The following is a 68,495-nucleotide window of genomic DNA, read 5'->3' on the forward strand; positions in this document are numbered from 1 at the left end:
GCTCTGCTTGCTAGAGTAGCCACAGGTTCTTACAAGTCCTATCAATCAGGCAAACCGAATCTGGGTCCTCTCTTCGCCATGTTGTGAGGAGGTTTTTAGGCGCTGATGCGTGCCTGTGCTCGGTGCCCCACAGCGCATGCTCTGCTCTGCCTGCAGGTGCTTACAAGTCCTATCAGGCAAACCGAACCCAAGCCTTCTCATTGCCATATTGTGGGGAAACTTATTGGTGTTGATTCGTGCCTATCTTCGGTGACCTGCAGCTCATACTCTGGTCGAGCTGCCTGCTGGTGCTTACCACCTTACTAATCAGGCATACCGAATCCAAGCCTTCTCATTGCGGTATTGTGGGGAGACTATTGATGTTAATAACGTGCCTGTCTTCGGTGACCTGCGGCGCATAAGCTGCTAGCCGCCCACAGGTGCTCATCGCCTCACTAATCAGGCAGACCGAATCCAAGCTCTCTCATTGCCATGTTGAGGGGAGGCTTTATTTTTCTCTATATCTCCGGGCATTCCTATCTCTCCCATTTTACGTCTGTCTACCAACATTTCTATTTCTCTCATTTTACTTCTAAACTTCTGTTTCTCTTATCCCTGCGGCTTCCCGGCGCCCGCCCCGAGGCTGCTTCTCGGTGGCTTCCCGGCTGAGCCGCTTCAGCCCGCTTCTCTTATCTGCGCGGCTTCGCGGCTCTGCGCAGCTCGGCTTCATGCGCACACTCCGCGGTCTCGCACTAGCCCAGCGTTCCCTATCTACTTGTGCCCTGCACGCTCTCTCTGCGCACGGCAGCCTCCACGAGTCACACAGCGTAGCTTACGTCTCCGCCACTAGCATTCAATCTAAGTTCCCTGGGCTAACCTGGCGAATTCAACCCAGCTCACGTTTCCGCCCCACGGTTTGGCTTCCCGTCCTCTGCTCCCCGGGCTAATCAGACGGATCCCAACCTGGCTTATGTTTCCGCTTCTGGTTTCAACTCTTCGCCCCCCATTCCCGGGCTAACTTGAGAATCCCAAAGTGGCTTTCGTCTCCGCCTCGGCCTGCCCCTGCAGCTTCAATTTCCCTAACATTTTTCTCTACCCGGTATGTTTCCCTAAGTTTTCTTCCAACAATACTCCTCCCTCATTTCTCCTGGCTTCTCCCCACAGTCCGTATCCAAGTCTGCTTGTTCTAGCTTTCACTTTCGCTTTCGACCTTAGAGATTTCTCCCAGCTTCCCCCCGTAGTCCGTATCCGAGTCTATGCCTAGGCTTTCAATAGCTTCTTCCGGCACCTTTTTCGTCTGACTTTTCCCTAGGCTGTTTGCTAGTCTCTCTCTCCGATATTTTCCCATTTCTTCCCATTTCTTCCCTCCTAAGTTTCCTATCCGAGTCACGGCACCATTATGTCGCTCCCCCTCTTCGTGGAGGAACGACACAGGACCCTGCGCTGTTCTTTCGTCTGCTCGGCCCTCCCCGGGTTTGCTGCGGGTTCTTCCCGGGTTGGCTACCGACCCTTCCACCTCCGTGGAAGGGCGGTTCCCCCTGCCACATTCCCCACTTCCGCGGGGGAGCGGCACACCGCTAGCCGGCTCTCTCGGGGGCTGCACAGGTGTTCCCCTTAGATGTTCCCCTTAGATGTTCCTGGTGCATGCCGTCTCTCTCCTCCTTTATAGCCCTCCTCTGCCAATCCCAACTCGGCTGCCCACACGCCGAGTACACTGCTCTCCTCCAATCAGGAGCAAGTCCTACAGTTTATTGGCTGAACTGGAGGCAGCTGTGTAGAAGCTGTTTTCTTCTCTCCCAGCGCCATATTGTGGGAGAGCAGATGCATAGAATGTCTTAATTCCAGTAACTTAGTCTAGTCCGAGTTGCTCCCCACACTATTGCCCTAATGGATCTAACAGATATCTACAGAACTTTCAACCCTACATCTACAGACTTCACATTCTTCTCAGCAGTGCATGGAACCTTCTCTAGGATTGATCACATACCAGGCCATAAAGCAAGTCTCAGCAAATTTAAAAGAATTAGAATCATACCATGCAGCTTCTCAGACCACAGCGGAATGAAGCTGGAAATTAGAAACTCAGGAAACCCCAGAAAGTATGCAAACACATGGAGACTGAACAACATGCTCCTGAATGAACACTGGGTCATTCAAGAAATCAAAAGAGAAATCAAAAACTTTCTGGAAGTAAATGAAGACAACAACACAACATATCAAAACTTATGGGATACAGCAAAAGCAGTATTGAGAGGCAAATTTATAGCAAAAGGTGCCTATATCAAGAAATTGGAAAGGTACCAAATAAATGAGCTTTCAGCGCATCTCAAGGACCTAGAAAAACTGCAGCAAACCAAACCCAAATCTAGTAGGAGAAGAGAAATAATTAAAACCAGAGAAGAAATTAACAGGATTGAATCCAAAAAAACACTACAATAAATGAGTTGCCTGACACTATAACTGAGAAACCTATCTCTGTTGATCCTGTACCCTAGTCCTCCACTATTGAAAAATCTCAATACTGGAAGAATAAATATTTTTGCATCTCAGCTCAGATACTGGTACACCTAACACTGATGCAGAAAGAATCAGTCTTCTTTAGGAAGACATTTTAAAATAGAGGAAGTCATTATATTTTATTCAGGTTTGATCTGAGGGGTCCCTGTGAAGAGGCAGGGGCGTAGATTTAATTTCCCTTTGGTAACTAACACAACTAACACCTGGTGGGAAGGTAAGGGCCAGAGATGTTTTTTCTTCTACTACAGTTAAGTATCTGTCTGGAATCACCAGCTCTCTACCCAGTTTATATCCATCTCTCTCTTTCTCTCTCTCTTGCACACACACACACACACACACACATTTTTCTTTAAGTAGTCATCTGGATGTCTGCAAGGTACAGTGCTGATAGGGGCAGGATACATTATTTAACTCTAAACTGAGCATAATGAATATGAAGAGTTACAAAGAGTGTAGAGAGGCCTGCAGTACTAGCTCCATGTGGGAGCCACTTAGAGTTTCAGCTGCTCCACTTCTGAGTTAGCTCCCTGCATGGCCAGGGAAAATAGTGGAGGATGGCCCAACTTCTTGGGCCCTTGCAACCGCGTGGGAGACCTGGAGGAAGCTCCTGGCTCCTGGCTTTGGATCGGCCCAGCTCCAGCTATTGTGGCTATTTGCGGAATGAACCAGTGGATAGAAGCTCTCTGTCTCTGTCTCTCTCTCCCTCTCTGTCTCTCTGTCTCTCTCTCTCTCTCTCCCTCTCTATGTAGAGACCCCTCAAAAGATGATCAAACAATTCAAGTGACCCTTAACTCTAAATAGCTGAGGTAGTTATAAAATAATATGCAGAGACTAACATTTTGTTAAAATATATTTTAGTTGCCTATTTAAACAAGCCATATAACTTAAAGTTTAACAGCAAGGAAATAAAATACTTCCATTTTATAGGTGAAAAATTTGAGGCTCAGGAGTATAAGCTACTTATTTAACTTTATCATTATCAAGGATAGGTGTGCAACACAGATAAGTGTGACTATGAAACCCGTAGAGTTTCCTTGAATCAAAACCATATTCAACTGATATTCGGATAAGATGCTCAGGTTGAGAGGAAGGAAATGACAGTGATATGAAAAATACCTAACCCTGAGCCTATAGACTCAAAAGATTCCAGGAACACCATTACTACATAATTTCTCCTCCACAACTTTCAGCAGATCCTTCCATTATTTAAAAATGAAACTTATGAGAATAGTGTATTTCACCAGGTCTCAGGCTCCCATTGTGCGAAATTCAAGGAAGGGGATGAACTCGAATGTCAAGAAAATCATCAGCAAACCAGAATAGAAAAAAGGAAGAAAAACAGAAATTTTCAAATCAGTTCTCCTCATCTTTTTTTCTACCAACAACCACTTACTTCTTGCAAACTTGACAAAAGAGACGAGAAAAATTCTCTTAGAAGCTGGTGTATCTGAGCTTGGGGGCAACAAGAATGGTGATAGGACTCTCTGAAAGTGGCCTGTGCGTGAGAACCTGCAAACTCCAAGCCTGGAAAGTCAGCATTTCTTCAGAGTCAGAAGGAAACTCAGACTGAGGAGATTAACTCAGGGCCTAGAGCCTTGGCCTAGGAAGAGTTTTATTGTGGATTTGAAACTTCTTGAGATCCGAAGTCCAGGAACTCTGGGTATTTACTCGAGCATAGGAGCTGAATCAATCACTCTAGGACTCTGGGGATTTCCTTGTAAAATCATTTCAGGGCACAGGAGACTACACAGAGAGTTTGAGGTCCTGTCCCAGGAGCCTGATTAGAAATCTGGGCAATTAGTAGAACAAAACTCTTTAACTTTGGTTACTGACTAAAAGAGTTGCTTGAATCTTAAAAACTGAAATGTTTGTCAACAAATCTAAGAATGCAGAAGAAACATGTAAAATAAAATAATTATTTTATTCTAAAAAAAAAAAAACACTACAAAAAATCAGCCAAGCGAGAAGCTGGTTTTTTGAAAAAATAAACAAAATTGACACCCCATTGGCCCAACTAACTAAAAAAAGAAGACAAAAGACCCAAATCAATAAAATCAGAGATGAAAAAGGAAACGTAACAACAGACACCACAGAAATAAAAAGAATCATCAGAAATTACTACAAGGACCTGTATACCAGCAAACAGGAAAACCTATCAGAAATGGATAGATCCCTGGACACATGCAATCTACCAAAATTGAACCATGAAGACATAGAAAACCTAAATAGACCCATAACTGAAACAGAAATTGAAACAGTAATAAAGGCCCTCCCAACAAAGAAAAGCCCAGGACCAGATGGATTCACTGCTGAATTCTACCAAACATTTAAAGAAGAACTAATCCCATTTCTACTCAAACTATTCAGAACAATCGAAAAAGAGGGAATCCTCCCAAATTCTTTCTATGAAGCCAGCATCACCTTAATCCCTAAGCCAGAGAAAGATGCAGCACTGAAAGAAAATTACAGACCAATATCCCTGATGAACATAGACGCAAAAATCCTCAATAAAATTCTGGCCAATAGAGTACAACAACACATCAGAAAGATCATCCACCCAGACCAAGTGGGATTCATCCCTGGTATGCAGGGATGGTTCAACATTCGCAAATCAATCAATGTGATTCACCACATTAACAGACTGCAAAAGAAAAAACCATATGATTATCTCAATTGATGCAGAGAAAGCATTCGATAAAATTCAACACCCTTTCATGATGAGAACTCTAAGCAAATTGGGTATAGAAGGAACATTCCTCAATATAATCAAAGCAATTTATAAAAAACCCACAGCCAGCATCCTATTGAATGGGGAAAAGTTGGAAGCATTTCCACTGAGATATGGCACCAGGCAGGGATGCCCACTCTCACCACTGCTATTTAACATAGTTCTGGAAGTTTTATCCAGAGCCATCAGACAAGAAAAAGAAATCAAAGGAATACAAATCGAGAAGGAAGAAGTCAAACTATCCCTCTTTGCAGACGATATGATTCTGTACTTAGAGGATCCAAAGAACTCTACTAAGAGACTATTGGAACTCATAGAGGAGTTTGGCAAAGTGGCAGGATATAAAATCAATGAACAAAAAGCAACAGCCATTATATATACAAGCAATGTCACGGCTGAGAAAGAACTGCTAAGATCAATCCCATTCACAATAGCTACAAAAACAATCAAATACCTTGGAATAAACTTAACCAAGTACGTTAAAGATCTCTACGATGAGAATTACAAAATCTTAAAGAAAATAGAAGAGGATACCAAAAAATGGAAAAATCTTCCATGCTCATGGATTGGAAGAATCAACATCATCAAAATCTCCATTCTCCCAAAAGCAATTTATAGATTCAATGCAATACCAATCAAGATACCAAAGACATTCTTCTCAGATCTAGAAAAAATGATGCTGAAATTCATATGGAGGCACAAGAGACCTCGAATAGCTAAAGCAATCTTGTACAACAAAAACAAAGCCGGAGGCATCACAAGACCAGATTTCAGGACATACTACAGGGCAGTTGTAATCAAAACAGCATGGTACTGGTACAGAAACAGATGGATAGACCAATGGAACAGAATTGAAACACCAGAAATCAACCCAAACATCTACAGCCAACTTATATTTGACCAAGGATCTAAAACTAATTCCTGGAGCAAGGACAGTCTATTCAATAAATGGTGCTGGGAAAACTGGATTTCCACGTGCAGAAGCATGAAGCAAGACCCCTACCTTACACCTTACACAAAAATCCACTCAACATGGATTAAAGACCTAAATCTATGACCTAACACCATTAAGTTATTAGAGAACATTGGAGAAAACCTTCAAGATATTGGCACAGGCAAAGAATTTCTGGAAAAGACCCATGAGGCACAGGGAGTCAAAGCCAAAATCAACTATTGGGATTGCATCAAATTGAGAAGTTTCTGTACTGCAAAAGAAACAGTCAGGAGAGTGAAGAGACAACCGACAGAATGAGAAAAATATTTGCAAACTATGCAACAGATAAAGGGTTAATAACCAGAATCTACAAAGAGATCAAGAAACTCCACAAAAACAAAACCAACAACCCACTTAAGAGATGGGCCAAGGACCTCAATAGACATTTTTCAAAAGAGGACATCCAAATGGCCAACAGGCACATGAAAAAATGTTCAAGGTTGCTAGCAATCAGGGAAATGCAAATCAAAAGCACAATGAGGTTTCACCTCACCCCGGTGAGAATGGCTCACATACAGAAATCTACCAACAACAGATGCTGGCGAGGATGTGGGGAAAAAGGGACACTAACCCACTGTTGGTGGGAATGCAAACTGGTCAAGCCACTATGGAAGTCAGTCTGCAGATTCCTCAGAAACCTGAATATAACCCTACCATTCGACCCAGCCATCCCACTCCTTGGAATTTACCCTAAGGAGTTTAAATTGACAAACAAAAAAGCAGTCTGCACCCTAATGTTTATTGCAGCACAATTCACAATAGCCAAGACCTGGAACCAACCTAAATGCCCATCAACGATAGACTGGATAAAGAAATTATGGGATATGTATTCTTTAGAATACTATACCGCAGTAAGAAACAACGAAATCCAGTCATTTGCAACAAAATGGAGGAATCTGGAACACATCATGCTGAGTGAAGTAAGCCAGTCCCAAAGGGAAAAAAAATACCATATGTTCTCCCTGATCGGTGACAACTGACTGAACACCAAAAAGGAAACCTCCTGAAGTGAAATGGACACTATGAGAAATGGTGAAATGGTGACTTGATCAGCATAGCCCTCACTGTTAATGAACAACTTAATACATTATCCCTCTTAGTATTTTTTTGTCTGTTCTACTTAATATGACTGGTTTAATTCTTTAATTATCTCACAGTTAATCTTAAGTGTTGAAAATTAACTGAAAAGTGATCCCTGTTAAACATAAGAGTGGGAATAAGAGAGGGAAGAGATGTATAATTTGGGACATGCTCAAGCTGACTTGCCCCAAATGGTAGAGTTAGAAACATACCAGGGGATTCCAATTCAATCCCATCAAGGTGGCATGTACCAATGCCATCTCACTAGTCCAAGTGATCAATTTCAGTTCACAATTGATCATAATGAAAGGACTAAGAGTCAAAGGGAGCACATAAACATGTCTAGTACCTGCTAACACTAACCGATAGAATAAATAAAGGGGAGAGTGATCCAACATGGGAAGTGAGATACTCAGCAGACTCATAGAATGGCGGATGTCCTAAATAGCACTCTGGCCTCAGAATCAGCCCTAAAGGCATTCGGATCTGGCTGAAAATCCATGAGAGTATTTCAGGCATGGAAAGCCAAGACACTCTGGCAAAAAGATCTCTGTGAGTGAGATCCCAGTGGAAAGAACAGGTCTTCAAAGAAGGAGGTACCTTAAGAGTCGGAGAACTCAAGGGGCTTCCAAAGCCTTGGAAACTCATGACTGGTGCATAGGGAGATTACTGATGTCATAGACAGGAGTGTCAATTTGTAAATTCAACAACAGGAGGCACGGTGCACTTACTCCTCATGTAGGATCTCTGTCCTTAATGTGCTGTACATTGAGGCTTAATGCTATAACGAGTACTCAAACAGTATATTTCACTTTGTGTTTCTATGGGGGTGCAAATGGTTGAAATCTTTACTTAATGTATACTAAATTGATCTTCTGTAAAAAGAAAAAAAAGAAAAGAAATTATCAATTCCCAACTTGACTCTCACTGGGATTAAACATGACAATAGGTCTGATCTGATTTCATCATCATTTAAAAAAATCATCTATTATTTTTCACTTTATGTTTCTGTGTGGGAGCAAGCTGTTGAAATCCTTACTTAAGGTATACTAAGCTGATCTTCTGTATATTAAGATAATCGAAAATGAATCTTGATGTGAATGGAAGGGGAGAGGGAATGGGAAAGGGGAGGGTTGTGGGTGGGAGGGTCGTTATGGGGGGGAAGCCATTGTAATCCATAAGCCGTACTTTGGAAATTTATATTCATTAAATAAAAGATAAAACAAGAAATTATGCCATTGTAAAAATTAAAAGAGTGAGGGTAGAACCTCAGTTTTCCTCAGGGAAAAAGAGTAGGATAGAAACCATCATTATGTGCATAAAACTATACATATGAAACACTTGAACTATGTTCCCATCATATAAATGTAAAAATCAAGTGATCGCTGTTAAATATAAGAGTGGGAATAAGAGAGGGAAGAGATGTGCAATTCGGGACATGCTCAAGCTGACTTACCTCAAACATACCAGGGGATTCCAATTCAATCCCATCAAGGTGGCATGTACCAATGCCATCTCACTAGTCCAAGTGATCAATTTCTGTTCACAATTGATCATAATGATAGGACTAAGAACCAAAGGGATCACATAAACAAGACTAGTGTCTGCAAATACTAGCTGATAGAATGAAAAAGGAAGAGAACGATCCAACATGGGAAGTGAGATACACAGCAGACCCATAGAATGGCAGATGTCCTAAACAGCACTCTGGCCTCAGAATCAGCCCTTAAGGCATGCGGACCCGGCTGAAAAGCTCATGAGAGTATTTCAGGCATGGAAAGCCAAGACACTCTGGGGAAAAAAAAAAAAAAACCTAAATGAAAGATCTCTGCGAGTGAGATCCCAGTGGAAGAACGGGTCATCAAAGAAGGAGGTAGCTTTCACTGAGGGAGGAGAGAACTTCCACATTGACCATGGCCTTGTCTAAATATGATCAGAGTCAGTGAACTCAGGGGGCGTCCATAGCCTTGGCAACTCATGACAAGAGCCTAGGGTGATTACTGAGGCCATAAACAAGAGTGTCAATTTGTTAAGTCAACAACAGGAGTCACTGTGCACTTACTCCTCATGTAGGATCTCTGTCCTTAGTGTGCTCTACATTGAGATTTAATGTTATAACTAGTACTCAAACACTATTTTTCACTTTATGTTTCTGTGTGGGAGCAGACTGTTGAAATCTTTACTTAATGTATGCTAAATTGATCTTCTGTATATAAAGAGAAATGAAAATGAATCTTGATGTGAATGGAAGGGGAGAGGGAGTGGGAAAGGGGAGGATTGTGGGTGGGAGGGACGTTATGGGGGGGGAAGCCATTGTAATCTATAAGCTGTACTTTGGAAATTTATATTCATTAAATAAAAGTTAAAAAAATCAATTAAAATTCAATTAAACAATATAAAAAGAATACCAGCTTGGTTACTACAAGGAATAAAGTGACTGATAAAAGAATTACCCCACATTAAATAAAAAGCAAAGATGTATCAAATTTTTTAAAAAAGTATAAAGATCTATTTTCAGTATACTTAATGATTATTAGCTGACCTTACTCTAAGTAAAAGAGTTCAACAAATAGTATGAAGAGAAAAAAATGGTAAAAGGCTCAATATCCACAAATGGTTTTAAAAAAAGTACTTAAAAGATAAATGTGTGAGGAACCATCGATTCCAATCTTTTTTTTTTTTTTTTTTTTTTTTTTTTTTTTTTTTTTTTTTACAGGCAGAGTGGACAGTGAGAGAGAGAGAGACAGAGAGAAAGGTCTTCCTTTGCCGTTGGTTCACTCTCCAATGGCCGCCGCGGCTGGCGCGCTGCGGCCGGCGCAGCGCGCTGATCCGATGGCAGGAGCCAGGAGCCAGGTGCTTTTCCTGGTCTCCCATGGGGTGCAGGGCCCAAGCACCTGGGCCATCCTCCACTGCACTCCCTGGCCACAGCAGAGAGCTGGCCTGGAAGAGGGGCAACCGGGACAGAATCCGGCGCCCCGACCGGGACTAGAACCCTGTGTGCGGGCGCCGCTAGGCGGAGGATTAGCCTAGTGAGCCGCGGCGCCGGCCCCGATTCCAATCTTTTTAGAACAGCCAATTTGGATTTCCCCATAGAAGCCCTGAGTAAAAAATTACAGTGGGAAACAAACTGATTGATGTCTTAATAGACCCTGGACACTCCTATTTAAAGTAAAACATTAATCTTATTTTAAGGACTTTCAGTCTATTATAATCATAGGACTATCTGGGTAGATAAAACATTGACCATTCTTAGAACCATTAAAATGCAAACTTGGGGACTGTGCAGAAAGGATCTTTTGGCAAATGCCAGAATATCCTAAACCTCTCCTCTGCTGAGACCTCCAATTCAAATTTAAATGCTCAACTAACTTTTTCATCAGGACAAGTCAACATTAATATTTCCTGAGAATAGGCTTGGAACATTCTGATAGTCCTCACAGGAATGCTTGCCAAAGAAGAGGACTTCTTTCCCCAAAAATGTTAAGGGAGATCTAGACTACTCCTATTCAGGTTGATCTTATCTATGGACCAGCCCTTGACAGAGCCAAACCTGAAACTCTTCACGGACAGAGGCAGAATCATGAATCATGGTAAATGTCATGCCAGGGATGGGATAATAACTTTCTAGGAGGCCCTTGAGGTCAGAGTCCTACTACCAAGGAATTCAACACAAAAACAAACATCATTGCCCTTACTCAAGCTTTCCCTCTGGTGAATATCTACGTCAACTCAAGGCAAGCTTTTTCATTCTCTCTCTCTCTCTCTCTCTCTCTCTGTGTGTGTGTGTGTGTGTGTGTGTGTCTTTCTCTCTGACCTATCTCTCCCTTTCAATTAGAGTTAAAATAGCAAATCTATAAAGCATACAATAAAATAATATATTTAGGGCAAAGAGGAAGCTATAAGCTACACTGGAAAAAGACACATTAATAGGGACAAATAAGTTAATCAGTTTGACAGGTGTAGTCTCATCAATTACTGTAAATGGCACATTTTAACAATAGAATACTTTTTAAATGTTTCAGAAAAGCATCTAAACTAGTAATCTGTAACTATGTAAGCCTGCATTCAAAAAAGAATATAAGAAATGGGGCCGGCACCTTGGCTCTCTTGGTTAATCCTCCGCCTGCAGCACCGGCATCCCATGTGGGCGCAGGGTTCTAGTCCCGGTTGCTCCTCTTCCAGTCCAGCTCTCTGCTGTTACCCAGGAAGGCAGTGGAGAATGGCCCAAGTGCTTGGGCCCTGCACCCGCATGGGAGACCAGGAGGAAGCACCTGGCTATTGGCTTCAGATTGGCGCAGCGCCGGCCATGGCAGCCATTTGAGGAGTGAACCAGAAAGGAAGACCTTTTTCTCTGTCTCTCTTTCTTACTGTCTAACTCTATCTTTCAAATAAATAAAAAAAAATTTAAAAAAGAATATAAGAAATGAATCATGTGTAGGCATTTAACAGAAAATATTTATAACATACAGACACTAACAAAAATTGTTTTACTTTAGGAAAGTCAAACTAGAATTAAAAATGAGTGTATTCAAGAATCAATATTGAGCAAAGCAGTAGATAATCATATTTTAAATCTTAATAAATGTTCATTGAATGTAAAAATGTTAATTGTAATCATGACTAATTAAGATTTAAGTCCTGTAGATAAAAGCCTGGAAGCTAAAAGCCAAATGACAGTTCTATGAATTATTAAGATTTAAGTGTTATGTTAAATTGTTTAAATCTTTCTGTCTGTTGTTTAGGAAAAGATTGAAACTGCAGATAGGATTTAGACATTCGAAATTAATTATACGAAGGCGTGCTAATATAATCCACACTGAGGTTACTCCCATCTCTCTCCATTTATTGGCTTCAGTAACCTTTCTCACTGACATTCCATGCAATAAAGATCATTCTGAAAATAAATTATATGAAAATTGTAGCGATTGTTAGGTCAATAAAGCACAGCAACAGTTTCAAGTTATTTAAATGAATAATTATCCTAAAATGTTTGAATATAAATGAATAATTACACTAAAATATTTTCCTTGTGCACAAAGAAAGGAGGCTAACAAATGAGTCAACATTCCAAATTAAACCATTCCAATTAAGGTGTAGATTTTCCATCATCTGTCATTTAATATAGCTGAACAAGAATTCTAGGAGAGGTTAATAATGATAACATGGTTTCAGGATAAGAGAAAATATAATCAGGAAGAAATGAGGGAAGTTACATCACAGATTTACCTGAGTGTACGTTACTTGTGTGTCTGCACACGTGCATGCATATCCATCCACCTCTGTGTTTGTGATTTTGTTTGGCTACTCCTGTGTGTATGATGATCTAAGTTCATCATTCATTCAACAAATATTTACATATCCCTTCCCAAAACACAAACATTATGCTACTTTCTGGTGATACAATGCCGAGCTTTTATTTTCTGAGGTGGGTGAGAGAATATTTATTAGACATGCCCAGGGTGAGGAAAAGAACACTGAGCTATTCTGTGTTCAAGCATTGTGTGAAAACCCATTTACTCACAATAGCAAGAGAGAATAAACAAAAATCAAAATGTTAGTTTTGTGAAGCTAACTCCAATATTAAAGTGTGAAGAAAAGTTCATAGTAAGAAGAGACTGAAGGATAAGAGATGTAATCGTTTTAATTGAAGACGGAATATCTGCAATAAATGAAGTCATACAATTTGGTGTGCTGCCCAGAGAGTTTGCCCTGGAAATTTGGGGGTGTTGTGGAATAGTAGTGAGCCAATAAAGAATATCATCACTCCTCTGTACACATAAATAAGGACTTCAAGTCATATGGCCAGAGTAGAAACCTATAAAATATTTACGCAGAAACATCTATAACTCTGTAGGTTGGGAAACTATATACTTATTTAGATTATTATACAGAGGTATGCACCATTCAGGGAATGGAATTTGACCTAGTGAGTACCACTACATAATAATGAGAAGCTAGAGAAAGCATATAATTCCTAATCTCTAATAAAGCTTTTTCTTTAGCCAGTTCTCCTCAACTGAGGAAGAGGCCTTCACTCAGTCATCCATGAGGGCACAATTGTCTTTCTACTTGTAGAGACTCCAAATAAAGAAGTAAATTTGCACTTCTGTTACTCCAAGATGAAAATACAGAAAGATTCTGCTTACGAATCAGCACCTTAAATATGTCATCAATCATTTAACCCATTGCTCCCAACCACAATCTCTCAATGCACCATTAAATAAACTGAAGGAATAAATAAAGAGATTTATTTTTAAAAATGACTCACTAGTGACTAGATTGGCAAATTCTAACATGTTGCTTTAGATTTAGAATTCTACCATGGAAGGGTACAAATAAAACTTAATTGATTATCTTGATTTTTAAATAGCACAGATTGTATGAAATACATCCTAATTTATTGACTTGCTAGTAACAGCTTGGCTGTTGCTTTCTGATCTGTATCTAAATGAGAATAGAAATCATGCTTTCAAATCAATATTAACAAATAAAGGATGATAAAAGTAAATATTTGACAATGATAACATGCAATAACTTTCATAACACTAGTGATTATTACTAAATATTTTTATTGCTAAATTAGAGTATGCAAATAAGTAAGATTTTTGTTTACCAATACACTCAGCCCATGAACCAGTTAAATACCAAACTCCCAACTAGGAAGGGCAAGGAAAAGATTGGTCTTTCTCCTGATCACTTCCTGGTACAGAATATATGTTTCATTTTGATTGTCTGATTCTGGTTTATCATGTTCTAACCTGATGTTTTACCCATTAAGAAACAAATGACTACAGGTTGTGACTTCAAAGCTGCACTGACTTCTACATAAGAAAGAACAGTGGGCTGGCAGAATAAGTTACCTCTTGTATTCCATGCTAAGCAAAATAGTGAAAAAAAAGAAATAAAAGTATTTACTAAATTTTAAGGAAGAAAGAATTATCTCTATACTAAATTCAAAACAATTGAAAGGTAGAAAATCCTTTCAAACCCCTTCTATGATGTCAACATCACCTTAATTCCTAAACCAAAAAAAGATACAAAAGAGAAAGAGAATGATAGACCAATATCCCCAATGAACGTAGATGCAAAAATCCTCAACAAAATACTAGCTAAGGTCATTAACCAGCACCATGGGATTTATTCCTGGTACGCAGGCACGCTTCAACATTCAGAAACCAATAAATATATCACATTAACAAACAGAAGAACAAAAACTCTATGATTATCTCAATAGATGCAGAGAAAGTGATAAAAATCCCAACATCCTTTTATGATGAAAACCATAAGCAAGTTGGGTATAGAAGGAACAATACCTCAACATAATCAAGGCAAAAGTGGAAACATTTCCACTAAGATACAGAACCACAAAAAGATAGCCACCATCACCACTGCTATTCAATATAGTTGCAGAAGTTTTAACCAGAGCCATTAGGCAAAAAAGGGGGAAAAAAGGAAAAGGAGCAAGTCAAACTACCCCTATTTGCAGATGACATGATTCTATATATGGGAGAATCGAAAGACTCTACTAAGAGACTATGGGAACTCATAAAAGAGTTTGGTAAAGTAACAGGACATAAAATTAACACAAAAAATCCATAGCCTTTTTATACACAGACATTTTCATGGCTGAGAAAGAACTTCTAAGATCAATTCCTTTAATAGCTTAAAAAAAAAACTCGGAAAAAATTAACCAAGAAATTCTAGGATCTCTGCTACAAAAATTTCAAAACATTAAAGAAACAGAAGAAGACAGAAAAATGCAAAAATATTCCATGTTTGTGGATTGGAAGAATCAGCATCATGAAAATGTCCATGCTACCCAAAACAATTTACAGAATTGATGTTATCCCAATCAATATGCCAATGATATTCTTTCTCAGATCTAGAAAAAGTGGATGCTAAAATTCAAAAGAACCAAAAAAGCAAAAGCAATCTTATACAACAACAATGAAGCCAGAGGCATCACATTCTCAGATCTCAAGACATACTACAAGGCAGTTATAACCAAAACAGCCTGGTACTAGTAAATAAAACAGATTTGTAGACAAGTAGAACAGAACAGAAATTCCAGATATCAATCCATGCATATACAACCAACTTATTTTTGACAAAATGGCTAAAATCAATACCTAGATTAAGGACATTCTCTGCAACAGATGGTGCTGGGAAAACTAGATCTCATGTGCAAGAATATGAAATAAGACTCCAACCTTGGCCGGTGCCGTGGCACAGTAGGTTAATCCTCCGCCTGCAGCATCAGTATCCCATATGGGTGCCGGTTCTAGTCCCAGCTGCTCCTCTTCCAATCCAGCTCTCTGCTGTGGCCTGGGAAAGCATTGGAGGATGGCCTGAGTGCTTGGGCCCCTGCACCCATGTCAGAGACCTGGAAGATGCTCCTGGCTCCTGGTCAGATCAGCACAGCTCCAGCTGTTGTGGCCATTTGGGGAGTGAATCAATGGAAGGAAGACCTTTCTCTCTGTCTCTCCCTCTCACTGTCTGTAACTCTTTCAAATAAAATAAATAAAAATCTTTTTAAAAAAGTCTCCTACCTATACCTTTCACAAAAATTCACTCAAAATGGATCAAGGAACTGAACCTATGCATTGGCACCATCAAATATCTTGAGAATATTGGAAAAACTCTGCAAGACATTAGCATGGGCAAAAACTTCTTGAAAAAAAAAATCTCAGAAGCACAGGCAACCAAAGTCAAACTTGAAAAATGGGATTAAAATAAGTTGAGAAGCTGCTGCACTGGAAAAAAAGAATACTCAGCTATGTGAAGAGACAACTAACAAAATGGGAGAAAATATTTGCAAATTTGTAACTGATAAAGGATTAATATCCAGAATCTATAAACAGGTCACTAAACTCAAAAACAACAAAACAAACAATCCAGTTAAGAAATAGACAAGGCCGGTGCCGCGGCTCACTAGGCTAATCCTCCCCCTTGCAGCGCCGGCACACAGGGTTCTAGTCCCGGTCAGGGCGCCAGATTCTGTCCCGGTTGCTCCTCTTCCAGGCCAGCTCTCTGCTGTGGCCCGGGAGTACAGTGGAGGATGGCCCAAGTGCTTGGGCCCTGCATCTCATGGGAGACCAGGAGAAGCACCTGGCTCCTGCCTTCGGATCAGCGTGGTGTGCTGGCCGCAGCGTGCCGGCCGTGGCAGTCATTGGAGGGTAAACCAACGGCAAAGGAAGACCTTTCTCTCTGTCTCTCTCTCTCACTGTCCACTCTGCCTGTCAAAAAAAAAAAAAAAAAAGAAAAGAAAAGAAATAGACAAAAGACTTGAACAGGCATTTTTCTTTTTTCCTCTTTTTCAGAGGAAAGCTTTATTGTCAGTTAGGAAAAGCCCGAAGGCCAGGGAGAGAGGGCAAGAGTAAGAGAGAGAGGAAGTCAAGAGAGAGACATCAAGTGAAAGAGAGCATAAATTTATCATTGTTCAGTAAATTACCTTATGATTATTGTAAGGCCACCACAAAACACACCAAACACCAGAGTTAAGGGAAAGGCTTATTTTCATGTGGGGGAAGCCTGACGGGCTGGGGGTAAGGGCAAGAGAGTAAGAGAGGAATCAGGAGGGCACTTGTATGGGAAGCAGGTCCTGTTATACCTTTGCAGGGGGACTGGGAAGTAGGAGCATATATTTCTGTACTATTTTATATCACCCTCCCCTGAGACCACAATGATTTCTGAATATTCTTTCCAATCAGATAGATCCCTGCCTTTGGGACCCAATATACTTTGGTAGCCCTTCACCACACCTCCATAAAAATACTGAGTGACTTTGTATCTAGTTAGGCTATTCTACATTTTCTGAGCTCCAATTCGATTATCATGCTGCTTCTCCTGACCAATCCCCATGTCCATCCTGGCCCCCTGTAGGACATTCTCATCACACATCACTTAGAGCACACCATCCATTTCACCTTCCCACATTTAAACATCACAAATTCTCATCTCACAGGAAATCTGGCTTTGCCTGCTCCCTGTCTTCCTCCCCCTATAACATTCTCCCAACCCCAAGTCTACGAGTCAAAACTAGAAGAGCATCATTCTTGGAAACCAGATCATTGACCCCTCTGACCACCAGTCTCACTTGGTAAATAATAATTTCTCTCCCCCAGCTAATGGCAAATACACATAACCAGTCCTGTTTCCAGGCTCCCTCATTCACTGTGTGTGTCCCTGACTCTTCTAAGCCCAACTCCCACTTCTGTGCAGACCATCCTCCTCCACAGTATAGCTTATCTCTTTGGAAACCTACCTCAAAAACTAGGATGACACAATGCCTTTTTCCAAATACAAGTTACTTACATAAATAAGAGATTTTCTTTCTTTGTGAGAGTAACATTTACCTCTGCTTCCCAACTAACTACACCAACACTTACATTCTTGTCTATCTGCTAATGCTAGTTTAGCCAAAATAACCAATCTACCACTTTCTCTATCCACAAGTATTCCCTGCAGAACATCTGTCACCCTAATGTTATTGGGTAACTTTAAGCCACAATTCATTTGTTGGGTTCTTGTCTTAAGTTTAGAGAAGCATTCTAAATTCAGATACAAACAAGATGGGCAACGTGGTAAAGTTCAGGATTTATTTGGGGAAGTGAGAGAAATACACAGGAATGTGAGAGCTTTATTAAGGGAAAGGGGCCCAAGAAGGTAAACCAGGAGTTCCATACCAGGCTCTTCCAGAGAGTGGACCAGAGACTGCAAGCAAGAGAGGGCACAGGGATAGGAGTGCACCTAGAGGTGGCACATGAAAGCAGGCACGAGAAGAGGGAAAAGATATATGAAAGCGCACAAAAGGTATATGAGAGAGCAGGGTGGGCCCAGCGTGCTCCACACCTCTTACTCATTTCTAATCGGGAAGTGGCTACATGGCCTAGTTGACAGGTGGACAGGTGGGTGGAAACAGCCGAGACCAAGTAGGGGCAAGAGGGTTGTGGTCTCCAGCTCATGAACCTAACCAATCTAATCCTATCTCCCTGGTCAGGTCCCATATCACTAACACTCCTCCTAGGCAGCTTGTGATTTGCTACCTGAGTGTGTACAGTGGTAAGAGGACTAGCTAATCCCTAATACCAGGCATTTTCTTTATTTTTTTAGAAATATATATTTATTTACTTGAAAGGCTGAGTTACGGAGAGAGAGGGAGAGAGAGGGAGAGAGAAGGAGGTAGGGGAGAGAGAGAGATGTCTTCCATCTGCTGGTTCATCCCCACATGGCTGAAAAAGCCCAAGCTGGGTCACACCAAAACTAGGAACCAAGAATTCCATTGAGGTCTCCCACATGGAAGGAGGGGAGCCAGTACTTCAGCCATCATCCAGTCATTTCTCAGGAGCATTAGCAGGGACCTGGATCAGAAGCAGAGGAGCCAGATTTGAACCGGTGCACATATGGGAACCCGGCATTGTAGGTGGTAGCTTAACTCTCTATGCCACAAAGCCATCCCTACTACTAGGACCTTTCTAAAGATATACAAAAAAAAGGAGTTCTCTGTTTATTTCTAAGGAAGAATGCTGTTTTTATGCAAACCAATACGGTCTTGTCCATGACGCTTCTCACGAGCTGACAGACAAGACACACAGAATTTGACAATGGATGTCTAACCCTTAGAGCAGCTGGTTTTGAAAATCACTCTGGCTACCTTGGTTTGGCCCCTTCCCACTCCCCTTATAATGGCTTTCTTCTTCAATCTCGAGAGCCATGCCTCCGTCAGTCGTGAGAGTGGTTTGTTCACTCAGTGGTCCAGAACCTCACGCAAACCATGCCAGCGACATCCTCCTACTGTGGGACATCTGGTACTGGCCACTGCCTTAAAACCGTCAGTTCCCGTGGGACTGGGGAGGGAAAGGAAAATCACCTCCCTGACTATGCAGCGTCTCAGCAGGAAGCATCCCCTGAGACTGCCTTCTCCCGTTTCCCGGTTCCTTCCCTTTCTCAGGAACATATTTTGCATGAAATACCCCAAGTCGTTTTACTTTCCATTCCTTTCTTTACATACAAAAATGCTGGACTGTTACGACTTGTTAGGTTATAGGGGATACAAATGATTAACTCTGCACCTGCTAAAAATGGGTTCAAGCGAAATGACCTGAAGATAAATACTGTGGTATTTAGTTGCCGAAGATTCTGCTCATTTGACTCTAACTTTTACAGCTCCTTGCCAGAGATATCCTGGGCTGATAAAACCATGCAGTATGTATTGTTGACTTTTTGAACACCTGACAAGAGGGCTTTTTTGCTCATCCAGGCCCAATTTATCAAGGTAGATACAGATCTCTGTAAGAATACATATCCTTTCCCAGGCAAATAACATCAAAGGACAGCTGCTCATAACCCAGACCTCCCAGCTTCCTGTCCAGGTGAGTTAAATCATCTTTATCTTGACTATGAGGGTATTTCAAAAAGTTCACAGAAAAAAATAAATGATAAGTACATTTCAGTGCAAAAATTTTTTAAAATCCATGCATTTTGAAACAACTTTATGCCAAAATATTGACTGTTAAATGAAATGAATTAACTTTACAAACACAAAAACAAATGACAATTTTCAAAGCTCTGTTAAACTGAATTTATCAGTTAACTGCCCTCCCCCAAAAATCTTTAGTCTCATAGAAATTCATTTCTGAATTTGGAAAAACATGTAACTACAGAACTGAATGATTTTATATAAATTCTTTCAGAAAATGAAACATGAAAAAACTTTCTCTAATTCATTTCCTCACACCAAACTCTGATAATGGATTAGCCTTTGTCACTGAGAACCAAGCCCAAGCCCCGTGGGTCCTTTGGAAGCTGCCTGTCTTCTGGCCCTATTGGTCAGGTGGACAAAGGGCAAAGGAAAGCTCGGGGCAGTGGGTCCCAGTTGGGCAAGTTCAGTCCCTGCAGCTTCCCTCAGAAACCCAGGTTAGGGACGTGGGGAGGGCAAGGGGAAGAAATATCTGGATTTACCATACCTTCACAGGGCAAGCCAAGTCTGGTGAGAAGATCCGAGAGGAACAGCTTGGTTTATCATACAGAGACCACACTGCATGAGGCATCTGATACTTATGGAGCTTTAGGCAATAAACCAGAAGGGGATGGCAGGTGGCAGAAAAGCCATGTAGAAGACAAGAGGAAGAGCTCAAGTTGAAACACTTCCTTCAGTTAAGGGTCCTGAAATGGCCAAAGTGTAACCCCAGGGATTGAATTCTGAGTTGGAGGAAGTGGAAAAGAAAAACAGACATGTCACCATGCAAGTTGGTCCACACTCGGTTTATTGTTTCCTTTAGCTGCGATCGGGTGACAAAAGGCAGGATTTTCATTTCTCATTGAAACCCTTGACATTTCCGTTGTCTTTTGAAGGAATTACTAGTTACTGTGGGAGAGGAGGAAAAAAACACATGATCAAGTTGTAGATAGTAAATTTCCTCCCACAGCAAAACACAGAGTTGTGGTACTGCCTAGTAAAAGGTTCGTGTTGAAGCCTTTAGGATTTTCTTTGATTTCAGGGAAACTATCATTGTTAATCAGAAGTATTTAAAATGAGAAAAAGGCCGGCGCCGCGGCTCACTAGGCTAATCCTCCCCCTTGCAGCGCCGGCACACCAGGTTCTAAGTCCCGGTCAGGGCGCCAGATTCTGTCCCGGTTGCTCCTCTTCCAGGCCAGCTCTCTGCTGTGGCCCGGGAGTGCAGTGGAGGATGGCCCAAGTGCTTGGGCCCTGCATCTCATGGGAGACCAGGAGAAGCACCTGGCTCCTGCCATCCAATCGGCGCGGTGCACCAGCCGCAGCGCGCCAGTCGTGGCGGCCATTGGAGGGTGAACCAATGGCAAAGGAAGACCTTTCTCTCTCTCTCTCTCTCACTGTGCACTCTGCCTGTTAAAAATAAATAAATAAATAAAATAAAATAAAATGAGAAAAAAATTTTTGGCTGAAATGTTCATGAATATTAACATATTTTTAAAAGAAATATTAATTTTAGTTTTTCCATACTTTAGACTAAATAACTTCGGTTTTCAAGTTATCAACAATTTTTTGCTATTAAAAATCCACAGACCTGAAGCATTGTGCCTATGGTTCTGCTTAGGAGTTTGTTTCTATAAGCTAATTCATTGATTTTTACATCATATTGGGCTTAATTCTTTCGTTCCATTCTATCAACAGCAGCAAGTTTCTAATGACCTTAAGGGAACTTTATTAAGCTGAATTTTAAAATACTGTGGTTTAAATATTCATCAGTTTAAAAATTAGTAATTTTTCATAGGTTATTTATTTGTGTAATATTTCACCAATTCATTGGCTTACTCAGTACTTAGTCATTAAATTCCAATGCACACTCATTTTAACACACATTTCCTAATACACTTACCTACTACTACTTGTTGATTGGGTGCTTTCCTGTGAGTCTGATCTAAGTGAATAAGGAAATGACACTTTTAGATTGACATAAAACAGGTGATATAATGCAAGTACAGTCATGCTTAATTAGTATGGCAATTTCTTCCTCTTTATACCTTCAATTTTGTAGTAAAAAATAAATATCTGTCAAGTTTCTACTTTTAAATGCATTATCACCAAAAGCAAGCTAAAATTATTTGGCCTCTTTTCTATTTTTCTAGCTATAGAGTCCTTATTTCTAATCCCCAAATAACCTGGGAGAGAAAAAAAGAATGAATTGTGCACAAATGAATCAAGATTAATTTGCAGAGAAAACAAGTAAGATTAGTAAGAATTCAGTAATTACAGTGGCATAATATTGACCTCCCCACCTCTGCTATGTTGTACCTCCAAAAGTTATAGTTGCTCTTTCAACTACTTCAAAAATACTCTTTGTAATATAGCTAGTTCCCCCCAAAAGCAAAAAGGAAATTTATTTATGGAGATTTCTGAGTCCTACTACATATATGTCTGTCTTTCAAAAAAAATCTTGTTTAGTTATGTCTGCCAAAGTAGTTAACTACCAACAGCCCTCACTGGATTTCCAACAGAAAATATTAAAAATAGATGTAAAAAGAACATGGGACCAGTAAAACCACCTACAAGCTGTTCCACTTCTGATCCAGCTCCCTGATAATGGCCTGGAGAGAGCAGTGAACGATGGTCAAAGTACTTGGGACCCTTCCACCTACATGGGAGACCCAGAAGAATCTCCTGGTTCCTGCTTCAGCCTGACCTAGCCCTGGCCCTTACAGCCAGCCGGGGAGTGTACAAGCAGATGGAAAATCAATCTCTCTCTCTCTCTCTCCCTCTGTCTCTCTCTCTGTAATTTTGACTTTCAAATAAATACATAAATCTTTTTTAAAAGGAAGAAATATAGAAAAACATAATAGGTGTCATAACAGTAAAGCATTGTACCTGCTTAGCTTACTAAATTTAAATGAAAAATAAAAGAATGCTTTTCTGTATTCTATAAACAAAGCTAGACTAATGAATTAATAGTCTAAATTATATTCTCCAAATGATGCTTATATTGTCCTATAGTTGATGTCTTCTAGATGATGATGATGATATTTGAATGCCATATTCTAAGATTAGAGACAATCTGTTACAATTGGAGTACTTAACACTAATTAATATGGTTATGTGAAATTCAAGAGTAATAACTCATTCAATAAACAAATGTCTATTGAGCATTTATGCTGCAGAATGACACTATAAACTGAGAAACAAAAGAGGCATGTCCATTACCCTAAAGCAAGTTCAGATCCTAGATGAGTACAACGTTGGGAGACCTGTATGACTGGAACACTGCATCACAACTCCCTGGCGACAGTGACAGAGACAAGAGGCAAAAAAAAAAAAAAAAAAAAAAAAAAAAAAGGGTTTTTTCCCTCATACTTAGCTTGTTGAAAGTAAGAAATGTCTATAAAAGTGTGGTTAGAGGGCCGGTGCTGTGGCGCAGTGGGTTAATGCCCTGGCCTGAAGTGCCAGCATCTCATATGGGCACCGGTTCTAGTCCTGGCTGCTCCTCTTCTGATCCAGCTCTCTGCTATGGCCTGGGAAAGCAGTGGAAGATGGCCCAAGTTCTTGGGCCCCTGCACCCATGTGGGAGACCCGGAGGAAGCTCCTGGCTCCTGGCTTCAGATCAGCGCAGCTCCAGTCGTTGCGGCCAATTGGGGAGTGAACCATCGGATGGAAGACCTCTCTCTCTCTCTCTCTCTCTCTCTCTCTGCCTCTCCTCTCTCTGTGTAACTCTGTCTTTCAAATAAATAAATAAATCTTTCAAAAAAGAAAAGAGGGGTTAGAGAGAATGGATACAGAAATACTGCAGCTTTCTTAGAGGATGGAGCGTCTTCCACCAAGAAGGAGAGATACTATATAATGTCATAGCGTTGCCTAGAAAATAGCTTGTGGCTATAAAAGAAATTCTGCATAGCAGTGGATTAATGTAACTAGAAGTCACTTCAAGAAAAAATACAGGATAAAAAAAAGAAAACTTTATGAAGAAGATGAGTAGACATTTCTCATTTGATACAAATGAGAAACTAAAACTTAGAGAATTCAAGAGCATCCTTGTTAACAAAATTGTAGGCTGTTGAGGGTCTTAGGGAAATATTGAATTTTAGTGTGCTTATGATGCTATCTCTTATATAAACTTTTCCAAAGTGGGGAACTCCTTCACTCAGTTGTTCATATTTTGTTTATTAGTCTAAATGCAATCTAAATGAAGAAGCAAAATTTTCTTTTATAAATGTTAGCATAAACTATTGAAAAATGTTCATCTTGTACATTATACAAACTAATTATAAGTACCTATCTCTTACTATATTTCTCTGTGTGAGTCACAAGTATAGGTGATTGATAAAAATTTAGTCAACCAAAGAAAAAAATATTAAATTAATTGATATCTGTTCCTAGAATGGGAAATAATACCAAGCTGATTTAGTAACAGTACTTTATCAAGTGTGGATACTTAAAAATTATTGTGCATATATTTGTGAATTATCAACTTTTTCATTCTTAGTTTTCAATATATTTATTTATAGGAAATACTATCTAAGTTCTTTACCTGCTGGTTTCTGCTTGAGTACTATCTTCTGACGTGGATCTAAATAAAAACATCAAAAAGTCACTCTGAAGAAACTTGCCTACTTTGAGAATAGGCCATTTTGTACCAAAATTAATTCTTAAACACACAGGGCATGCAGATAAGTAATGTTGTTTACTCAAATGTCAAGTGCAATATAAAAAACAAAATTAAACTTCTGCAGTGGTGAAGAAAATAATGATAAAACTGTTTTTCATTATCACTGCTAAGCACAAATTATAAATTTGACTCTAAATTCCTAAATTTGGGCTACAGGGTTCAAATTAACTTTATTTGCTAATATGGAAATTATCACATTGTACAAAAATAAATTTGTGCTTAATTCAGGGAAATCTAGAAGACTGAACTGACTGCATAACTTCTCCCTTCTATTCCACACAATACAAAAAAAGCTAAAGAGAATAGCATACAATTTAACACAAAAGTCAGATTGCTAGCCATTAAAGTTTCAAAGACTGAAAAAGCTAGAATTTCAAAGACAAAGAAACAAAGAAGGAGCTAAAGCTGAGTGCCCTAAGTGATGTGCTTCTAAGAATCCTAGCTTGGAAGGAGTTGAGGGATGGACCCACACATGTTTGAAAGCTGGGATTCTAAGAGGGGTAAAGGCCTGGTGTCTGTGCTGTTATATTGCTTTGTTAAGAATATCCAGGAGTAGCTTGAACAGCCCCACATCTCTAAAGCCAAGTAACCAACCACAGAGAGTTTCAATATCCCTCTCAGGCAACTGCAGGTGCCAAGTTGTTTACAGTGATCCCTCACCCTTTGACCTTGCCCTCCTCCCCTTTTCCTGCCACTCATACTTAAAAAGGACTAGTTACAAAGGAAAAGTCAAGATGGCTTCTTTAGTACACCATCCCTGTCAATGACTCAGCTTACTAGTACTCCAATTAAACTCACTTTCTTTGCTACAACACCTCACCCTTGAGTTATAAGACTTTTCATGTGGTAGCCAGATGGGCTTGAACGTGGCAACAATTGTTGGTGAGCCAGGCAATGTAAGCTGTTCAAGGGTGTCATTCTTGTTTCAAATGACCCTCCCTGGGAAATGTCTAGTAGGTGCTAGAACTTTTTGTTCTGGGGCTTTCCCTTGGACTCCCTACAAAGGTTTTGGCTGACCCAAGCACTACACTGTTGAAGAAACATCTGATTCTGTGGGTCCCCTGCTTCTCCTCTGAGCAGAGTAAGTTGACTTGGTATATAAAACTGAGAACTCCTTTATCCTCCACTTGGGACACTCCTTTAGGAAGCCTAATGTGTATTTTATTTGACATAGGAGCCCTGTTGGAGAGAGGAAAAGAGTTAATAGGACTCGTACCCAAATTCTGAACCAGATATTTTGTGGTTATTTCTATTTCCAAGCCGAAATTGTGATTGTTTGCAACTAAACCCTTTATATGATTGCCATTGGGTCATTTGTGGCTTGTCTGTATCTGAACCTCTCTTTCTCTTCCATTTTCTGTCTGAAGTAGAAATTATAGTGGGAAATGCACCTTCAAGCCCTAAGGAGAGCCTATTGAGGCATATTTCGGTAAATTGTCACAGTGTTGGTAAAATATCATGACCAAAACTAAAATAATTTATTGTAACAGACTGTCCTCGTCTTAAAAACGATGGGCCATGACTTCCAGTGAGAGAAAAATGGCTGCGGCCATTGCAAACTCATGTGTTAGTGCAGGGAAAAAAGCTGAAAAATTTGCTAAAGAAAAAGAAGAAGGTGGAAATGATTGCCAAAGTCATAGCATCTGAGCTGGAAGAGGAGGTGAAAGATGCTTCCGACAGTGGAGGATCTGTAGGAAGCTGTGGATTGGAAAAGGGTCATTTTTCTGATGATGAAGCAATAGATGCTGACAATGAGGATGCTGATGAATCCTGTGACAAAGAAAATGAAAATGCTGGAGAATCATGTGCTAGAACTAATATGGGCTGGGCAGATGCCATGGCTAAAATCCTCAACAAGAAAACACCTAAAAGTAAACCCACCATTTTAGTCAAAAATAAAGAACTGGAAAAGGAAAAAGAAAAGTTAAAGCAAGAAAGACTTGAGAGAAGAAAACAGATTGATAAGAGGCAAGAGTGGGAAATTATGTGCAGAGTAAAGCCAGATGTTGTCAAAGACAAAGAAGGAAAGAGAAATCTTCAGAGAATTGCAACAAGGGATGTGGTGCAATTACTTAATGCTGTCCAAAAACATCAAAAGAACATTGATGAAAAGGTTAAAGAAGCTGGAGGCTCTATTAGAAAGCGTGCTAAGTTGATATCAACTGTTTCTAAGATTTAATCAGTGTTCTGAGAGGAATGGATGGAACTGCAAATGAGAAAAGTTCAACTGAGAAGCTCAAAAGCCAAACAGACTGAAGCGAAATCAGAAGAGGGCCCAGGTTGAACGATCCTCCATGATGATTTCATGATGGGAGCATCTATGAAAGACTGGGACAAGGAAAGTGATAGGCCAGATAACAGCAGACCAGAATCTACAAGTGACTCTGACATGTAAAATAATAGAGGTAACATAGTTTTCAATCAGTTTATTTTTCCTACAAAGATACTCTATCCTCTGGCAGTTTGGGAATTATAATGATAACATTTGTAAGAAAGCCAAAAGACTTACTAGCTTTGATGTGGGGAAAAAGGGACACTAACCCACTGTTGGTAGGAAGGCAAACTGGTAAAGCCACTATGGAAGTCAGTCTGCAGATTCCTCAGAAACCTGAATATAACCCTACCTTACAACCCGTCCATCCCACTCCTTGGAATTTACCCAAAGGAAAATAAATTGGCAAACACAAAAGCTGTCTGCACCTTAATGTTTATTGCAGCTCAATTCACATTAGCTAAGACCTGGAATCAACCCAAATGCCCATCAACAGTAGACTGAATAAAGAAATTATGGGGCATGTACTCTATAGAACACTATACAGCAGTAAAAAAAAAAGGATCTGGTCATTTTGCAACAAGATGGAGGAATCTGGAACACATCATGCTGAGTGAATTAAGCCAGTCCCAAAGGGACAAATATCATATGTTCTCCCTGATTGGTTACAAATAACCAAGCACCAAAAGGAAACCTGTTGAAGTGAAATGGACACTATGAGAAACAGTGACTTGATCAACCCTTGTCCTGACTGTTGATGTACAATTTAATATTTATCCCTTTAGTATTTTTTGTTCTACTTAATACTATTGGTTGAACTCTTTAATTAACACACAATTATTCTTAGGTGTTTAAATTTAACTGAAAAGTGATCTCTGTTAAACATAAGAGTGGGAATAAGAGAGGGAGAGTGGGAGGAGATGTAGAATTTGGGATATGCTCAAGCTGACATGCTGCAAATGGTAGCATTAGAAACATACCAGGCGAATCCAATTCAATCCCATCAAGGCGGCATGTACCAATGCCATCTCACTAGTCCCAGTGATCAATTTCTGTTCACAATTGATCATAATGATAGGACTAAGAACCAAAGGGATCACATAAACAAGACTACTGTCTGCTAATACTAACTGATAGAAGAAAAAAGGGGGAGAACGATCCAATATCAGAAGCGGGATACACAGCAGATTCATAGAATGGCAGATGCACTAAACAGCACTCTGGCCTCAGAATCAGTCCTTAAGGCATTCACATCTGGCTGAAGAGCCCATGAGAGTATTTTAGGCATGGAAAGACAAGACACTCTGGGAAAAAATATTAAACGAAATATCTCTGTGAGTGAGATCCCAGTGGAAAGAACGGGCCATCAAAGAAGGAGGTACCTTTCTCTGAAGGGAGGAGAGAACTTCCACTTTGACTATGACCTTGCCTAAATAAGGTCAGAATTGGCGAACTCAAAAGGCTTCCATAGCCTTGGCAACTCATGACAAGAGCCTAGGGAGATTACTGACGCCATAAACAAGAGTGTCAATTTACTAAGTCAACAACAGGAGTCACTGTGCACTTACTCATCATCTAAGATCTCTGTCCTTAATGTGTTGCTCAATGTGAATTAATGCTATAACTAGTACTCAAACAATATTTTACACTTTATGTTTCTGTGTGGGTGCAAACTGTTGAAATCTTTACTTAATATATACTAAATTGATCTTCTGTATATAAAGATAATTGAAAATGAATCTTAATGTGAATAGAATCGAAAAGGGAGAGGGAGATTGTTGGTTTGCTGGAGGGAGGGAAGTTATGGGGTGGGGGAAGCCATTGTAATCCATGAGCTGTGCTTTGGAAATTTATATTTATTAAATAAAAGTTAAAAAAATAAATAATTAAAAAACTAAAATAAACCCTATGTGAAATCTTTCAGCTGTAAATCCTGCCATGTCATGTATCACAGAACTCACATGGGTTAAAATCCCCATGCTTACAATGAATGTTAGAAAACTATATATCGGAACTTAACTTTCATTAGAAATCATATAATTCACATAGGGGAGAAAACTTAAGAATGTATTGAGTGTGGAAAAGCCTTTTGATGGAAGTCGCACTTCATCAAACATCAGAGAATTCACAGAGCTGAAACAATTTATGAATGTACTTAATGTGGAAAAGCCTTTTGCCCCACCCAAGTCAGCCCTCAGTAGACCTCAACGAATTCACACATCACAGAAACTTTTGAATACAGCTGAGTGTAGAGATTCATTTGGATGGAAATCAACCCTCACTGTACATCAGAAAATTCATACAGGGGAGACATGTTATGAATGTAATGAGTGTGGAAAAGTATTTTAGTGTAAGCTAGACCTCATCAAGCATCAGAGAATTCATACATGGGCAAAATCTTATATATGTAATGAGTGAGGAAAAGTTTTCTTGTCAAACGACAACCCTCATTACACATTAGCAAATTCAAACAGAGAAGAAACCTTATGAAAGCAATGAATGTGGAAAAACATTTTTCTGAAATCCAAGTGGCAAAATAAACAGAATTCATCAAATGTTTTGTCCCAGGTAAGAAATGATTATCTGGTGACCTACATACTCAAGAAATTCTAGACTTATTTGTTTGTAGGCCTGGATGTGCCTACAATACCACAGGTCTGTTTATTGGGTGTAAGAGAGGTTGCTTGCAAAGTGTTCTGGTTGTGTAAAATCCAGGCAGTATTTCTGAGATTGAATCTATGCCAGTATTTTTTGTTTGTTTGTTTCTTGGATCACTGTGAGTTGCTCCTGTGTGTAATTAAATTCTGACTTGATTGGGGGAAAAAAAGATGGACCAGAAGTTCTTTAAATAAAAATGCTCAAGGCTTATAAATTTTTTAAAGTATTCAAATGATAAATGAGGCACCGGGGGTTTAAATACATTTAGGACAGACAATTTGGATTTCTGCATAAGAGCCCTGGGTAAAACTGAGAGTGAAGAAAAATTGCTGACTTCTTAGTAGATAATGGAGAATCCTATTCAGCTGTAAAAACCCCACTCTCTCACAAGAACATTCAGTCTATTCTTAACATGTGGGTATATTGGGAAAATATAAAATTGAGCATTCTTAGAACCATTAGAATACAAATTGGGGGACTGTGTCTTATAACACAGTTTTTTTATGTCAAAATATGCTATCCTCTCCTAGGGTGAGTCTACCTCTTATGAAAATTTAAATGTTCAAGTAACTTTTTCATCAAGAAAAGTCAACTATGAGTTTCCCCCAGAACAGGCTTGGAACTCTCAAATAGTGCTTAAAGGAACACTTGTCAAAGAACAGAACTTCCTTCACACAGAATGGTTAAGGGAGAATTAGTCTACTCCAGTTGATCTTGTCTCACAGAGCAGCCCTTGACAGGGCCAAACCTGGAACTCTTCATAGGAAAAATCAGTTTCATGGACAATGTAAATGTCATGCCAGGATATGATAGTAACTTTATAGGAGACCTTTGAGGCCAGAGTCCTAATGCAATGGAGCTCAACACAAAAAGCAAAAAATTATTGCCTTTACTACCTCTCCATCAGACAGAATGAAATCAGGTGAAAAACTAACTCAAGGCATATCCAGGAGCAATTTAAAAGGAGAGTTCCTCACTCAGGGAATAAAGACTTAAAACATGCTCCTGAAAATCTACAATTCTTTAAACCTGTTCATAAATCACTTAATAGGGGCTAAAGGTCATTATCTAGGTCATCAAAGAGTCCCAAGCAATTCAGGGAAATCAACTTGCTGAACAAACTAGAAAATAGCAGATAAAAGTAGGGACTATCAGTCTATATCTGGGTCCCTTCTCTCCCAGATTGATCTGTCTAAAAATAGATCAACCAATATGTTGAGAATAAGGCTAAGAAAGAGCTAAAAAACAAAGTTTTCCTCCCAATCAAAATTCTTCAGTTTGCAAATGCAATGCACAAGCAGTTATCTTCATTCTGAATTGCTATTACAAACTATGCTACAGTACATTTGTGAGAGTGTCCATTATAATTGACATACCATGTTGTAACGTGTACACAAGTGTATCATGGGACCCAATTTACAAAAGAAAAACTATTCAGCAAGTCATCTAAAAATTCATGATCTCTGCCAAAAACAATCCAAAGAACAATTACAAGTCTCCGCCCACTCCAGCTAAAAGGGAACTCAACATAAATGTTCTTACTCTACTGAAGATGGGCAGGTTGCTCTCACCTAAATGCCCTGAGCTCAGGGAATGTCTCATACTTACGAGTATTTTTGGCCACATTCTCTGGCTGTGCAGATGCCTACACCATCCAAATAGAGAAGGCCAGTGAAGTGGTCAAATCCAGCCTCAAGGAAATCATCCTGCAGTTGGCACTACCTAGCAAATTCACAGTAGCAATGGGGCAGCATTTGTTTCTTTCATAACCTAATAAGTATCTAAGACCCTCCAGATTAACTGGAAATTACACTCACGTTGGAGGTTCTAGTCCACAGGAAAAATGGATATCAATCGCACTTTATAGAAGAGCCTTACCAAGATATGCAAAAAACTAATGTAATGTGAGACAAGGCACTACCAGTTGCCTGGCTATGGTCACTGGCACTGTCCCTGAAACAGGCTCCAACCAACCTACTTTAAAATAAATGAGGAGGTAAGCATTGGGTGTCATGGTTAAGAATTTTCTTGGGATGCCTGAATCCCTGTCAATATGCCTTGTTCAAGTCCAGGCTCTTCCACTTATAATCCAGATTCCTGATAATGCAGGAATCTGCTGACAGGCAGCAGATGATGCTTCAAATACTTGGGTTGCTGTCAACCACAATGGAATGCATTCCAGGTTCCTGACTTCAGCCTGGCTGAGACCAGACTCTTCTGGGCATATGAGGAGTGAACCAGAAGATGGAACAGCTCTCTTTTTCATTACCTCTCTGCTTTTCTTCATTAAAAATATTAAAATAAAAAATAGCAAATTATTTACAGCAAAGAGGAAGCTACAAGCTATCTAGAAAACTCACACATTAATAGGGAAAAATAATCAGGTTGACAACTGAAATATCAATTACTGTAAAGGGTATAACAACAGAATATTTCTTAAATGTTTCAGAAAAATGACTCTCAACTAAGAATCTGTAACCAGATAAGCCACCATTCAAAAATGCATGTTAAAAGAAGAGTCATGTTCAGGCACTTAACAGAAAATGTTCGTAAAACATAGATACTGGGGTGAGCCAAGATGGCGGAATAGTGAGGGTGCGCACTGATAGTCCGGGAAAAGATAGTTTAATAAAAGTGGAATTACTGTAGCCTCAGGAAAAGGCTCAGGAAAAAATTGCAGAGGAAACTCTTCCGGATCTAGTGGATGTGACATGGAGGACCTACGGGGAAAGCAAGGTTGCCCACCGCATGGAAGCCGAGCCGCCGCCAAGCCGTGCCAGCGCAGGAAGGGGAGATGAGACAAAAAGACCTCAGTAACCCGAGACATTGGCAGGGAAAGGCAGAAAGAGCCCACAGGGAACGAGGCCTGAACCCCCACAGGGGAAAGTTCACCAGCCTGACTGGAGAAGAGAAAAAATGAACAAATAAGGGGAACCAGCACGGACATTAACCTCTCTCTCCACTCACCTTACAAAGCCCAGCAAGACAAAGAGCAGGCGCCATTTTACGTATGTAGAGAGGTGCCTGCCATTAGCCAAGCAGAAAAACCTGACTCTGGTGGGGAGAAATAACAGGAAGTTAAGACCTAGTTAGTGAAAGTGTGGAGCTAATGAACAGAGACTGTGAAAATCTGAGGGGGGGGAGAGAACTCACCGAGTACACAAACATGGTAACCGGGGCACACTGGTGAGAGACTGTGGAGAAACTTGAGACCACACTGAGAGCTGCATAAACTCTTTCTGTGGTCCCAGGGGTAAGCAGACAAATACCCACAGGGGCCAGATTTCATACATCAACTACCCTCAATCCCACTCAGCCGTGTGGAATTACTTTCCAACTGAGTCATAAAAGAGAGAGAGAGAGAGAGAGCAAGCAAGTGAGAGAACAAACTGGGTGAGGCACCTTTGGCACACCCTTAACCTTGAAGAACCAAACAGAGCTCTCTGGCCACATCCATCACAGCCTCTACGGATCCATCAAAAGCAGACAGTCCATTTAATCTAGAGTCACAGTATAACGAGAAGAAACACCACACCGAAGAAACCAAAGAATATCTCCAATATGACAAACAACAAACGCAAAAACTGAGGTAACAAGAACAAGGAAGAAACTATGATGCCCCCACATGAAATAGGCACCCCAATTCAAGATTATGAAGATGATGAGATAGAAGAAATGCAAGAAGCGGATCTCAAAAAATTGATAAGGACATTAAGAAGTTCATGAAAACAAATTCTTGAACTACAGAAATCCTTAATGGACAAGATAGAAAATCTCTCTCATGAAAATGAAATATTAAGGAGGAATCAAAATGAAACGGAACAACTAGTACAACAGGAAACTGTGATAGTGATGAGAAATCATAATGAAATGAAGAATTCAAATGATCAAATGACAAACACATTAGAGAGCCTTAAAAACATTATGAGTGAAGCAGAAGAGAAAATACTGGACTTAGAAGACAGAGAACAGGAAAATATACAGTCAGAGCAAAGAAAAGAAGAGGAAATTAGAAATCTAAAAAAATATTTTCAGGAATCTTCAGGATACTATTAAAAAAAACCAACATTCAGGTTCTAGGAGTTCCTGAAGGCATGCAGAGGGATAAAGGATTAGAAGACCTTTTTAGTGAGATGCTAGCAGAAAATTTCCCAGGTTTGGAGAAGGACAGAGACATTCTAGTACAGGAAGCTCATGGAACCCCTAATAAACGTGACCAAAGGAGATCCTCACTACGTCATGTTGTAATCAAACTCACCACAGTGAAACATAAAGAAAAGATCCTAAAATGTGCAAGAGAGAAACGTCAGATTACGCTCAGAGGATCTCCAATCAGACTCACAGCTGACTTCTCATCAGAAACCCAACAATCTAGGAGGAAATGGCGAGATATAGCCCAGGTACTAAGAGAGAAAAACTGCCAGCCCAGAATATTATATTCTGCAAAGCTCTCATTTGTGAATGAAGGTGAAATAAAGACCTTTCACAACAAACAGAAATTGAAAGAATTTCTCGCCCCTCGTCCAACCCTGCAAAAGGTGCTTAAAGATGTGTTACACACAGAAACACAGAAACACGGTCGTCAATATGAAAGAAGGTAAACGAAGGAATACTCAAGCAAAAGATCACAGGAAGTTCAAAACATATATTAGAAAATATCTTTGGCAAATGGCAGGGCAAAGTTACCACTTATCATTAGTTACATTGAATGTTAATGGCCTGAACTATCCAGTTAAAAGACACCGATTGGATGACTGGGTTAAGGAACAAAACCCATCTAATTTCTGCTTACAAGAAACACATCTTTCCAACAAAGATGCATACAGACTGAAAGTGAGAGGCTGGAAAAAGATATACCATGCCAACAGAAATGAAAAGAGAGCGGGCGTAGCCATCTTAATATCGGACAACATAAACTTTAATACAAAAACTGTTAAGAGAGACAAAGAGGGACACTATATCATGATGAAGGGATCAATTCAACAGGAAGATATAACAATTATCAATGTATATGCACCTAATTACAGGGCACTGCTTCATTTAAAAGATTTATTAAGGGACTTAAAGGGAGACTTAGACCCCAATACAATAGTACTGGGGGACTTCAATACTCCACTCTCAGAAATAGACAGATCAACAGGACAGAAGATCAACAAGGAGACAGTAGATTTAAATGACACTACAGCCCAAATGGATCTAACAGATATCTACAGAACCTTTCATCCTACACATAAAGCATTTCATTCTTCTCAGCAGTACATGGAACCTTCTCTAGGATTGACCACATAGTAGGCCATAAAGCAAGTCTCAGCAAATTCAAAAGAATTAGAATCATACCATGCAGCTTCTCAGACCATAAAGGAATGAAGCTGGAAATTAGCAACTCAGGAATTCTAGAGCATATGCAAACACATGGAGATTGAACAACATGGTGCTGAATGAGCAATGGGTCATAGAAGAAATTAAAAGAAAAATCAAAAATTTTCTGGAAGTAACTGAGGATAACAGCAAAACATACCAAAACTTATGGGACGCAGCAAAACCAGTGTTAAGAGGAAAGTTTATATCAATAGGTGCCTACATCAAGAAATTGGAAAGGCACCAAATAGATGAACTTTCAATGCTTCTAGAGAATCTAGACAAAATGCAGCAAACCAGACCCAAATCTAGTAGTAGAAGAGAAATAATAAAAATCAGAGAAGAAGTAAACAGGATTGAATCCAAAAGAAATTACAAAAAATCAGACAAATAAGGAGCTGGATTTTTGAAAAAAATACATACTACAGGGCAGTTTTAAGCAAAACAGCATGGTACTGGTACAGAAACAGATGGATAGACCAATGGAACAGAATTGAAACAGCAGAAATCAACCCAAACATCTACAGCCAACTTATATTTGATCAAGGTTCTAAAACCAATTCCTGGAGCAAGGACAGTCTATTCAATAAATGGTGCTGGGAAAACTGGATTTCCATGTGCAGAAGCATGAAGCAAGACCCCTACCTTACGCCTTACACAAAAATCCACTCAACATGGATTAAAGACCTAAATCTACGACCTGACACCATCAAGTTACTAGAGAACATTGGAGAAACCCTTCAAGATATTGGCACAGGAAAAGAGTTTCTGGAAAAGACCCGGGAGGCACAGGCAGTCAAAGCCAAAATTAACTATTGGGATTGCATCAAATTGAGAAGTTTCTGTACTGCAAAAGAAACAGTCAGGAGAGTGAAGAGACAACCGACAGAATGGGAAAAAATATTTGCAAACTATGCAACAGATAAAGGGTTAATAACCAGAATCTACAAAGAGATCAAGAAACTCCACAAAAACAAAACCAACAACCCACTTAAGAGATGGGCCAAGGACCTCAATAGACATTTTTCAAAAGAGGACATCCAAATGGCCAACAGGCACATGAAAAAATGTTCAAGGTCACTAGCAATCAGGGAAATGCAAATCAAAACCACAATGAGGTTTCACCTCACCCCGGTTAGAATGGCTCACATTCAGAAATCTACCAACAACAGATGCTGGCGAGGATGTGGGGAAAAAGGGACACTAACCCACTGCTGGTGGGAATGCAAACTGGTCAAGCCACTATGGAAGTCAGTCTGCAGATTCCTCAGAAACCTGAAGATAACCCTACCGTTCGACCCAGCCATCCCACTCCTTGGAATTTACCCAAAGGAGTTTAAATTGGCAAACAAAAATGCGGTCTGCACCCTAATATTTATCGCAGCACAATTCACAATAGCTAAGACCTGGAACCAACCTAAATGCCCATCAACAGTAGACTGGATAAAGAAATTATGGGATATGTATTCTTTAGAATACTATACTGCAGTAAGAAAAAAGGAAATCCAGTCATTTGCAACAAAATGGAGGAATCTGGAACACATCATGGTAAGTGAAGTAAGCCAGTCCCAAAGGGACAAATACCATATGTTCTCCCTGATCGGTGACAACTGACTGAACACCAAAAAGGAAACCTCCTGAAGTGAAATGGACACTATGAGAAATGGTGACTTGATCAGCATAGCCCTGACTGTTAATGAACAACTTAATACATTATCCCTCTTAGTAGTTTTTTTTTGTCTGTTCTACTTAATATGACTGGTTTAATTCTGTAATTAATACACAGTTATTCTTAAGTGTTGAAAATTAACTGAAAAGTGATCCCTGTTAAACATAAGAGTGGGAATAAGAGAGGGAAGAGATGTATAATTTGGGACATGCTCAAGATGACTTGCCCCAAATGGTAGAGTTAGAAACATACCAGGGGATTCCAATTCAATCCCATCAAGGTGGCATGTACCAATGCCATCTCACTAGTCCAAGTGATCAATTTCAGTTCACAATTGATCATAATGAAAGGACTAACAGTCAAAGGGAGCACATAAACAAGTCTAGTACCTGCTAACAATAACCGAAAGAATAAATAAAGGGGAGAGTGATCCAACATGGGAAGTGAGATACTCAGCAGACTCATAGAATGGCAGATGTCCTAAACAGCACTCTGGCCTCAGAATCAGCCCTAAAGGCATTCGGATCTGGCTGAAAAGCCCATGAGAGTATTTCAGGCATGGAAAGCCAAGACACTCTGGCAAAAGATCTCTGTGAGTGAGATCCCAGTGGAAAGAACAGGTCTTCAAAGAAGGAGGTACCTTTCTCTGAAAGGAGGAGAGAACCTCCACTTTGACTATGACCTTGTCTAAACAAGATAAGAATTGGAGAACTCAGAGGGCTTCCATAGCCTTGGAAACTCATGACTGGAGCATAGGGAGACTACTGATGCCATAGACAGGAGTGTCAATTGGTAAAGTCAACAACAGGAGTCACTGTGCACTTACTCCTCATGTAGGATCTCTGTCCTTAATGTGCTGTGTATTGAGATTTACTGCTATTAACGAGTACTCAAACAATATATTTCACTTTGTGTTTCTATGGGAGTGCAAACTGTTGAAATCTTTACTTAATGTATACTAAACTGATCCTCTGTAAAAAAAAAAAAAAAAGAAAAAAGAAATTGTCAACTCCCAACTTGACTCTCACTGGGATTAAACATGACAATAGGTCTGATCTGATTTCATCATCATTTAAAAAAATCATCTATTATTTTTCACTTTATGTTTCTGTGTGAGAGTAAACTGTTGAAATCCTTACTTAATGTATACTAAGCTGATCTTCTGTATATTAAGATAATCGAAAATGAATCTTGATGTGAATGGAAGCGGAGAGGGAGTGGGAAAGGGGAGGGTAGTGGGTGGGATGGACGGTATGTGGGGGAAGCCATTGTAATGCATAAATCGTACTTTGGAAATTTATATTCATTAAATAAAAGTTTAAAAAAAAGAAAAAAAATAAACAAAATTGACACCCCATTGGCCCAACTAACTAAAAAAAGAAGAGAAAAGAACCAAAACAACAAAATCAGAGAGGACAAAGAAAACATAACAGACACCACAGAAATAAAAAGAATCATCAGAAATTACTACAAGGACTTGTATGCCAGCAAACAGGGAAAACTATCAGAAATGGATAGATTCCTGGACACATGCAACCTACCTAAATTGAACCAGGAAGACATCGAAAACCTAAACAGATCCATAACTGAGACAGAAATTGAAAGAGTAATACAGGCCCTCCCAACAAAGAAAAGCCCAAGACTAGATGGATTCACTGCTGAATTCTACCAGACATTTAAAGAAGAACTAACTCCAATTCTTCTCAACCTATTCAGAACAATTGAAAAAGAGGGAATGCTCCCAAATTCTTTCTATGAAGCCAGCATCACCTTAATCCCTAAGCCGGAAAAAAGATGCAGCATTGAAAGAGAATTACAGACCAATATCCTTGATGAACATAGATGCAAAAATCCTCAATAAAATTCTGGCCAATAGAATGCAACAACACATCAGAAAGATCATCCACCCAGACCAAGTGGGATTTATCCCTGGCATGCAGGGATGGTTTAATGTGTGCAAAACAATCAATGTGATACACCACATTAACAGACTGCAGAAGAAAAAACATGATTATCTCAATTGATGCAGAGAAGGCATTTGATAAAATACAACACGCTTTCACGATGAGAACTCTAAGCAAACTGGGTATGGAAGGAGCATTCCTCGATACAATCAAAGCAATTTATGAAAAACCCACAGCCAACATCCTATTGAATGGGGAAAGGCTGGAAGCATTTCCACTGAGATCTGGTACCAGACAGGGATGCCCACTCTCACCATGGCTATTCAATATAGTTCTGAAAGTTTTAGCCAGAGTTATTAGGTAAGAAAAAGAAATTAAAGGGATGCAAATTGGGAAGGAAGTACTCAAACTAACCCTCTTTGCAGATGATATGATTTTTTACCTAGGGGACATAAAAAAAACTCTACTAAGAGACTATTGGAACTCATAGAAGAGTTCGGCAAAGTAGCAAGATATAAAATCAATGCACAAAAATCAACAGCCTTTGTATACACAAGCAATGCCATGGCTGAGGAAGAAATTCTAAGATCAATCCCATTCACAACAGTCACAAAAACAATCAAATACCTTGGAATAAACTTAACCAAGGACGTCAGAGATCTCTATGATGAAAATTACAAAACCTTAAAGAAAGAAATAGAAGAGGATACCAAGAAATGAAAAATCTTCCATGCTCATCGAATGGAAGAATCCATATTATCAAATTGTCCATTCTCCCAAAAGCAATTTATACATTCATTGGAATACCAATCAAGATACTGAAGACCTTCCTCTCAGATCTGGAAAAAATGATGCTGAAATTCATATGGAGACACAGGAGACTTCGAATAGCTAAAGCAATCTTGTACAACAAAAACAAAGCCGGAGGCATCACAAGACCAGATTTCAGGACATACTACAGGGCACTTGTTATGAAAACAGCATGGTACTGGTACAGAAACAGATGGATAGACCAATGGAACAGAATTGAAACACCAGAAATCAATCCAAAACTCTACGGCCAACTTATATTTGATCATGGATCCAAAACCAATCCCTGGAGTAAGGACAGTCTATTCAATAAACGGTACTGGGAAAACTGGAAGTCCACGTGCAGAAGCATGAAGCAAGACCCCTACCTTACACCTTACACAAAAATCCACTCAACATGGATTAAAGACTTAAATCTATGACCCAACACATTCAAATTATTAGAGAGCATTGGAAAAACCCTGCAAGATATAGGTACTGGCAAAGAGTTTCTGGAAAAGACCCCGGAAGCACAGGCAGCCAAAGCAAAGATTAACATTTGGGATTGCATGAATTTGAGAAGTTTCTGTTCTTCAAAAGAAACAGTCAGGAAAGTGAAGAGACAACTGACAGAATGGGAAAAATATTTGCAAACTATGCAACAGATAAAGGGTTGACAACCAGAATCTACAAAGAGATCGAGAAACTCCACAGAAACAAAACCAACAACCCACTTAAGAGATGGGCCAAGGACCTCAATAGACATTTTTCAAAAGAGGAAATCCAAATGGCCAGCAGAGACATGAAAAATGTTCAAGATCACTAGCAATCAGGGAAATGCAAACAAAACCACAATGAGGTTTCACCTCACCCCAATTAGAATGGCTCACATTCAGAAATCTACCAACAATAGATGCTGGAGAGGATGTGGGGAAAAAGGGACACTAACCCACTGCTGGTGGGAATGCAAACTGGTCAAGCCACTATGGAAGCCAGTCTGGAGATTCCTCAGAAGCCTGAATATAACTCTACCATACAACCCAGCCATCCCACTCCTTGGAATTTACCCAAAGCAAATTAAATTGGCAAACAAAAAAATCTGTCTGCACCTTAATGTTTATTGCAGCTCAATTCACAATAGCTAAGACCTGGAACCAACCCAAATGCCCATCAACAGTAGACTGGATAAAGAAATTATGGGATATGTACTCTTTAGAATACTATACCGCAGTAAGAAACAACGAAATCCAGTCATTTGCCACAAGATGGAGGAATCTGGAAAACATCATGCTGAGTGAACTAAGCCAGTCCCAAAGGGACAAATAGCATATGTTCTCCCTGATGGGTGACAACTAACCGAGCAGCAAAAAGGAAACCTGTTAAAGAGAAAAGGACAGTATGAGAAACAGTGACTTGATCAGCCCTTGCCCTGACTGTTAATGAACAACTTAATACGTTGTCCCTCTTAGTATTTTTTTTGTTTATTCTACTTAATACATTTGGTTGAATACTGTAATCAATACACAGTTATTCTTAAGTGCTGAAACTTGATTGAAAAGTGATCCCTGTTAAATATAAGAGTGGCAATAAGAGAAGGAAGAGATGTTCAATTTGGGACATGCTCAAGCTGACTTGCTGCAAATGGTAGAGTTAGAAACATACCAGGCGAATCCAATTCAATCCCATCAAGGTGGCATGTACCAATGCCATCTCACTAGTCCCAGTGATCAATTTCTGTTCACAATTGATCATAATGATAGGACTAAGAACCAAAGGGATCACATAAACAAGACTACTGTCTGCTAATACTAACTGATGGAAGAAAAAAGGGGGAGAACAATCCAATATCAGAAGCGGGATACACAGCAGATTCATAGAATGGCAGATGCACTAAACAGCACTCTGGACTCAGAATCAGCCCTTAAGGCATGCGGATCCAGCTAAAAAGCCCATGAGAGTATTTCAGGCATGGAAAGCCAAGACACTCCGGGGGGGGGGGAAACCTAAATGAAAGATCTCCGCGAGTGAGATCCTAGTGGAAAGAATAGGTCATCAGAGAAGGAGGTACCTTTCTCTGAAGGGAGGAGAGAACTTCCACTCTGACTACGACCTTGCCTAAATATGATCAGAGTTGGTGAACTCAAAAGGCTTCCATAGCCTTGGCAACTCATGACAAGAGCCTAGTGTGATTACTGATGCCATAAACAAGAGTGTCAATTTGTTAAGTCAACAACAGGAGTCCTGTGCACTTACTCCTCATGTAGGATCTCTGTCCTTAATGTGCTGTACATTGTGATTTAATGCTGTAACTAGTACTCAAACAGTATTTTTCACTTTGTGTTTCTATGTTGGTGGAAACTGTTGAAATCTTTACTTAATATATGCTAAACTGATCTTCTGTATATAAAGAGAATTGAAAAAGAATCTTGATGTGAATGGAAGGGGAGAGGGAGTGGGAAAGGGGAGGGTTGCGGGTGGGAGGGAAGTTATGGGGGGGGAAGCCATTGTAATCCATAAGCTATACTGTAGAAATTTATATTCATTTAATAAAAGTTAAAAAAATAGATACTAACAAATATCAAGTGTTTTACTTCAGGAAATTAACCAAGAATTAAAAATAATTATATTCAAGAATGAACAGGTGAGTGATGCAGTTGATAAACATCTTATAAAAATTATTGAATATACAGTCTTAATAATGATGGTGACTAATCAAAGGTTGGGTCCTGTGGATAAAAACCTGGAAGCTAAAAGCCAAATTAGAGAAGTATTGGAAATTAATATATAAAGTTTTTTATTAAATGATTTAAAATTCTTCTGTTACTTAGGAAATGATTTGAAATGTTGATAGAATTTAGACATTTAAAAGGTTAATTGTATTAAGACAGTACTAATATCACCGAAATTCATCCAATCTCTGCATTTTTTGGCTTCAACAACCTTTCCCACTGACTTTCCATGCAAGTATTCTAAACATATGATCTGAAAACTATAGTGGATATTATGTCAATTAACCACAGCATCAGTTTCAAGTGATATGATTAAAAATTACATAATTACCCTAAAAATGTTTTCCTCAGCATGTTAACCAAGAAGACTAGCCAGTGGGTCAACATTCTCCTATGGGGGATGTTATCATCCCTCATTTGATATAACTGAATAAGAATTCTAGAAGTGTTTAGTTATGTTAACAAGGTTTCAGGATCACTGATATTACAAAAAGATAGGAAAAATGAGGGAAATTATAATATCGAAGATATGTGGTTTGTATGTTACTTGTCTGCACTTGTGAATGCATACCCATATAACTTTGTGTTTTTGTTTGTCTACCCCATGTGTGTGAGGATCAATGGTAGTCATTCATTCAACAAATATTTATTGATGATTCAGCACAATCCAAATATGATGCTACATGCTGTTTATACAATGCTGAGGAAGATAAACCTGGTCTTTTTCCGAAATGGTAGAATACTAATTAATCAGGCCCATGGTGAGGAAAAGAACCTTGAGACATGCTGTGTTCAAGCACTGTGTGACAACTCTTTTTCTCAAAATAATGACAGGGATAACAAAAATCAATATTATTAGTTTGATGAAACTAATTCCAAAGTTTAAGAGTAAAGAAAAGATCACAATGAGAAGAGATCAAGGATAAGAGATTTAAACATTCTTACTCAAAGGGGAAATTTCTGGAATAAATGATACCATACAATCTAGGTGTGCTGCTTAGAGAGCTTGCCCTGTAGATTTGATGTGCTTTGGAATGGTAGTGAACCTGGAGAAACCTAGAAGAAATATCATCAGTCCCCTAAACAGAAAAATAAGGACTGTAAATCAGAGAACCTAGGTGGGAAAATACAAAATATTTTACACCTGCAGAAAGACACAAACCCCATCACTGTTGGGGCTGAGAAATTATAATCTTATTCAGATTATTAGACAGAGACATGCACCTTTTAGGGAATGGAAAGGGATCTAGTGAATACTACTTTGTAAGACTGAGAGACTTGGGAATGCATAGAATTCTTAGTCCCTTATAATGTTTTTTATTGGGAAAATTCTTCTCAACTGATTGGGAAAGACATTGACTCAGTTGTTCATGAGTGTACATATTGAGATTCTACTTGAAGAGACACCAAATAAAGAAGTAAACATTTCCTATGTGAACACAAGGATAAAAGTACAGAAGGATTCTTCTTATGCATGACCATATTCCATCACTCACTTATCCAATTATTTCCCAAATCTAAGCTCCCAATACACTATTTAATAAGCTGAAGGAAAGAAAAGAGAGATACATTTAAACAAGTATTCACTTATGCCTGGATTGGCAAGAACAACTAGGTTGTTTTTAGATGTATAATTTTAAAACTTATGGTGCAATTAATTCTTAATTATTAGTATTTATCTTGATTTTTAGCACACACTGATTCTAAGAAATACCTCCTAATTTACTTACTTGCTGGTAACAGCATGGCTGCTGCTTTCTGATCTGTATCAAAATGAGAGTAAAATTAATGCTTCCAAAATAATATTAACAAATAAAGACCATAAAGAATGAATATTCAATATCTTATAACCTGTAATAACTCTTTTATAACTCTTTTTGAGCATTTTAATTGCTAAATTAGGATATGCAAATAAGCAACTAGGAAGCAGAGCAGGAAAACAGATTTGCTACTTCCCAGCATAGAATACCTGCGTGAATTTGAAAGTCTTCTTCAGGCTTTGTTGAAACCTGATGTTTAATCCATTAAGAAATAAATAACTATAGGTTGTGACTGCACTGACTGCTAGATAAGAAAGAAGAATGTGCTAGCAGATTAATTCCCCATCCTATTCCACATTTCATAAAATTGTGACAAATTTTTTTAAAAAGATCTGTAGAAGTAAAACTGACACTTCGAGAAGCAATGACATTGAACAGCCCCTGTCTAGACTATAGAGGAACAGTTTTTTTTTCATACTATCTGTTGAACTCTTTACTTAACAGAGACAATCATATGTGTACAAAGTTAATTGAAAATAGATCTTAGTGAAAAATAAGATTGGGAATAAGACAGGGAGGAGGAAGGTGATGGGAATATGGGTGGGAGGGTGGGCATGGTAGGAAGAATCACCATGTTCCTAAAGTTGTAATTATGAAATGTATGAAGTTTGTACCTGTAAAACCGTATAGTTCTGCATGCATTCCTATGGACTTACTTCTAAGGGTACAGTTTAAAAACTTGCCATGGGGCCCCCAAATCCCCTTAAGCTGGGTGGTAAAATAGCATTTTAAGTGTTAAAGTGATCATATGGATAGGATTAAGTGTTTGGTAACAATAATAGATAGATTTAAAAGGGAGCAAGGGCTCCAACCTGGGAAGCAGTCCACACAGCAGACTCATATAATGACTATCACTTTAAGTAGCACTCTGACCTCAAATCAGCCCTTAAGGCATTCTGGTCTGGCTGAAAATCCCATGAAAGCATTTCAGGCATGGAAAGCCAAGACACTGTGGCAAAAAGCATCCTACATGAAGGAAGTGGTCATCAAAGAAGCAGGTACTTTTCTCTGAAGGAAGGAGAGAACTTCCATTTTGCTGATGACCTTGTCTAAATACTGATGGAGTTTGTGGACTTAGAAGAACTCCATAGCCTAGGCATCTCATGTCAAGAGCTTTGGGTGATCACTGACATCATACATAAGTGTGTTGATCAAAAACAGGAGTCACTGTGCACTAACTTCCCATGCAGGACCTCTGCCCTCAGAGAGTTGTATTATGAGAGTTAACAGTAAAACTTGTTTTTAAAGATTTATTCCACTTTAGTGTATTAAATGGAGGATATTCTTATGTCTCACAAGCTATAGTATAGCTATTTAAATCAGCTAAGGGATACATATGGAAATACAATACGTGATAAATTAGGAACCATAAGTCTTTTCCAAGTACAGACCCAGAACACTAATTCATGCTCCCCATGAACACTCATTTTTGTGAAAACTGGAAGACAAAATATAAGCTCCACAACAAGACATCATCTGCAATATAGGACATGCAGAATTCTCAAGAGACAATCATTGCCACTTAATGACTTAAAGAGGAAAAGCCTCTAAGAGATAACATGAAAGTAAAAAAATATAAGAAGAGGAAAACTTGAAAAAAAAAGCTTACATTTCTATAGAAGTTAAAAAAGGGAACATAATCTATTAAATAAGAAATAAAATCCCTGAAAAAAAGACTTTCTGAATTTAAAATTGTTTATAGAAAACACCACAAAAATGATAGGTGGAAGACAAACTAAGAAACATGGAGAAATTCAGAGACAGAATATAAAGAATGGGAGACAAAGAAGAACCAGACCAAAGAAGGGACTGCACTTCCAGAAGACTGAAGGGAAAAATCCAATCGGTAAGTAACCAGGACTCTAAACAGAACAGAGACTCAGAAACCCAGCATGGAGGAACAAAGCATGCCACAACTCTTACCTGTGGCTCCTAGGTCTGGGGAACTCCACCTTACTGACAAAAAGTAAACAGAGAGCTCCACAAATCCAGTCACTGCCACAGACTGGCAGCCATAACTACAGGAAAATTCTACAGTCCTCACTGTCTTTAAATTTACTCTAGAAAGCTAACACTGCTTCTCTCCAAAAATGCATATACATTTTACCTCCCTCAACAAAGCCCTAGACCTGAGCCACTGGAGCACAGCCACTACTAAACTCCATTTCATCTTACGGAGCAGCAGGCATCTCCACTGCCATCAGAAGCCTTTGGAGTCACAGAAATCCACACAGCAAAGAGCAGGCCCTTCAGCACCCTGAAGCTGTGTAATTGCAGGCACAGCGCCTGTGTATGATCTAAGGAAGTTCCTCCTGTGTTTCTCAGGACTCAGTGCCTAAAGCACCTGAAACACAAACCCAGAGGACCAGACATGAGTAAGTCCCTTTCTGCATCTCTTTGTTAAAGGTACAGGGTAGCCTGAGCACAAGCCTCAGTGTCACTGAGACCAGAGATAATCCCTTACATATTTCATGGCTTTTGTATTGTGGCTGTTAGTGTTACAATCTCTGGAGTAACTCACACTTATTGGCGGGATCTGGAGGGCCCTATCTGCTTCAAGCTGGTCAACTACCAGCCCACATTGCAGCCTAACCAGCACATACCCTGTAAGACCTGAGATATTCTACACAAACAGAAATAAAAAAGACAACAGTAGCTACATTTATATCAGATAAAACAAACTTTTGGGCAAAAACTGTAAAAAGAGACAAATTCGCAACACAATGATCAAGGGATTGATTCAACAAATATATGTATACATTTAAACATTTTATATATATATATATATGCACACCTAAATCCAGAAAACTCAATTTTATAAAACAAATATTAATAGACAGACGAATTCCAATGCAATGACAGTGGGGGATTTCATCACCCCATGTTCTCCAATGGACAGATCATCTACACAAAGAGTCAACAATAAAAACCACATGCACCTAACAGACATTCACAGAACATTTTATTCAACACCTTTATAATGTATATTAGTTTCACCAGAATATTCTCTAGGATAGGCCATGTTGTAGGCCCTAAAACAACTCAACAAATTCAAAAACCCTGACATAATATTGTGTATCTTCTGTGACCAGCGTGGAATAAAACTAGAAATAAAAAAGCAAAAGAAAATTTAAAAATTAAAACATAAAGCCTGGAAAAGATACTTTTGAAACAAAATGTCATTTCAGAAATTAAAATGTCCTTGAACTAAACAGAAATGGACACACAATATATTGAACTTATAAGATATAGCAAAAGCAGTATGAGGAGGGAATTGTATAACAATAGGCATCTACATAAATAGAAAGATTTCAAATAAACAATCTTGGGTCACAACTCCACATCCTAGAAAAGCAAAACCAAACTGAACTAAAATTTAGTATAATAAAATATATAACACATATCAAAGTAGAAATAAATGAAAGAAGAACAGTGAAACAAAGAGTTGGATTATTGACAGGATAGATATTATCAACAAGGCTTTAGCTAAACTAACCAAGAAAGGAAAAGGCATAGCATGTATAGATAAAATGACAGCTGAAAAGGAACTATCACAACTGACACCACAGAAATCCCATATGGTGCTGGTTCGAGTCCCAGCTGCTCCTCTTCTGATCCAGCTTTCTGATATGACCTGAGATAGCAGTAGAAGATGGCCCAAGTCCTTGGGCCCCTGTGCCCACATGCAAGACGTGGAAGAAGCTCCTAGCTCCTGGCTTCAGATTGGCACAGCTCTGGCCATTGCAGCCATCTGGGGAGTGAACCAGCAGATTGAAGACCTCTCCCTCTGTCTCTACCGCTCTCTGCAACTCTTTCAAATAAATAAAAAATAAATCTTTAAAAAAAAGAAATGGATACATTGCTGGACATATTTAACCCACCAAATTTCAATCATTAAAACAGAGGAAACCTAAACAGACCAATAATGAGTAGTGTTATCAAATCAATAATAAAATGTCTACAAATGAAGAAAAGCCAAGGACCAGATTACTTTCATGCTGTATTCAACCAAACTTTGAAGTAAGAAGTAACACCAATTCTACTCAAAATATTTTTTTAATTAAAGGAGCAAACACAGACACATTTTTCAAGGCCAGTATTATTACCTTGACACCAAATCCAGACAAGTATGCAACAAAAGAACAAAACTATATATAAACCAATCTCCTTGATAACCAGAGATTCAAAACTGTTAACAAAATACCAGCAAATCAAATCAAACAAGACATCAAAAACATGATTTATCATGAGCAAGTGGGATTTCCCCCAGAGATGCAATGATGGCTAACAAAAGGAAATCAATAAATATAATGCAGGACATCAACAGAATAAAAGACTAAATTTATATAACAATAGGCAACAAATTGGGTTTAGAGGGAACATAGCACCACATAATAAAGGACATATATAACACAAAGATAGCTAATGCCACATTAAATGCGTAAAACAAAGTATTACTCTGGCATCTGAAACCAGACACGAATGTATAGTCTTACTTCCCCTGTTCAATATAATGCTAGATTTTGTCAAAAAGAAAGAGGCAGAAAAGGCATACAAATTGAAAATGAGGAATTCAAATTGTGCCTATTTTCAGATGACATCATTCTCTACATATTTAAACCTAAAGACGCCACACAAAGACCATTACATCTAAGAAATGAATTCAGGAAAGCTTCATAATCCAAAATCAACATGCAAAATCGACAGCATTTTTATATACAAGTAACAAACTCACTGAAAAATAAATCATAAATCCAGTTTCATTCATAATAGCTTAAAAAAACCTTAGCATAAATTTATATCAAGTATGTGAAAACTGCTACAATCATTTTTACAAAATATTAATGAAAGAAATTGAAAAGATAAAAAGAGGAAAGGTTTCACATGTTTATGTATTGGAGGCATTTATATTCTTGAAATGTCCATGACTACCAATGTGATTCACAGATCCAATGTTATACCCATTAAAATATCAATAATAATTTTTAAAGAACTATACAAAATACTAAAATTAGTGCAGAACCGTAAAAGACCCTGACTACCCAAAGAAATAAATCATAAACAAAAAGTTTGAGGCATCGCAATATGGGAATTCAAGAAACTCTAGTGAGTAATTGTAAACAAAATAGCATGGTGCTGATACAAAAGACACACACACTAATGGAAAATAATAGAGATTTCACAAGTAAGGCCATTTACCTTCAGCCAACTAATTCTCAGCACAAGTGCCAAAAACATACATAGAAGAAAACACAATCTCTTACTAAATGGTTCTGGAAAACAGAATATCCATAGCAGAAGATTGAATCCCTTCACATACAACTCTCATGCCAGGTAAGTTCAAAATGCATCAGAAACCTAAATCTAAAACCTGAAATTATGAATATAAGATGAAAACATATGAAATATATAGGATGAAAACATATGATGAAACTTCAAAACACTGGTGTAGGCAAGGACTTTAAGCATAAGACTCCAAAAGTACAGGCAACAAAGGCAAAAATAAACTGGGATTATATCAAACTAAGAAAAGAACAATCAAGATAGTCAAGGGACAACTGAAAGAAAATAGCTGCCAACTATTCATCTGAAAAATTATTAATCAAATATATTAAAAACTCAGCATAAAATCAGTTTAATGATTGGCAAAAGATCTTAATAGACTTTTCTCAGAAAAATACAAATGGTCAACTAATGTGTAAAAAGCTTCACTATATTAGCCAATAGGGAAATGCAAATAAAAATTAGAATGAAGGGGACTGGTGCTGTGGTGCAGCAGGTGAAAGCCCTGGCCTGAAGAGCCGGCATCCCATATGGGCGCTGGTTCTAGTCCCAGCTGCTCCTCTTCTGATCTAGCTCTCTGCTGTGGCCTGCGATAGCAGTGGAAGATGGCCCAAATCCTTGGGCCCCTGCACCTGTGTGGGAGACCCAGAGGAAGCTCCTGGCTCCTGGCTTCGGATCAGTGCAGCTCCAGCTGTTTCAGCCATCTGGAGAGTGAACCAGCAGATGGAATACCTCTCTCTGTGTCTCTACCTCTCTATGTAACTCTCTCAAATAAATAAAGTAAACCTTTAAAAAAATTAGAATGAAATATCATCTCACTCCTGTTGGAATGGCTTTCATCACAAAGATAAGAATAACAAATGGCAAGGATTTAGGGAAAAGGGAACATTTACACCCCTTAGAGGGAATGCAGAGTACAACAGCCATTGTGAAGAACAATACAGAGTCCTCAAGAAACTAAACACAGAATTACCTCATGACTTATGTATCCCACTTCTGGGTCTATATCTGAAGGAAATTAAACTAGCATATCACAGAGACACCTGTACTTCAACATTCACTGTATCATTATTCACAATGGTCAAGCCAATGGAATCAATGTCGAAGTCCACAACAGATGAATAGCTAAATAAATAAATGTGGTATGGATACACAATGTAATATTATTCACCCTTGAAAAAGAATGAATCCCATTCACAGCATATTGGATGGAACTAGGGGGTCATTATACTAAGTAAAATTACCAGGACACAGAAAGATAATAATACAGTTCTCTCTCATATGTAGAAATTTTAAAAAGTAAATATGATCTCATAATACTGATTACTAGAGACTAGAAAGAGTGTAGAAGGAAGCGGATAATAGGTACCAGAAAATTTTAGCTAGAAGAAGTGACATGAAGTGTTCCACAGTGGAGTGGAGTGACTGTAGTTCACAATATACTTTACATATGGGATTGAAGAGCTGGAAACAAGCTTGTATTCACCAAACATAACAAAAGGGTAATGAAATGAAAAGCTAATAATACTGATTATCTATTTTGATCAGTTTACACTGAATAAACATGTTTAAATATTTCACTGTTTTCCATAAAAATAAACAATTTTTACATGTTAAAAAGCAAAGAAACACTAATGGAGACACAATGCAATTTACTGGTGATAAAAATAGAACAGTTAGTTCTCCTCAACCCATAGCCATTATAGCAATTTATATATCTAGATTCATAATTCTGACACAACCTATCAAATTTCAAGTATTTGCTTGCTTACCCAGGTACTATATTTGCATAACCCAAGATGAGTAATTTCTAGGCACTTTATATTCTTTTCTTTACTAATTGTACTTAGTTTATTTGTTAGAGGCAGCTAATTTATTCCTTGTTTCCTCAGGTTGGACTTCCAATAAACATTAAATGAAGGAATGACTAATTTATTAGAAACTAAACTACCATATATTTTTTAAAGATTTTTATTTATTTATTTGAAAGGCAGAGTTACAAAGATGTAGAGGCAGAGAGAGAAAGAGAGAGGTCTTCCATCTGCTGGTTCACTCCCCATATGGCTGCAACAGCCAGAGCTGGGCCGAACTGAAGCCAGGAGCCAGGAGCTTCTTCCCGGTCTCCTACGTGGGTGCAGGGGCCCAAGGACTTGGGCCATCTTCTAACTGCTTTCCCAGGCCATACCACAGAGCTGGATAGGAAGAGGAGCAGCCGGGACTAGAACTGGTGCCCACATGGGATGCCAGCACTGCAGGCAGAGGATTAACCTACGGCTCCATGGCACTGGCCCCTAAACTACCATGTATTAATAATCTGCTTGTCACTGCATTATTTTACCACTTGAGGGTATTCAAATACATTTAGAAATTGGGGCCAGCATTATGGTGTGGCAGGTGAAGCTGCTACTTGTCAATGCAGGTAACTCATTTGGATGCTAGTTCAAATCCTGGTTGTTCCACTTCCGATCCAGCTCCCTGATAATGGCCAAGAGAAAGCAATGGAACACGGCTCAAGTGATTGGGCCTGTGCCACCCATATTGGAAACCCAGATGAATCTCCTGGCTGTTGGCTTCAGCATGGCCCAGTGCTTGCTGTTGTGGCCATCTGGAGAGTGAACCAGCAGCAGTTAGAAGTGTTTCTCTTCTCTTCTCTTCTCTTCTCTTCTCTTCTCTTCTCTTCTCTTCTCTTCTCTTCTCTTCTCTTCTCTTCTCTTCTCCTCTCCTCTCTTCTCTTCTCTTCATTTCAAAATAAATAAATATTTTTTAAAAAAATTAGAAATCAACTGGATTACCAATTTATTCTTAGTTTTCAACATGTATCTTAAAATGGCCTTCTAATATACTTACTTGCTGGCATATGTGTGAGTGCTACCTTCTAATCTTGACCTAAAAGAAATTGAAAATAATGTCTCCAGTTAATCCTAAGGAAGCTGATCAAGTTTGTGATTGAAAGTCAATATATCTTATTAGCAGTATTTTATCTTTTATAAGACTAGTTACTGATAAAATAACATCCAAAGGTCACTGAACAAAAATACAGATGAATAACATTTTCATTAGCTTATATACTAAACTCACAAAGCACACAAATTTCAAATACTGCAGTGAGAAGAGCATCAAGAAAGCACAGGATTGCTTTATTCCCGTATCACTTCTAAACATCAAGTATACATTTGACTCTCATATCTGATTCTGACCTTTGTACTTTAATTTTTAGCTTTTTATTCATGTTAAATAAATGATAACAACTTGTAAATAAAAATCTATACTGACTTCTTGACAATCTGATAGAGTTAGCTGGCAAAGTAAATTTCCCTTTCCATTCTTCATTTAGAAGAGTGTTAAAAAAACAGTACACAACTGCAGATAAAGGAAATACTTCATCTAATATCCATAAAAATGATAAAGCTTAAAGATCACAGTGTAAATAGGAGTTAAGGATTAAAAATTTGCAAAACTATCTAAGGTAGTTATACACACTTGGAACTACAGACTTAATATTTCTGTCTTACAAGGAGTTGAGATACTTGGCACTTACATGTGGAGAAGCTGTAAATCTAACTAAACCAGGGAGCCAGAGTGACCATATCACCCATGACACAGAAATAATAAAAATTCTGACCAGTGAACTTGGAATTCAGCATGGGTGTGTGTAGATGGAAACTTGCATCTCTGAGAGTACTGAATCTCAAGTCACTAAAAATGTGGTTTCAGAATTCCAGTTTATAATCCCACAAATTCTTGAAAATCATGTATAATTATTAAGAGAAGCAAAAGTAAATAATATTTTATATATGTGATAAATATATATATTTGTTTTCATGGGAAAATTATAGTGAAATTAAAAGATTATACAGTTATAAACTACTAAATATTAATAACACCACAAAAATAAGGAATACATGCACCAAGAACTGAAAATGATTTATTTAAAAGACAATACAACAATACTTATAAGCTCTGGAGACATATTTGAAGGGCTAGAATCCATAAACTGGAGAAATGAAATAGTGATTTGAGGAAATCAAAATGTAAGATATAGAGATTGAATTCAACAATCTTTTTTACTTATGGTCTCTGGGTTTTATAACATTATTAGAAGATCTTCCCAATTCTATTACTACAACATGTTTACTTATGCTTTCTGCTGGTATAGTTCAGGTGTTATTTCTTATGTGTAAATAGTTGATATGCATGAAATACAATTTGACTTGGGTTATCAAGTATGGTTCAAATTTATTTTTTAGAATTTATTTACGTCAATATCATTGAGTAATCAGCTTTTTTACATTAATGGTCTCCTTTATCATATATTAAATTTATATGTACATACTCGAGTGTATTTTGGATATAATAGTCTATTGCATTGATATGTCTTTCTAAACATGTGTCAATAAAATGCTTTTATTTTTAAAAATATAATATCTGAAAGTGCATGTGGTGGGTATAGTGGCACAATGGATTAAACCACCACTTGGGATGCCTGCATCCTATTTTCAGAGTGCGTGGGATCAAATCCTACCTTTTCTCCTGATCCAGGGTCCTGCTAATGCACACCCTGGAGGCAACAGAAGATGGCTCAAGTACTTGGGTCACTGCAACATCTGGGAGATCCAGTTGAAGTTCCTGGCTCTAAGACAGCCTGCCCCTGCTCTGCCTATGCTGAGCATTTGGGAAGTGAGATGGGATTAAATCAATTCACTCTTTCTTTCTTTCTCTCTCTCTTTCTCTCTCTCTGCCCCCTCTTCCTTTTAAATTGAATGAATGAATGTGTATATATATACATATGTGTATATATGTATATATATATATATATATATGTGTATATGCATGTATATATGTAGATATGTGTACATATGTATATATATATATATACTCAAACCATAAAGCACAATTTCAGGTATGACCAAAATGAAGTGACAGACTAGATCTACCCTCCCGTCTGAAAAAAAAAAAAACCTGAAAATATGAAAGAATCAGTCAGACATTCACTATTAGTGCAGGACACTAAACCCTGAGATGGAAAAACAAACAAGGTGAGCCCCATGTTTGAATTTCATACTCCCTGGAGAGAGTTTCCACAATGTACTGCATGCATGGAGAGGCAGGCAAATTCCAGGCACCTGAGTTAAGCTGGTGGAACTGGAAGTCCAGGAAAGCAAACACAGCCAGAGTGCCTAGGGAACAGAATCAGAGAGGAAAGATGCCCAAACAGGGCCTCTGGGTTCCGTGGGGACCCCCATAAAATCTATCAAATATGGACTGGTGGGTACCTGAGCCAGAGTAAAAATATTCATAAAGAATGAGTAAAATGCTCATCTTTTGTATACACACAAGAACATAAATAGCTTTAGTTTCTGTCCCCACCATCTGAGTTGAGAAATACAATTGGCACAGAGTGAGTTAGGCAGCATTATTCAGAATGGTATTGTCTCAGTAGCAGTAACCACTCTAACAAACTATAGACACACGTAACAGATGGCTCTCACATGCATTATGCTAAGAAAAAGAGGCCAGACTATATAACACATGATTCCATTTTTTAAAGTTCTAAAATAGGTAAAAAACTGATAGGCACAGAAAACAGATTTGCCAGTGTACAGATCTAGAGGTAAGGTGAGAAGAAATAGTCTTGGTGATGAAACTGTTATTATATATGTTGTTATCTGAATAGTATTTGTATGTATTTGCTAAACTCATCACACTGTCCACACATAAATGACAAATTTCCCTATATGTAAATTATTTTAAAGCTCTATTATAGTCTCAGAAGGACAGAAAAAAATAAAGAAGCAGGAAGAGAAGAAAAAAGAGAACATCCACCACCACTATGACCACCACCACCATGGAGACTAGCACGGAGGTCCTAAAATAAAAGAAATCCAGGAGATTTTTTTTAAAAATACAGGATGAGAAAGAGTCAATAATAGAGGAGATATGACTAAGGATTTTCCTATTTTACAGAAAAAATATGGTTTAAGTATAAAGGTAAAATGAATTAATTTGACTGACAGGAAACAAAATTACATGTCAGAATTTCATAAAAGGACTAACAGAAATTGTCCATCTAAAATTCCATGCCCATATACCCTTTCATTCAAGAGAGACTATATGGGGCCAGTGTTGTGGCACAGCACATTAAGCTACTGCTTCCAATGCTGGCATCCCATATTAGAGTGTCTGGGATCAAGTCCTGCCTCTTCTCCTGATCCAGGTTCCTGCTAATGCATCTGGGAAGTAGAAGGTGATGATGGATCAAGTACATCAAGTACTTGGGCCCCTGCCACTCCTATGGGAAACAAGGATGGAGTTCCTGGATCTTGGCTTAGGCCTGCCTGGCCAAGCCCTGGCTTTTGCAGTCACTGGGGAAGTGAAACAGTGGATAGATGACCTTTCTCCCCCTCCACCCCCTGTGTATGTCTTTGTGTGTGTATGTGTGTCTTCCTGTCATTCTTCTGCCTTTAAAATAAGAAAATACATCTACAAAAGGAGTGAATGTGCAAAAAAGACAAACTCATACATGTAAGTCAGACAATTAAAAACAGAGTATCATAATAATACCAGATAAGGGACGGCACCGTGGCTCACTTGGCTAATCCTCTGCCTGCGGCGCCGGCACACCCGGTTCTAGACCCAGTTGGGGCGCCAGATTCTGTCCCAGTTGCTCCTCTTCCATTCCATGCATGCTGTGGCCTGGGAAGGCAGTGGAAGATGGCCCAAGTGCTTGGGCCCTGCACCCGCATGGGAGACCAGGAGGAAGCACCTAGCTCCTGGCTACAGATTGGCGCAGCGTGCCGACGGTAGCGGCCATTTGGGGAGTGAACCAACGGAAAAAGGAAGACTTTTCTCTCTTTCTCTCTCTCTCTCACTGTCTAACTCTGCTGTCAAAAAAAATATGAGATAAAATACGTACTTCCTCCAAGAAGAATGCTGAATGTAGAGAACTTAAATGCAAAATATCTGACAAACTGAAAGAAACTGATAAATTCCTAAGAAGATATTGTGGGGAGCAATCCGGACTAGACTAAGTTACTCGAATTAGGACTTATTCTATGCATCTGCTCTCCCACAATATGGCGCTGGGAGAGAAGTAAACAGCTTCCGCACAGCTGCCTCCAGTTCAACCAATTAACTGTAGGACTTGCTCCTGATTGGAGAGCAGCGTACTCAGCCGATTTGGGATTGGCGGAGGAGGACTATAAAGGAGGAGAGAGACGGCATGCACCGGGAACATCTATGGGGAACATCTAAGGGAACCCGTGCAGCCCCCGAGAGAACCGGCCGGCGGTGTGCCGCTCCCCTGCGGAAGTGGGGAATGCGGCCAGGGGGAACTGCCCTTCCACGGAGGTGGAAGGGATAGTAGCCAACCCGGGAAGAACCAGCAGAAAACCCGGGGAGGGCCGAGCAGATGAGAGAACAGCGCAGGGTCCTGTGTTGCTCCTCCACGAAGAGGGGGAGCGACATAATGGTGCCGTGACTCGGATAGGAAACCTAGGACGGATAGAAAACTTAGGAGGGAAGAAACGTGACTCGGATAGGAAACCTAACTCGGATAGGAAACCTAGGACGGATAGCAAACTTAGGAGGGAAGAAACGGGAAGAAGCAGGAAAATACCAGAGAGAGAGACTAGCAAACAGCCTAGGGAAAAGCCGGACGAAAAGGGTGCCGGAAGAAGCTATTGAAAGCCTAGGCATAGACTCGAAACAGCCTAGGGAAAAGCCGGACGAAAAAGGAGCCGGAAGAAGCTATTGAAAGCCTAGGCATAGACTCGGATACGGACTACGGGGGGAAGCTGGGAGAAATCTCTAAGGTCGAAAGCGAAAGTGAAAGCTAGAACAAACAGATTCGGACGCGGACTGTGGGGAGAGGCCAGGAGAAATGAGGGAGGAATATCGTTGGAGGAAAGCTTGGGGAAACATACCGGGTAGAGAAAACTGTTAGGGAAATTGAAGCCGCGGGGGGCAGGCCAAGGCGGAAACGAAAGCCACTTTGGGGTTCTCAGGTTAGCCCGGGAATAGGGGGCGAAAAGTTGAAACCAGAAGCTGAGACGTAAGCCAGATTGGGATCCGTCTGATTAGCCCGGGGAGCAAAGGACGGGAAGCCAAACCGTGGGGCGGAGACGTACGCTGGGTTGAATTCGCCAGGCTAGCCCGGGGAACTTGGATTGAATGCTAGTGGTGGAGACGCAAGCTACGCTGTGTTACTCGCGGAAGCCGCCGCGTGCAGAGAGAGCACGGGGCGTGAGTAGATAGGGAACGGGGCTGGCGTAGGCCGTGGTTCAGACGCGAAAGGGTTAAGCGTGGAGACCGCGGAGCGCGCAAAGCCGAGCCGCGCAAAGCCGGGAAGCTGCGCAGATGAGAGAGGCGCGCGGGCTGAAGCGGCGCAGAGCCGGGAACCTGCCGGCGGGGCGAGGTGCCGGAAAGCCGCAGGGATAAGAGAAACAGAAGTTTGGAAGTGAAGTAAAAGAGAAATGGGAATGCTGGAAGATAGAAGTGAAATGGGAGAGGTAGGAATGCCCGGAGATAGAGAAATAGAGAAAAATAAGGCCTCCCCTCAACATGCCAATTAGAAGGCTTGGATTCGGTCTGCCTAATCAAGTGAGGCGATGAGCACCTGCGGGCAGCTAGCAGCTTATGCGCCACAGGTCACCGAAGACAGGCACGAATTAACATCAGTAAGGCTTCCCCACAATACAACAATATTAAGCTTGGATTCGGTCTGCCTGATTTAAGGCGGTAAGCGCCAGCAAAGCTCGACCAGAGTATGAGCTGCAGGTCACCGAAGATAGGCACGAACCAACACTAATAAGTCTTCCCCACAATAAGGCAATGAGAAGGCTTGGATTCGGTTTGCCTGATAGGTTTTGTAAACACCTGCAGGCAGTTCTAGCAGAGCAGGGCATGCGCTGCAGGGCACCGAACACAGGCACGCATCAGCGCCTAAAAACCTCCTCACAACATGGCGAAGAGAGGACCCGGATTCGGTTTTCCTGATTGATAGGACTTGTAAGAGCCTGTGGCAACTCTAGCAAGTAGAGTAGAGTGTGTGCCGCGGGACACCGAAGACAGGCGCGTATCAACGCCAAAAATAAAAAGAAAGGGGGATCTGTGGGGAGCAATCCGGACTAGACTAAGTTACTCGAATTAGGACTTATTCTATGCATCTGCTCTCCCACAATATGGCGCTGGGAGAGAAGTAAACAGCTTCCGCACAGCTGCCTCCAGTTCAACCAATTAACTGTAGGACTTGCTCCTGATTGGAGAGCAGCGTACTCAGCCGATTTGGGATTGGCGGAGGAGGACTATAAAGGAGGAGAGAGACGGCATGCACCGGGAACATCTATGGGGAACATCTAAGGGAACCCGTGCAGCCCCCGAGAGAACCGGCCGGCGGTGTGCCGCTCCCCTGCGGAAGTGGGGAATGCGGCCAGGGGGAACTGCCCTTCCACGGAGGTGGAAGGGATAGTAGCCAACCCGGGAAGAACCAGCAGAAAACCCGGGGAGGGCCGAGCAGATGAGAGAACAGCGCAGGGTCCTGTGTTGCTCCTCCACGAAGAGGGGGAGCGACAGATATCACCTTCTAAGACTGAATCATGAAGAAAGAAAATCTAAACAGACCAATATAAAATGAGAGTGAATTTGTAATCAAAAATATACAAACACGTGGCAGTCCCATCTCTAGTTTTCTAAGGACTATCCACACTGTTTTTCGTAGCAACTGACAAGATGTCAACATGAACAGAGTAGTAATTAGTGGGGGCTGGGAAGTGTAGAAGGGATATAGGGAAGTTAAACAGTGGAACCAAATCATAATGTTACAAAGAGTAAATTCCCAGTGTTATGCCACATAGTGGATGATTAGTTCACAATAATGTAGTACACATTTTATCAGAAAATAGAAGAAAGGAGTTACAAGGCTCCAGTAATAAAGCAATGTCAAAGAGAGGTAAATGCTGATTACCCTAATTTTATCAATATATACGGTATACATGTATTGAAATGTGGCAGTGTAGCCCAAAAATATGTACAATTGTTGTTAACAAAAAATAATTTTCAAAAGTTCCAACATGTTCTTAAAACTGTATATATAGAGTAGGGGGAAAATGGCAGATTTGGGAGCAGCACCCTACTCGAGGCTGGGAAGAAAATGTTCAGGGAATAGGGTAGGAAGTAAATGCTCAGCAAATAGAAGAGGAAACCTCCTGGGAAGCCCCACAGGAGGAGGAGAAACAGAAAATCAACCAGGAAGCAACAGAGTTAATGGACACTATAGACCAAATGGACCTAACAAATATCTACAGAACCTTTCACCACACAAAGGCAGAATACACATGCTTCTCATCAGTACATGGAACAGTATCTAGGATAGACCACATGCTAGCCCACAGCACAAGTTTCAGCAAATTCAAAAAAACTGAAATAATTCCATGCATCTTCTTGGACCACAATAGTAAGAAACTAGAACTCAACAAGAATCTCTAGAACATACATAAGCAAATGGAGACTGAACAACATGCTCCTGAATGAACAGAGGGTCATAGAAGAAATCAAAAGAGAAATCAAAAAATTCCTGGAAATAAATGCAGATGATAATATCAAAACCTATGGAATACAGCAAAAGTAGTGTAAAGATGGAAGTTCATAGCAATAGGTGGCTGCATGTAGAAACTGGAAAGTTACCAAATAAATGAGCTATTGATGCATCTCAAGGACCTAGAACATCAAAAACAAACCAAGCCCAAAACAATTAGGATGAAATAATTAAAATTAGAAAACAAATAAACAAAATTGAAACAAAAAATACAGAGAATTAGTGAAAAGCTGAGTTTTTGAAAAAATAAATAAAATTGATACACTGTTGGTGTGACTGACCAAAAAAAAAAAGAAAGTAAAAGATGCAAATCAATAAAATCACAGATGAAAAAGTAAATGTAACAACAGATACCACAGAAATAAAAAGGTCATCAGAATTTATTACAAAGAGCTGTATGCCAACAAACTAGGAAACCTAGAAGAAACGGACAGATTCCTAGGAAGACACAATCTATCAAAATTAAGTCAAGAAGATACAGAAAACTTAAATAGACCACAAACCAAGACAGAGATAGAATCAGTAATAAAAATCCTCCCAACAATGAAAACTCCAGGACCAGATGGCTTCACTGCTGAATTCTACCAGAAATCTAAAGAAGAACTAATTTCAATTCTTCTCAATCTATTCTAAACAATTGAAAAGGAGTCTACCCACACTCCTTTTCCAAAGCCTGCATCACCTTAATACCCAAACCTGGAGAAGATGCAACAGAGAAAGATAACTATAGACCAATATCCCTAATGAACATAGATACAAAAATCCTCAACAAAATATTAGCCAATTGAATCTAACAACACATTGGAAAAATGATCCACCCTGACAAGTGGGAATTATTCCCAGAATGCAGGGATGGTTCAACACTTGCAAATCAATCAATGTGATACACCACATTAACAGACTGGACAACAAAACAATATGATTACCTCAACAGATGTAGAGAAGGCATTTGATAAAATACAACATCCTTTCATGATGAAAACCCTAAGCAAATTGGTTGTATAAGGAACACTCCTTAACACAATTAAGGCAATTTATGACAAACACATGGCCAGCATCCTATTGAAAGAGGGAAAGTTTCAAGAATTCCCACTGAGATTCTTAACCAGACAATGATGCCCACTGTCACCGTTACTATTCAACATAGTCCTGGAAGTTTCAGCCAGAAGCATTAGGCAAGAAAAAAAAAATCAAAAGGATACAAATTGGAAAGGAGGAAGTCAAACTATCCTTACTTGCAGATGATATGATTCTACACATAGGGGATCCAAAAGACTCCACTAAGAGACTATTGGAATGCATACAAGAGTCTGGTAAAGAAGCAGGATATAAAATCAACACACAAAAATCAACACCATTTCTATACACAGACAATGCCACGACTGAGAAAGAATTTCTAAGATCAAGCCCAGGCCGGTGCCGCAGATCACTAGGCTAATCCTCCACCTGCAGCACCAGCACCCTGGGTTCTAGTCCTGGTTGGGGTGCCGGATTCTGTCCCGGTTGCTCCTCTTCCAGTCCAGCTCTCTGCTGTGGCCCAGGAAGGCAGTGGAGGAAGGCTCAAGTCCTTGGGCCCTGCACCCATGTGGGAGACCAGGAGGAAGCACTTGGCTCCTGGCTTCGGATCAGCGAAGCACACCAGCCATAGCGGCCGTTTGCAGGGTATACCAACGGAAGGAAGACCTTTCTGTCTGTCTCTCTCTCTCACTGTCTAACTCTGCCTGTCAAAACAAAAAGAATAAAAAAAACCATTCACAGTAACTATTAAAAAAATCAACTACCTTGAAATAATTTAAATAAGGATGTGAAGGATCTCTATGATGAGAATTACAAAATATTAAAGAACAAAATAGAAGAAACTACAAAAAATGGAAAAGTCTTCCATGTTTATGGATTGGAAGAATCAATATCAATAAAATTCTGATGAGGCCAAGGCAACTTTAGCTGGCTGACACAGCATACACTCTGCTTAAGAAAGCCGGAGCTTCCTGGTGGCCCTGCTAATAATTGCTGTATTCCTAATTTTAGGGAAGAACGCATAGTCTCATAATCCCCAAACTGTCCATTGCTTTGTAGAATTTTAATCAAGCAGAATGCTAGTGTAGGAGAAATGGTTGATGCTTTATGCAGGGTTTAGCTGTTTGTGGAAAAGAATTAAAAAGCAAGAGGTTCCCTGATATACATCCCACTAAAATAGAGACAAATGTTATTAAAGCTTTAATTCAATATGTGCTACAAATAGAGTAATGGTTAGGATGTCAAAACTGTAGGACAGATGTAAGTGAACCTTTAAATAAGTACAACAAAGAAATTAGAGTTACAGAAAGAACTGCAAAGAAGGGATACATTTCAAAAAGGGGCCTGCTTTGAACTTGGGGCTTCTAGTAAAGATTAGATTAGTAAGGTACTATTCTAGCTTGTGTAGCCAATTTCTGCTTTGCTTATCAGCTCTCCAGGCTTTGGCTTGTGTGAGCAGCCCATTATCTCACACCTGTAGGTGATAGTAACCCATGATCTGAACATGCCTCGCACCTGTGATTGTAACCCATGCTCTGAATATGCCCTTGAAAATAAAATAAATTGTTATTAGAAAAAAATGGACAATAGACTTGTTATTGTGAGAAAAAAGAATCATTATGTGACTTATGATATAAAAATAAAGTCTGGTGCCTGAGGGCCAGAGCCATGCCATCAGCCTTGCTGTGAGTGTCTCTCATTTCTTTGAGTGCCGACACCTCTCACACCTTGGGGCCCCTGGGCTGGCTGGAGCTGGTCTCTGGAAAAATTCCATACTACAAAAAAATCAATTTAAGATTCAATGTAATACCAATCAAAATACCAAGCACATTATTCTCAGATGTTGAAAACATGATACTGAAATGCATATGGAAACACAGCAGATCCCGAATAGCTAAAGCAATTTTATACAACAAACCTGGAGGCATCAAAATACCAGATTTCAAGAAATACTGCAGGGCAATTACAATCAAACCAGCCTGGTACTGGGTACAAAAACAGATGAATAAACCAATGTAACAGAACAGAAACCCCAGAAATCAATCCAAGCATCTACAACCAACTTATCTTTGACAAAAGAGCTAAAATCAATCCCTGGCACAATCTCTTCAACAAATGGTGCTGGGAAAATTGGATTGCCACAATGAAGAAATATGAAGAAAAACTCTTATCTTACACCTTACACAAAAATCCTCTCAAAATGGATTACAGACCTAAATCTATGACCAGATACAATCAAATTATTAGAGAACACTGGGGAAACCCTGCAAGACATTAGCATAAGCAAAGAGTTCTTGGAAAGGACTCCAGAGGCATAGGCAATCAAAGCCAAAATTGACAAATGGGATCACATCAAATTGAGAAGCTTCTGTACTGCAAAAGAAACAATTAACAAAGAGACATCCAACATATTGGGAAAAAACATTTGCCAACTATAAAATTGATAAAGGATTAATAACCAGGATATATAAAATATCATGAAAGTCAACAGCAACAAAACTAACAACCCAGTTAAGAAAAGGCAAAGAGCTTAAACAGACATTTTTCAAAATGGCCACAGACATGAAAAAATGCTCAGGATCACCAGCCATCAGGGAAATGCAAATCAAAGCCACAACGAGGTTTCACCTCAACCCAGTTATAGTGGTTTTCATACAGAAATCAACAAACAACAAATGCTGGCAAGGATGTGGGGAAAAGATACCCTAATCTACTTCTGGTAGGAATGTAAACTGGTAAAGCTACTATGGAAGACAGTATGTAGATTCATCAGAAATATGAATATAGACCTACCATATGACCCAACCATCGCAATCATGGGAATTTACCCAAGGGAAATGAAGTCAGCATATGAAAGAGTTATATTTACACCCCATGTTTACTGTAGTTCAATTCACAATCGCTAAAACATGGAATCAACCCAAATGCCTGTCAATAGAAGACTGGATAAAGAAATTATGATATATGTACACCATGTAATAATACACAGAGATAAAACAAAACAAAATAAAAATGAAATATGGTCATTTGCTACAAAATGGATGAATCTGGAAAACATCATACTTAGCAAAACAAATCAGTCCCAAAAGGACAAATATTGTATGTTCTCTCTGACCCGTGAAAACTAATAGAGCACCCAAAAGACAATCTGTAGAAGTGAAATTGACACTTTGAGAAGTAAAAACTCTGAACAGCCATTATGTCGACTTTTTAGGTACAGGTTTGTTTTTAATTTTTTCTTACTATTTGTTGAACTCTTTTCTTAACATAGAGTTAGTCATATGTCACAAATACAACATATTTACATGTTATAAATGTTATATGAACATATAAATGTTATATGAACATATAAGCATGTTATAAATATAACATATAAAGTTAACTGAAAATAGATCTTATAAAAATAAGAGTGGGATTAGAGGGAGGAGGAAGGCAGTGGGAATGTGGGTGGGAGGGTGGGCATGGTAGGAAGAATCACCATGTTCCTAAAGTTGTAATTGTGAAATGTATAGTTTTTAAATCTGTATAATTCTGTATATATTCCTACAGACTTACTTCTAACGATACAGTTTAAAAATTTGCCATGGGACCCCAAATCTTCTAAAATTGGGTGGTAAAATTAGCATTTTAAGTGTTAAAGTGATCATATGGAAAGGATTAAGTGTTAAAGTGATCATACAAATAGGATTAAGTGTTTGGGAATAATAATAGAATTAAAAAGGAACAAGAGTTCCAACCTGGGAAGCAGTCCACACAGCAGACTCATAGAATGACTATCACTTTAAGTAGTACTCTAACCTCAGAATCAGCTCTAAAGGCATTCTGGTCTAGCTGAAAAGTCCATGAGAACATTTCAGTCATGGAAAGCCAAGACACTGTGTCAAAAAGCGTCCTACCTGAAGGACCTCTGTGGGTGAGACCCCAGTATAAAGAAATGGTCATCAAAGAATGAGATACTTTTCTCTGAGGGAAGGAGAGAACTTCTACTTTGTTTATTGCCTTGCCTAAATACTGATGGAGTTTGTGAATTCAAAAGGCTTCCATAGCCTTGGCAGCTCATGTCAAGAGCCCCAAATTATCACAGAGGTTATACATAAGAGTGCTAATTCTTGAATTAACAACAGGAGTCACTGTGCATTAACTTCCCATGCAGGGCCTCTGCTCTCAAAGAGTTGTATTAGGAGAGTTAGCAATAAAACTTGTTTTTGAAGATTTATTCCAGTTTAGCATATTAATTCAAGGATATACTTATGTCTTAAATTTTAGTTATGCAAAAATGTCCAACTCCATTGCTTATTTTCTTAAGTGCTTCTTTAATTGATGACAAAACTTGTTCCAAAAGACTTACTTTCTCTTAATGTATTAAGTGAAGGATATTCTTATGTCTCATAAGCTACAGTTATGTCTAACTGCTCACAAAAGATGTATCACTCTTGGATGCTTCTTTAAAGTTAATTAAGTTACTCAAAAAAAAAAGTTAACAAAAATGCAATGACTTTCAACAGCCCTGTCTCAACTATTGAAAAACAGTTTCTTCATTTTTATTTTTCTTTTACTCTTTTCTTTTATCATAGTAACTGATGAACTCTTTACTGAAGAAGACTTAATCTTCTGTGAATAAATTTAATTGAAAATAGATCTTAGTATAAAATAAGACTGTAAATAGGAGAGGGAGGAAGGAGAGAGGTGGGGGAGGAGGTGGGAGGGCGGCATGGTGGAAAGAATCATTATATTCCTAAAATTATACTAAAGAAATGCATGAAGCTTGTATTCATTAAATTAAAAAAAAAAGAATTTTTTTCTCTTTATAATAATCTTTTTTTTAACTGTTATTTAATGAATATAAAATTCCAAAGTACAGCTTATGGATTACAATGGCTTCCCCCCATAACGTCCCTCCCACCCACAACCCTCCCCTTTCCCACTCCCTCTCCCCTTCCATTCACATCAAGATTCATTTTCGATTCTCTTTATATACAGAAGATCAGTTTAGCATACATTAAGGAAAGATTTCAACAGTTTGCTCCCACACAGAAACATAAAGTGAAAAATACTGTTTCAGTACTAGTTATAGCATTAAATCTCAATGTACAGCACACTAAGGGCAAAGATCCTACATGAGGAGTAAGTGCACAGTGACTCCTGTTGTTGACTTAACAAATTGACACTCTTCTTATGGCCTCAGTAATCACCCTAGGCTGTTGTCATGAGCTGCCAAGGCTATGGACGCCCCCTGAGTTCACCGACTCTGATCATATTTAGACAAGGCCATGGTCAAAGTGGAAGTTCTCTCCTCCCTTCAGAGAAAGGTACCTCCTTCTTTGATGACCCGTTCTTTCCACTGGGATCTCACTCGCAGAGATCTTTCATTTAGGTTTTTTTTTTTCCCCCCAGAGTGTCTTGGCTTTCCATGCCTGAAATACTCTCATGGGCATTTCAGCCGGATCCGCATGCCTTAAGGGCTGATTATGAGGCCAGAGTGCTGTTAGGACATTTGCCATTCTATGGGTCTGCTGTGTATCTCACTTCCCATGTTGGATCGTTCTCTCCCTTTTTGATTCTGTCAGCTAGTATTTGCAGACACTAGTCTTGTTTATGTGATCCCTTTGGTTCTTAGTCCTATCATTATGATCAATTGTGAACTGAAATTGATCACTGGGACTAGTGAGATGGCATTGGTACATGCCACCTCGATGGGATTGAATTCGAATCCCCTGGTATGTTTCTAACTCTACCGTTTGAGGTAAGTCAGCTTGAGCATGTCCCGAATTGCACATCTCTTCCCTCTCTGATTCCCACTCTTATATTTAACAGCGATCACTTTTCAGTTAAGTTTCAGCACTTAAGAAGAATTGTGTATTGATTACAGTATTCAACCAAAAGTATTAAGTAGAACAAACAAAAAAAAATACTAAGAGGGATAACATATTAAGCTGTTCATCAACAGTCAGGGTGAGGGCTGAATATAATAAAAGAAACTTCACCTTAGCAAAAGTGCCAAAATTATTTAAACAATTTGTAAGTTATTTCCATACTTATCCTATGCTATTTTTAGGTACTTAAATCTAATATGGAGAGTCCTTATTCACAGTAGAGTTCTATATAGCACAAATATGCCACCACAAAGGCAAAAATAATTCTTAGCTAGAAGACAAGATATATTTGGAAGTCCTTGGTACCAACTGCATCTTAGACTTTGACATGTTCCTGAGACCAAGAACAGAAGCCTAACCAATGAGTAATGAGTTCTAAAATCTTGACCCCCCATTGGTCCCTGTGACCCAACAGCCCTTTTCTCGTAAATCTACTCATCATAACTAAGAACTCAAAACCCAGCACACTGCTCTTACTGTCTCCAGTATCAGAATGACTCATTGGAGACTTACATAGACTTTTCATTAATTTTCCTGAAAATCTGTTATTTTAGAACACATCAAGTTACAAGAATGCAGTAGGACAAAAAGGAACTATATTGTATGTTTCTAGTTTTGTGTAAAGTTTGCATAAAAAAGAAAGGTAGGATAGGTGTTGTAGAGTAGTGAGTTAAGCTACCACTTGGGACACCCACATCCAATATGAAGACAAAGGGAAAAAAACAGTCATCTTAAGTCAAAGAATCAGGCCTTTAGAAAGAATCAACCCTGCAGCTGACACTTATTCTACCCTCCAGAATGTGAGGAAATAAATTTCTGTTGTTTATGCCACCTCATCTATGGTATTTGTTATAGCAGCCCTAGAAAACTTACACACCATTTATACAGTGCATGCCAATAGAGACAGTGCAAGCATCCAGGGCAATATGCTAAGCATATTATTCCATTGACAGGATTTTAACATTTCAAGTTATTTGATTTTTTTTTAGATTTATTTTATTTATTTGAAAGGCAGAGTTGCAAGGGGAAGGAGAGAGAGAGAGGAATAGATGAAGATAGGGATCTTCCATCTGCCGGCTCACTCCTCAAATGGCCTCAATGGCCAGGGCTGGGCTGGGCTAGAGCCAGGAACTTCATGCATGTCTCCTGCATGGCTGCAGGTACCCAGGGACTTGGGTTGTCTTCTTCTGCTTTCCCAGGCACATTATCAGGGAGCAGGATGGGAAGTAGAGCAGCTGGGACATTAAAATGTTCCCCATATGGCATGCCAGTGTTGCAGGTGGCAGCTTAACCTGTCACACCACAACAACACCCCTAGGTTAGTTGTTTTTAATGGCAATATATCCACATTTGAAAGTTTAAATACATAAGATTGTGTTGTGAAAAAAAAATCCCTTACCCATATTACCAGATTATCCAGTTCCCTTCTGGACATATCAATGTTATTTGTTTCTTGTGTTCCTTTCTGAAGATATTCTATGCATAAAACCAAGTATGTGTATACATATTTATATAGTCCTCCAGTTGTTTACTATAGACATTATACTATCTCTTACATACATTTTTAATAAGATACCTTGGAGATTGCTTTTCTATGGAAAGACTTAATCAAAGACTGCTTGTTCTAATTGCAAAAAAAAAAAGTATATATGACATACATGAAATATGTACCCTTTATATAAATAAATAACAGAACATAAATTATATTTTTAAAACAAGACAGTATAGAGAAAATGATAGATAAGAAGGAACGTTTAACTTTAAACTTTCTATTTGAAATTAGTAAGAACAAAATTTAGAAAGAAAGTATTAAACTCAAGAAAGATTAAACAGAGCAAAATAAAAGAGAATGAAAAGGAGGTAAAAAAGCAAAATTTTATAAAGAAACAAGTGATCATATACAGATCTCAGCAAACCAAAATTATATTTATCTAGTTATTAATAAAATAGTAATACCTCTGAGATGGCTGCTCATGTACAGGAAAAAAAGAAAAGCTAAATGAACTAGAATTAAACGTTGAAATGCACCGGGGCCAGTGTGTGGCATAGTAGGTTAAGCCTCCACCTGTGGCACTGGTATTCCATAAGGATGCCAGTTT

General features: G+C 39.1%; 1 non-coding gene and 1 pseudogene across 1 annotated transcript; one reads left to right on the plus strand and one right to left on the minus strand.

Annotated features, from left to right (window-relative positions):
* Positions 1-20,546: 20,546 nt before the first annotated feature.
* On the minus strand, positions 20,547-51,983 carry LOC127485930 (uncharacterized). The gene is made up of 5 exons (XR_011386161.1): positions 51,763-51,983; positions 43,543-43,575; positions 24,296-24,334; positions 21,656-21,697; positions 20,547-20,664 (listed from the first exon to the last, which is right to left on the minus strand). It is a non-coding gene; the product is annotated as an uncharacterized protein (transcript).
* On the plus strand, positions 25,288-26,828 carry LOC138848418 (RRP15-like protein pseudogene; annotated as a pseudogene).
* Positions 51,984-68,495: the final 16,512 nt, after the last annotated feature.

The sequence above is a fragment of the Oryctolagus cuniculus genome, unplaced genomic scaffold (assembly GCF_964237555.1).
Source record: "Oryctolagus cuniculus unplaced genomic scaffold, mOryCun1.1 SCAFFOLD_116, whole genome shotgun sequence".
Classification (NCBI taxonomy): domain Eukaryota; kingdom Metazoa; phylum Chordata; class Mammalia; order Lagomorpha; family Leporidae; genus Oryctolagus; species Oryctolagus cuniculus.